The sequence below is a fragment of the Haemaphysalis longicornis genome, unplaced genomic scaffold, assembly GCF_048455015.1.
Source record: "Haemaphysalis longicornis isolate Haplotype H1 unplaced genomic scaffold, Haemaphysalis longicornis Haplotype H1 scaffold_4, whole genome shotgun sequence".
Classification (NCBI taxonomy): Eukaryota; Metazoa; Arthropoda; class Arachnida; order Ixodida; family Ixodidae; genus Haemaphysalis; species Haemaphysalis longicornis.
Window position 1 is genome coordinate 20,946,800 of NW_027526361.1, and position 71,087 is coordinate 21,017,886.

Genomic DNA, 71,087 nt, shown 5'->3' on the forward strand with positions numbered 1-71,087 from the left:
CTGGATCCGGATATCTCAGAAAGTAATTGTAGCATGGAAAAAAAAAATAGGGTGAAGGCTGGCTCGTTTTCGTATTTAAAGTGGTTTAAAGGCGAAAAAAAAAAAACAAGAAACAAGCACGCGTTTCCTGCGCCTTTAACCTCTTATGAATTGTTTAATACAAACTAGTTCAAATCAAGTCGTTTTTGTATTGTTGCTTGAAATTTCATTAATAAAAACTCGAAGCGCAACAATTAGCGTCTGTGAATGGGAACTTATATGCTCTCTTTGAATAGAAAGAGAGAGAAAGAAAGAGAGAGAAATAAAGAGAGAGGGATGCTTCTTGCATCAAGGAAGGGTACACCAGCGAGCCACGTGAAAAACCCAGACGCCGACAACGAAAACCCTAACCAGGCTCTCAAGTGTTTACTGTGGTACCCCAGGACAAAGAAACGGCAGGCGTGGCTGCTCGCGCCGTCTGAAACGCAGGGAAACCACAGAAAGTGTCATTCCAGACGCGCTTCTGCAGGCGAGTGGGCGGTCGAATGGTCAGCCCTGTCGCTCCAAGGCTGTGTGTGCATGCGAGCTGAAGACCGAAAAGTGCGAGTGAAGAAGCGAGAAGGCGGTAATGGATGAAAGGAAGAGGCCTCAGGTGACTCCCCTCGGCAGACAACAAAAATAAAAAGCGATGAAAGAAAATATGAAAGCTGGAGAGGTGAGAAAAAAAATACGAGCTTAACCCTTGCTTGCGTTTTCTTGACAACGACGTCATTATCGATCCCCATTCTAAGGCAGCTGAAAGATTTAGTACCACGATGGAAAAAAAAAGAAAGAAAATAAAAGTAGAAGAATGGGAAGAAAGAAGCCCGAATTTTGCGCGAACGGAAATGAGCTCGGGACGCCGCCGATTTCACGTTCATGGCCAGGCGAGGCTCCGAGAAACTGCAGTCCCTGCTCGCACGGGGCCGTCCGTGGAACGTCCGGCAGTTCCGTAACGACCGATCCACCGAGCTGGCAGCAAAGCGAGGGGCGTGCGAGAACGGACGGTAAATCGCGACATGCCTTCCTTCCCCTCCTTCCCCCCGCACCGGTGCCCGTGACCGTGAGAAGCTGCAGCAAGAAGAGGTCATCGCCGCTGGAGACGGCCCCCATTGTGTGCGCCACGATGCGTGCCGTCCACAAGAGCAGCTGAGGCGACAGCATCCGTACCAGAGGAGCGACCGGCGGCGGAAAGGGGGACGGCCTTTCGGCGTAGCTCCTCGGCGCGCGTTAACGCGCACACGCGGAGGAGCGCGCGGCCGCGCTAGTGGCGGGGTTTTCCCGGCCGGCGATCGCGACGTCAGGAGTTTCTCGGCGCGGGCGGCGCGGCCTCCTCTCCACGGCGTCCGGGGGACCACCGGTGGCGGTGCATCCGATAAGCCCCCTCCCGAACTGCCCCGCGCCAAACGAGCGCCCGTTTTGAGCGCGTGCGAGCGGCACTCAGCTGTCAGTAAGCGCGCGCCAGCGCGTACGAGCGTGTGTGCGTGTTGGGGTGTGTGCGTGCGTGTATGCGCTTCGAGAGCCGGGCACTGCAGCCATGCCAGCCGCTTCCTAGCCCTCTGGTGTGGAACCAGGCTTGCCCAACCTCTTTCCCCTGTGCTCCAAGAAGTGATGCCGACGGCGGCGGACGGCAGTGAACTCGACGTGAACCGCGACGTGTCCTCATCGGCGCCGTCGCCCTTGGCCTTCGCGAACTGTGCCAGCATTTTCGTGGTGCCCAAGAAGGAGCCCTGCCCGGCCGTAACCTCGGACGTCATCGACGCGAGCCGTGAGAAGCGCAAGAAGCGTGTGCACAGCGACGACAGCGACGGCCCCGGCGCGGGTACGACCGACAGCGGCCTCGTGTGCGACGACTCGCTGCCTCCGACCAGGGATTTGCCCAGCGCCGAAGAGTCGGCCACGTCGGACTACTCGTCCGGCGGCAGTAGTACGGAACACTCCGAGCAGCCGGCCTCGCTGTCGTCGGCCCAAATGGTCGTGCGGCCCGCGCGAGAGGTGAGCCCCGGAAGCTCCTGTTCGGCCCACAAGCCCACGTCCATCCAGCAGGCGCTGCTGCTGAAGCGGGCGCGACGATGCGCGCGACAGGAGCACCGGCGCGTGCTCGAAGTCAAGTACGCGCTCCTCTCCGACGCCGACGGAGACAGGTCAGTCACCGTCACCCTTTGTGCTGTGTCAGGCTAGCGAAATCCAAACACAACATTGTTTTTTCAACTTCACCAGCGAGCACCGCGCATGCAAAAGTTTGCTAATGTACACTGCTGCGTGCTTTAACTGCATTAATTGTAACGCCTCTTCGTCTCTCGACTTGCTTATCAGTACAGCTTTCTGCATATGTCTTGAGAAGCAATGCAGCCGGGTGCGCAATCTGAAGCCGTAGCAACCAGCAAGACGAGAAGCTACGAAACGTAGCAACCAATGCGGTCCCCCACGCTCATACGCAAGCTATCTCACATCTCACCAGCAGATGTCACGCGTGTATACATACAAGCCTGTGGACAACTCTACGACAACGGGAGGGTGCTACAAACTTCAGTGGAATTATTGATTGATTGATTGATTAAAATTGTTTGGTAGATGAGTAACTTGCCCAGAAGTCCGCCTTAATCAGTTAAATTGTTCATCTCATTCGTCATTTATCAACGCGTGGCCAGTCTCTGAGCATGTGCTACACTGTAGGCATTCCTTTTTGGTCCGCAAATGTCAACTGGTCCATGATCGAGTTTTTCCCGCACGCATCATCTGCGCCATACTTCCCGATTGCAGCAGTCCCCGCACTGACGGCGTAAAAAATCCCCGCTCCGAGGCTTGGGTGCGAGCCAGTTAAAGCCCAGTGATTCATGACAACTATGACTCATGAGAAACTGCGTTATGCGGGTCCGCTGCCCAACGTGCTGGAAAATGTTTGGGACATGAGGTATTGTAGAAGCGTATGTGACGCCCGAACATTATGAAAATTTGAGTTTTATTTGCGTATTTCTATACTGTACTTGGCATCTGGATGTTGACTTAAGGGTTTTATTGCGTCAGTACATCGTGTGAAGCTGTGCTTCGTGATCAATAAACGGACATCATCGCCTTTTCCGACAGTGGATAAGGCACACATAAATATATCATGTTTGACTGATTGATATTGAAATGCCTCGGTTTCCCAAGCTTCTCTGCCACTTCTAATCTCCTCTGCTACTGCTAACATATAATCACTCATATTCACTTACGAGGCAGGGCTGAGTCCTTGCGTACGTCCATTTGTTTAGATAGTGGCAACAACAGTGTTCCCTCTTTCATGTTGCAATCGGCGCTCCTTTCGCGTTTGTTAATCCGTTTAGTGTCGTTATAAAAGTATTCAACCACGGTAAGCTTTTTGCTTAGCCTCGTACAACATGTGAAATCCGTACACACGTGGCTTGAATAACTTTTGCTGCTCAAACTAATGTTCCTGCCCTACCGAGCTTCCGAAGCTTTATTAAAGCCCGGCTTGCTAAAGTGCAAACCACTTCCGTATTTCTTTATCCTTAAGGGATGCGGAAAACGCGTGTTATCATTGCGCAATTAATGATTTTGCTGCCATTATGTCCAACCTAATTTAGCATTTGTAACCGCAGATTTGTAGTACTTATCTGCGCCTCCATCGAGAGGGAGCAGCCGGATGAGAACGACTTTCCGTCGCGCCGAAAGATGCCCCCCGCCTCCCGAAACTAATTCTCGAAGCTCTGCATAGCCATCCCGCTTTATTTAAAATCAATGTGCAGCTTTCCCGCTCATGGCAGTCCTTTCAGCAGTGATTACTCTGTAGTTCTTTAGCGAAATGTAAAATATTTTCGCGCATCTAATATTGGGGGTGAGATCTTGCTTTGTGCGCAGTTTCAAGTCTAGCACGTTGCGCGACTAAGCTCCAGAGCCATGGATACTATCCCATGCAATTGCATGGGGATCAAGATTTGACCGCGAATTGCGCAAAAAAAAAAAATGTTCAGAATCCTGGAAAATTATTTTAGAGTTTTCATTTCCACTTTGACTGCTTGCTTTATGCCAAATATCACTTTCCTGAAGTGGTTTTGCTAAGTTCCTGAGAGGTCAAAATTTTGAGCGAAAAAGCTGGGTATGGATAAAATATGTATGATTTAAAAAAGAGACATCTCATAGCAGGAACGTGTGTACGTCACGGCGCATCGACGTCGTCATCATGACGTGTTCCTCAATAACCGGGTTGACCCAGTTATTAAGAAGGAATCAGCATCCCCACTGATGCGGGGAGAGCATCAGCTGGGGAAGTTTCGTTTTTTTTATATCGAGCAATAAAACATTCGTGTATTCCCAGTTAATGACTGTATTTGGACCTAAGCACCCAGCTCCGTAAACAAAGCGTCTCAATTCTTTTCCGTGCCTTTGTTACGCAACTGCGTCCACGCGTTTTCTTTCTTTTTTTAAATTACCGTTGTCCTCCAAGAAAAACGAACGACCTCGAAGAGTCAATGTGCAAGTCCCGGAACGCTGTTTACGACGTTGCGACCACGCATACACGAGCAAGGCAAACGACAGCATAAAATGTTTATCTCTTTAGAGGAAAGGGGGGGGGGGGGGAGCGTACTACGTGCAACACAATTACAATATTGGTAATGCCTGGTAAGGTTTATGAAGCCACGCATACCGGCTCGGCGACGTGGGTCTCCGGAGAAGTGTTTTTTGGTTTTTCCCTGCGTTCAATACTGGACTTTCCTCGCGCCTGGGGTTTCCAGCTGTGGGAAGCGGGGCACGCAGGCGGCGGACAAGCAGCAGTGTTGGCCCCGCGGCCGCCGTTTCCCAGTACGCGGCCTCCAGACAGAAAGAAGATCGCCCTGAGTTGCGCAACACCTGCTACTAATCTAGACGAGGTTTTCGCCGTCGCACCGTTTCTTCTGTCGACGAGAGTTCACTCTTAGCCACGCTGCCCACTGTAAGATGGCCATACACCCTAGCGAGAAAAAAAAAAAAACACCCTTTACGGTGTTTTGTCGTTCGTAATACCCTTATACCTTAGAAAAACACAGGAATGCACCGCTTCAAGGTTGTGTTATTGTTAATTACAACCTTTTAAATGTTGTTTTCCTTTCTTTCTTGAAAGGGTGAAAGGGTATTAGTTATAGACAAAAAGGGTGTAAGCCATTTTACAGCGTAGGAATAGAATATTGCTGCAACTGCACTAAATATATTTAAGTTAGCACCATTTTTCCATCTCCTGCCGTACGTGGAGATTCCCATAACTAACTGCGCAAGTTTAATAACTAGCCTCCCCTATCCGTACCCAGTAAAGTGCGCAAAAGGAACGTCTGGTGTAGTACGGCATTTCATACTTGTTAACGCATGGCTTTTGAGATTGTAACTGCCGCGCTGAGCGTACAGAAAATCTCTGGAAACTCTTTGTATACCTTCACGTATACATCATACCTTAAGCTAAGCGAGACGTAATTTTTGTTGGTTTTCGTTTTCTTGATGTACATTTGTAATATAACGATTGAATGCGAACACCTGCGATACTTGTTGATTGTCGATATTCGCGACAGGGCAAGAAAGCGCAATAAAGTTATTTACATTTGGTAATTCGAGGGATAGAGCTACAGCCACCTGATTAACCGGCCTACACGGAAACGGTAAACGTCACGTTGTAGGCTGCACTGCCCATTCCGTTAACCACCGTCTCTAAGCTACTCTTCCAAAGCGACCGACATAAACGCACTATATGCCTACACTAGCGCAACTGTATCTTTCTGTCCGTTGGCCTTTTAATCACGTAGGTGTTGTCTAAAGTTGCACGGATCAGCTTTCCTTCTCCCTTAATTCAATTTTTTCAGCATTTTCTTTTTTGCGTGATCGACAGGGTAACTCACGTAGTTTCGGCTTAAGAATGTATGCAGACTGGAAACTGACGATTACCCCAGGGATGCGACATTGTTTTTTTTTTTAAGTTTTACTCAGAAATATTTAAAATTTACATGGGAGAGATTCAGAGCAGATGTCCCATCTCTTTTATCGCTGGTTCGTGGTATTCGACAGCGATCAAGCGCGTCATAAACGGCTTCACCTTTCAAGGACGGTCACCTTCCTCACCCGCGAAGCGTTGAGCGCTCGCTGTTTCTTTCGCCTTCACGCGTATCGGCAAAAGAACCTGACGGGCGCCTTCATTCAGAAGGCCGAGAAAGCATCTTTTCTTCCCCTGGACGCCAGGCTTCCTGCAGTCGCAGCGAGGGAGGGCCGATCACGGAAGGAGCATTAACGCAGCGCGGTCAGTCCGCACGCGAAAAAAATGAAAAAAGAAAGAAGAAACACGAGGACAACTGCGATTGGCCCTCATTTACTCCTTGTTTTGAGCGAGAGGAAAGCTCACACCCGTGAGGCATGATAGGTTCATGCTGCAAGGACAAAGTCATATGTTTCGTTCCTCTGAGTGAAACACGCATAGACGTAGTTTGCTGACGTGCGTGCGTTCGCCAACAACTTGTGCTGCGTTAATTTGAACTCCTCACCCCGCTCCCCTCCCCTTGAATCTGCAACGATGTATATACAAGGCCACATTTCATATTTGCAGAAGTGGTCGGCCACTACAAGTATACGGGGACGACTTAAGCTTGTTATTGAGCGTTGCACTTCTTCGCGAAACAGGATGCGTAGAGCTGGCCAGGGCTGACTTTTTTCTTTCTTTCATTTTTGCACTGTGGGAGCATATACACGCGACGGGTGTTTACTTTATTTCCCCCGGCTGAAGAAATTGCTTTCGACACGCACCGCTTACGCACAACACCGGGAAAACGAAACAATGGCAATTATTTTCTGTTTTCCGCGGCCCTCACACGTGCATCACTCTATTTCAGTGCGCCGTGTGTCTCGTCAGACTCTTGGCTGTGGATGCTGCCGCTCACAGCCAATTCGTAAAGGCCGAATAAACTAGCTGGGGAACTCAGCTACCATCCACCTTGGGGAACTGCTATGCTGTTGGCGTATGATACTGGGAGGGGGGGAGGGGGGATGGGGCAGAATGCGTTTTGCGAGCGTGGAAACCACTAAACTATCTATCTATCTATCTATCTATCTATCTATCTATCTATCTATCTATCTATCTATCTATCTATCTATCTATCTATCTATCTATCTATCTATCTATCTATCTATCTATCTGTCTGTCTGTCTGTCTGTCTGTCTGTCTGTCTGTCTGTCTGTCTGTCTATCTATCTATCTATCTATCTATCTATCTGTCTGTCTGTCTGTCTGTCTGTCTATCTATCTATCTATCTATCTATCTATCTATCTATCTATCTATCTATCTATCTATCTATCTATCTATCTATCTATCTGTCTGTCTGTCTGTCTGTCTGTCTGTCTATCTATCTATCTATCTATCTATCTATCTATCTATCTATCTATCTATCTATCTATCTATCTATCTATCTATCTATCTATCTATCTATCTATCTATCTATCTATCTATCTATCTATCTATCTGTCTGTCTGTCTGTCTGTCTGTCTGTCTGTCTGTGTCTGTCTATCTATCTATCTATCTATCTATCTATCTATCTATCTATCTATCTATCTATCTATCTATCTATCTATCTATCTATCTATCTATCTATCTATCTATCTATCTATCTATCTATCTATCTATCTATCTATCTATCTATCTCTACGTAGATTACGTGTTTTTTACAACGCGTGTTCTCAACTAGTTTGAGATGTCACCGGTGACTATATATATGTTAATGTTACCAGCAATATTAATCTTCGCAACCTTGCGTTGTGCAAATCCTCGCCATTGCATGTGCTCCGATCTTTTTGTGTGTGCACGGGTCTTACACTCATTTTGTTGCCATGGCAACGCCGATCCATTAGCGATGCCTCTATCTCTAAGACACGCCAGATCAAGGCTGCTTCTTTGCTGCGTCCTAAGTACGGCCGAAATCCAATCCCAAGAGTCGACATTTGGGCGAGTTGATGTTGGTTGAACACATTGAGGTGCAGTGCATAACATAAAAGCGCGCGGAAGGATGCAAATTTCTCGTTCAGAGCCTGAAATGTGCCATGTGCTAACCATGCGCTCGAGAGGGCACGTGCTTTCAGGTTACGCTGTGCCTTCTCGAAAAGACGCGATACGTTGATGTGCGAAACTTTGATTCAGCCAGAAATCGCACCACCGTGCCGCCATGTTGCCTATCAGAGACCGTTGGTCGGTGTCACGAAACATAAGACAAATGTATCCAATGTACTCGAAGGTCCGTTCGGGGAAAGGTCAGTGAGATTTTTGTGAACGTTTATCTTGACTTCAACCCCACCCTGTCGGTTAACAACGCCAGCAGCGACGTCCAGCAGCCGACATGCCATCTGCACGAGTTTCCTCGTGCGCAGTCGCCCATGGCCGCGCACGATTGGCCGGACAGCCGCGGACCCGCTCACTGTTCGCTCGAAACACCACCAAGAACCGCACGCATGCCCGTCATCACCAGCAGCAAAACCGTATTGTTGTCGCTCACGAGTTTCCGCGGAAATTCGACAGAGAAGTAGCAACGTCGGCCTACAGAGTAACCAACACTAATTAGCCATAAGTGAGGAGGAGGGGGCTGTAGGCGGAGCTTCGAGGCATTCTCTCTCGGTGGGGACCATTCGACCGGGCAGCGATAGTTGCGAAGCGGCGCTATCCAGCTGGCGGCCGGCAGCCGGCTGGATGCCTGGGTCTTCCCCAACCGCCTCTGCCAGCATTCCGGCAGGCAGCAGCAGCAGCAGCAGCAGCAGCAGCAGCGACGACAACGGCAGGACGACACCGCGCAGGGATTCTTTCAACCGAGTGGAAGAGGCAATTAGAGAGAACGCGAGGTTTTCCCTGGCCGGGCCATTTGCAGCCGCGGTCAACTGGTACAGGCGCGAGGCCTAGCTGCGGCGTCGTTACGAGAACATTCGACCGACACACGGCGCCGTAGTTATTATCCTTCCCGTCTTTCAAAATATCAAGCTGCTTGACGTGCATAGCGGTTGCGTCATCGCACACAATTTTGGACGTCGTTTAACGCACCATTACGCCCGAACATGGTTTTCGCGCGTCAAGTGCGATACGACCTGTTGCGACCGGCGCTGCAGTTTCATGCGCTTCGCGAGGCGGATTATATCACTACTTAGCAAAAAAAAAAAAAAAGAAAATGAGTGAGATAAATTTGCCCAGCGAAAAGAAAGGCGTGTAAAGTCCGGTGAGACTAACAGGTGCTGCAGGAAGCAACTTGGCTGGGGATATTGAAGTACTTTCAGAGAGGAGAGTAGAAGGAAACTAAAGCCATACTGCAAAAGCAGCGAACAAAGATGTGAGATGAGACAGGAAAAAAACATCTGGAGAGATCAGTGCACGGTAGTCGATTACGCATTCGCAAAAGCGAGAAACGAGGCGAAGTGGAATCATTAATTCCTCATGGCCACGATAAGACCATTGCACCTAATTTACGTGGGGAGAACTTCAAAAGGAACACCGCCTTTTATTGTTCCAACTGAGCTCATCCACGTTATCTCTTCCAGGGCGGGTCGCCCCTATAATTAAACAACGCGGGAAAGGGGCAAACGAGTAGTTGAGTGACTTTCGGTGGCCGGCACAAAAAACGCGACCGAAACACAACCACCTCACAATTGGAGAAATCATACCGTGAATATGAATGGTCGGTCGGTGTATGCTCCACGTAAAAAAGCTTAATGTAGCCAGATTTCGATACCTACGTTAAGCGGGGTTCTTTACAACCCTTCTCGTACCCTTATTTCGCAACTAAACGACGACAACTGTCTAATAAATATTGGCAAGGTGGGACATTTAAGCGACATAATTAAAATAAAAATCGGCAAGTTGTTGCATTCGTCGTTGATGCCTTCATGATGATGAAAGACACGTTCGACGGCATTGCTGGCAAGTGACCAAGAAAAATAGTTAAACAGAATTACGCATGCGCGTTCGTGTTCGAGAAAAAATAGACAGCGTGGATTGAGAAATAATTTCTGCTCTTTGTCATGCACGACGTGATCGGATGTAGCCGTGATACATCCTGGAGCGTTCCAACTTTCCGACTTTCCGCCAAGGAAACCTACAAAGGACGCAATGGTACTCAAACCGCTTTCTCATGCGCCGTTTCTTCGCGTACCGCTACGCAACGTATCGGAATCACTTGGCAGCACCCTCCGAGCTTCGGATGAAGGGCGCAGTGCGGCCAACATGACGACACATTCCAGTCACTTACCCGGTATCGTGAGGCACTGTCGCGGTGCCAGAATGGTGCCGACGCAAAGCGCATACCGTTTAAGCTGGAATAAAAGGCGTACCGCGTATTTGTCAGCCACCCAATTAAGGTAATACATTTTAAAAAGAACGTGAATCGAACAAACCACCCGCCGCGGTGGCCCAGTGGCTATGGTGTTCTGCTGCTGAGGACAAGGACGCGGGTTCGATTCCCGGCTGCGGCGGCCGCTTTTCTGATAGAGGCAAAATGCAATAACGCCCGTGCGTTCGAGGTTTCGGCGTACGGTAAAGATCCCCAGGTGGTCGAAATTCATCCGGAGTCCTCTACTACGGTGCGCCTCATTGCCTGTGTAGCGTCGGCGCGTTAACCCCCATAATCAAATCAAATCGAACATACCAATGAACGGTATATGTTAGACGAGGTCAACAGAAAACAGCTTGAACCGCATTTCGTAGTGAAAGCTCGCGGATTCGAATTGCATCGGGGTGCACGTCTGAGTTCGAATTAAATAAAATTACAACTAACGAAAGCATAAAAATATCCGCCCTCATCGCATAAGAGGCAGGGAAAGCTCTAAATGCCAAGATTTTATTTTTTGACGAGTAAATCGGCTACCGCGTTTATGTTTTTTTGATTTAATGTACGGTGTTTTTAGCTCAGTGCTCGTATGTAGTCGGCGAAATTTTCGCGTATTGTTTGAAATTAAAGAGCACGTGACACTCAACTGCCCAGTAACTAGCAAGGCAAGCGGCCGTACGAGCAAATCTTTACTTTTCTCTTGGATCATTCGCGTCTTCTGCAACGCATTTTCCAAACCACTTGTGCGATAATTTCTCCTTCTGTCAAACGATTACAGGAACTGAGGTCCACGACGCCTTCTGACGCCTTCTAACACATCAGCCAGAGAGGTCACCTCCGAGAGGTCACCTCCGTCACGCGCCCCACTGGCCAGACACTCTTCAAGTCAACACTCAAATCGACAGTCGCTACATACCACACACATTTCAACAATAATTTCAGAGAGGAATAAAAGACTTCCGTCTTCGTTTCCTTTGGGGAAAATAATTCTTTTGAGCCTCGTAGCAGAAACACGCCCATGCTTCTGAAGTGTGCGCAATTAGAACTGCCGGCCGAGAATTGGTTTCTGCTCGAAATAACGCGTTACTTGAAAAAAATCACATGGACGCTTATGGATGAGTGAGCAGACAGGGGAAATAAGTGAATCCAAAATTCCGTATTAATGAGGCCTTAACTAACGACACTTCACTGTATATTGTAGATTTATAATAACTGTAGTAGGGGTGGGGCTTAGTTTCTCCAGGCTTAGTTACTCTTTTCCGGAAATTAGAATGCGCGAGAACTCAGTAAAGGTAGGGCGCAATATATGTTATCTCGGCCATGCGAAGTCCTGTGTGTCAATGGCGAGTAGTGATCGCTTCCGCGTATACCGGTAGAAGTATGCCCTCTCATTAAGACACAAGGTCGCGCCAGTTGGTATTGATTCATCAATGTCATCATAATACAGCATCACAAAAAACAACGGTATACTGAAGACTAGCAGCGCTGTCTTGTCCCCCTTTCCTTCAGCCCTGTCGCTTATCGCGCAGTTTTATTGTCAATAACATGTTATCTCACCATGTGAGCTATTTGTAGCTAACGTAAAACTTAAGCGGCAAATCGCTGCAAAAATAAACCAGAAAAAAAAATGCGCGCGAAGAACAAAGGTCTCGCTACAAAAAAATGTAACAAAAAAAAAAGAACAGACGCATTTTTTGCTACAAATTCATTCCGAATGCGAGTGCACTCCCTACGCCGCGGCGTATGTGCGTTGTGGTGGAGATAAACGTTGCCTTTAAATTTTTGCAATCCCTTCATCCCTAATTTGCGAAGACGTTATCGCCGCGCCTACGTCACGTGCACGCCAATGTGAGCAAAATGGCCAGCTTGCCGCCTATGGTCGTGGTATAGTGGCCATACGATCGTTTTGTGTGGCTCATTCAGCCCACGTATCAGTTCACTTTGGCTATATAACGGGGCAATAAAGGACACATTTTGATCCAGTGACCTTGCGCCGTTCTTGTTGTGGCCTTGAGGCAACTCATGCGTGCATGTCACGAACGCACGGACAGATAAATCTGAGATACGTAGGCATTTATGCTATTAGAGGATATCATCGGCTTCATTTCACAAAGCGTTTTTGTTGTTGTTGTTGTTGTTGTTGCGCGCCTTAAGCAAAGCGTTTCTCGGTAGTTTGTGCGGTTTCAATCCTCTGACGGCCGTGAAGTGCTGAGAAGAACTTCTTGCTGGGCTAGTTTACATAGTTGCCATGATTTGAAGCGCAACAAAAAAACACGGACGAAGAAACAGAGTAGACGAGACAGGCGCCATCTCGTCTACTCTGTCTACTCTGTCTCGCCTGTCTCGCCTACTCTGTATCTTCGTCCGTGTTTTTTTTTTTTTTTTTTGCGCTTTGAACCATGACCGTGCAATGCTGCTGACTGTTCCTAACTTAACAAACGTGGCTATCATCTTGGCGCCTTGACGGAGACGGTGACAATGATTGTATTCGGCAAAGATGGACGTTGGCTTAATAAAACTTGCTGCTGAGCTAGTTGGTTCAAGGTCATCATAACGGAGGTTAGCGCTTCAAAAAACAAGACGAGCACCTGTCCTGTTCTTTTTCTGTCATGTGTCTTATTTTTCGAAGCGTTAAGATGGGCGTTGGATAGGCCAGGAGTGTCTATACGAAGAGCCGGCGCTGTAACACGATAACCCATTTAAGTACGTCGCTGGTAGAGCGATTCACGTGACTTTGTTCCTCACCAATGGCTCGAGCAGGAACGGAGCGCGGAAACTGAAGACACTGTTGGCGGTTCATCCACAAACAGGCATAAAAAAAAAAGCGCTGCTAAACAAAGATTGAGAGAGACACAGGACTGTCCGAGTCTCTCTCTCTCATTCTTCCTTTGTTTTGGAGCGCTGTATTCTTCATGAACATGCATACTCTCCTAACAGTACATTTTATCGCCTACCGACGCTTGGGATTTTCATTGTGCTTTCCGCGGAGCTTTTGTTTCATAATTGTGTCTGTGAGGCAATAAAGGTGTACCGAGTACCCTTCAAGGCGCAGAAGCAAGCCATAGAACATGTTATTTAAACACCGTTAGAAGCCTGGTGCGCGTCGCATGGGTTTGCGAGCGTGAGTGCTTCCTCGTCGTTGTTGCGAGACTAATAGCTGCATGTCGAGCGACTGGCGCTTCCTTGGGTCAGTCGCTGGCAATGATCGGCATCGCCCCGTGCGCGCCAGAGCAACCTAACGATCACCACCGCAGCTACCCCGAGTGCCTTCCAAGAAACGCACCGCGCGCTCAAAAATCCCTGTGCCGCTTGGATCGAGCACGCACGCCTGCTGCGACAACGTCGTGCGTCACCGAGAAATGCGCAGAAAGTATCGATTCCGAACGCTTCTTCGAGTTTCCTGGTTCTGCCCCACGGTTAAAGCCAAAAACGCGCAAGTAGGTGTGCGACGAAGAAAGGAGCAAGGGTAGCAAATCTTACGAGATATATGATTCGTGCCCAGTACCCTATACCTCTATACACGCGCATTGACTTGAATTCAATAATTGCGGCTGAACTTGGCAGCTTCGCAAGGTGATTCCGCGAAGACCTAAAGAGAGCGGGGGAGAGGGGGAAGGAGGGGAGAGACAACCTTCTCTAGGGGGCGTTGGGAGAGAGCGCTCACGTCCGAGGTGGTTTCCCGCCGTGCAAACGGCGCGAAAGTCTTTCCTTGAACCCGAAAACGTCACCCACGTTGGGGGTCTCCCGAACTGTTCGAGATGCCGCCAGCAATGCACAGGCAGCGACGATGAAGCAACGGAAAGGGAGAAAGCAAGGCCTGTTTGCAGCCGCATCGTGCCGCAGTCTTGCGTAAGGGACGCTGTGTGCGAGCTAGTTTTTCTTTCTTCCCATGGCTTGTTTCGCTCTGGCCGTCCAGCGTGAGGCTGGCAATCTCCGGGAACACCTTCTTGGCGTGCCTTCACTGAAAACGGCGCAGGTCATCGTGGAATGAGTTTCGTGCGCAAACGCCGTGCGTGTTGCCGCTGGACGGAACGGAGGCAAACTGCGGCCCTTTCCGTTTCAGCCAGGCAACATCTAGCTGAAGAATTCTGGCTGAAGGCGGATTTCGTGAAGCTGTTGAAATCAAAAGTGTCGCAAAAAGGGCGAGGAAGACGTGAACTAAATTAAGGTACGACCACACTGAGCGGTTGCGAATGCCAACGCCAGCAGTACGATTTCGAAGCCGTTTTCAGATTTTCTTATAACACTTTCGAGCGACTGGTGTTTTGGATATATGTGCTTAGTGGGTATCCCGAGACCGCTGTCTCTCCAACTGCAGCGATACCGTTAAGTCGAAGCTGCGCACTGTCAGTGGTTGTTCTGGATTCAGAACGTATTTGGCTTCATTAGCTCTCCCCTAAAAACAAAAGCGGTGGAAAGCATCACATTCGCATATATGTAGCCAAGCCGAGGGATAGCCAAAGAAGACCGTCATTTCATACGAGGGCGTTCCTTCCCTTTTGAAAAGAACTCTCTGGGAGTTTCGGATTGTTGATGCAAAGAATTACTCTCGCAGTGCTCAAGTTTGACAGCATCCTTCTTTTCTTATAAATCTGGCCTGCAGTTCCTGCTTTCTTTTTCTTTTTCATACAGTGGAGCGAATTAGGTAGACACGCAAGGTTCTCTTACGCAGCACTTCGTTGGAATATCCCTGCTTCCAACTTTTATTGACAGAAGCTGTTATTATGTCCCCCAGAGTAATACTGTTTCCGGGACACATCATGCGTCAAGCAGTCTCCCGACGTTAGCCCAGCCCAGGTTCACGAAACGAAGCGCGCCACGTCGGCGGGGTCTATGAGCGGGAAGCTGGACCGCGTAGAGATGAGCGAACCGTCATGAATGGTAGCTTGTCACGCCCCTTCGGACCCAGCGCAGAAACGTGAACAACGAGCGCACGCAGTCGGCGCCGGCCTTGTCCGCCTCCTTCCCGCAACCTTGTCCACGACTCCGGCAGGAGGAAGCATTGCAGCCGCAAGCGATGACGGAGTCGACGAGGATTCATGAACGAGTGTGAACGGCGACAGCGCGGCATGGAGCGGCAGCGCTGGATCTACCTACTGGTCTTCACTGCTTTCTCGATCGCCTGCCGCAGTGTTCTCGCGTAGTCGTTATTAGTTTTAGCATTCCGTCTGTTCCGTACGTTCCGCATGTACCGGGACCCGACTGGGCACTTGCGCATTCGTTTCGGTAGGGGGGATGAGTTCCGCGGCCGATCCTCGCCATGCCCGCGCATTCGTTACGGTGGGGTGCGCCCTACTCACCCTGCCTGCGCGCGCAAGCTCCGTCGGGTCCCGGTCGACACGGTAACCACGGAACAGACGGAGCATACTGAGTGCTGAAACTGACTCGAAATTAACGCGTCGTCGCGTGTAGACCGTGTCAAATGCTGTTAACCCGTTGAGCCAACGCAACCTGTTTGCCACTGGGCGACAATATACGCGTGGGCTTGTTTCTGTCAAAGAGTGCTTGCTAGGTGAACTGCAACAAACCTATCGATTCTTGTGTCCCATTCTTCCTTTCTGTCTTACATGACAATTTCGACCCCGGGATGCGATAACACAGCACCGTTATGCCTTCTGCGCGTTGCGATGTCGGGGAAGAGAGCTGCCACTCCGTCTGCGTTGGTGCCCCCTCCCGAGGCGCGCCCAGGAAGCCCGACTTGTCCGGCAGGCAGATGGATGCCTGCACGCACGCCTCCCATGCGAAGGACGGGGTTTCCCCCATTTATGAGCGAAGCAGGCAAGCCGCGCGTACGCCGCTTGATGGGTTTGTTGGGAGGCCACCGGCCACTACGCTGCGCCCCTCCGCTGGATGAGGTCGAGGTCTTCTTGCAGTCGCCCAAGGCACAGAGAATCTGCGCCGTTGGGTGCCCAGCTGGGTGCTACGCATCTGTCCGTCGACACGTCCGCGGGAAAGCTTTGCAAGCTAGCTGTTAGCCTTGACACGTCGCCTGTTTTTGAGGCTAGACTTCGCTGCTACGTCTTGCCCCTCGGCCTCAGGCGCTGAAGAGCAAACCCTTTTAGTGACCGACCAACGCCATTTTCACGGCCTCGCCCGCTTCGCTAGTAATTACGCTCGAAAGACCGGTTCCAGCGTGACTAGCAGGTCAACTAAAATTTCGGTGCATATTTCCGCGCCTCTTTTAATTCCCCACGAATGAACTCGCTGGTTCTACCGTCCACAAACGGAACTTTCATATTTCAACCAGTCGCTTCGGCGGTATTTGCAGGCTTCAAGTTTGTTCTGGAGAAATTGAAGAGCCAGCTGTAGCGTCAGGCAAGCAGTTCTTAAGAGCAAATTCCGCCGTGGTTTAGCGACACTGTACTGCTTGCGAGGTGGAAGGGAGCGTTCAGTATCGGAGACTACATTGGTACACTATGAAGTGATTAATTCGTTGCTGGAGCTTAACAATTCGTTCTCAAAAGTAAAGCGGGTGTCGTCTAATAAAAACTGGGCATGCTTCATTTATAAAAGAAAAAAAAGAATAGCGAATATGAATACCAAGAAGCTGCCAAAGGGACTTCCTTTCGAGCGCGAGAAAGAAAGCTTTCAAATAACGTGTGTTTAAGAACTCAGCCTCGATCAACAAGCCCCTGAAAAAGTTTAGCCTCCTCACCCCCTTCTCCGGAGTGGGCCATAACCTTAAAAAATACAGGCAAAATATGGTACGGCGCAAGTCCGCGTCTGTAATAACTTGGAGTCAAATTATACCGCACAAAGCCGAATATCTCGAAACGCATCAAGCCGGCCCAATTTGTCATTTTGAGTGACAATTTGTGAAACAAAGACGGATGGACAGTTTTTCTTTTTTTTTAGACAGAACAGTGAAATGAAGTTGCAGGGATGTGCGATTATTCGAAACTGCCAAATAACGAACCGGATAATCTTCTACTCGATTCAGTGTCATCGAATTGAATATCTGCCTTTCGAAATTACGATTAGTTTTCGAATGCGTTCGAATAAAAGAAATGATAGGGCGCCAATGAGGAGTAGGAGGAATAAGCGTTTATTTTCTTCTAAATTTAGAGCAGATGGGTCACCGCCTTATAGTCTACAGCAGGTAGCCGCGTGCTTTCGCTTCTCGGGTGGCCCGCCGGGTCATGTTACGATGGTCCTGCATAGAACGAATGGTCGTTCATTTTGCGCCGAAGCAGAGCGCGAGTGAACCCCAACAATAACGGAAGCAAAAAAAAAAACTATGCAAATTTACATGATCAACTTCGTAACATTGTTTCAAAAGCGTGTATGTATTCTGTCCGCCACGCATGAACCACGTTGGCTAACGGCATGTCACAATGGTTCTTTTAAGCACTTACGGCACTTTTTCTGTATGTCTGAGCAATATTGTTTGTAGAATTCTATTTTACGTGCAGTGTACGGCATCTCCGTTTTATTTAACGTTAGCAGGGCTCTGTTCCAGTTTCTTTTCTAGCGTTCAGAGTTAACTCGTACGGGTAGCCCTAAAAGTGTTGACCCTAAGGGCCCTAAAAGTAAAGGGCCCTAAAAGGTAAAAGGTGTAAGGCTAAAAGTAAAAGGTGTAAGGGCCCTAAAAGTGTTGACCCTAAAATTGGAGTCTAATCAAAGTATGCTTCTTGCAAAAATATTATGGACGTTGTTGCTTAGCATGCGAGCATTATAATTCTTGTCCGGAAACTACCAAAAATTATTCGATTCTTGTTCAATTCAGAGCATTCGATATTAGATTCAATACGACTACATAAATATCAAATTTGAATTTGGTTCAGCTTCAAAATTCGCTATTCGCACACTTATCAATCAAAGTGAAACACTGCATTTCGGCATCACTCTTACGAGACTGTGACCTGAGATAAAAAAAAAAGCATAAATACACTACCTTTATGTGACGTGGCTGTCCTAATGAACGTAACGAAAGGAACGGTCTGTGGCCGAGATGCGCAAGGAAGCCCAACCTATCAGCCTGTGCAAATACGCGCTCACGCTATACCGAAATACATGTTTGCTGTTCGCCGAGGCATCAGCGGTGGCAATGATCTCGTAAATGCTGTCCCTTAACATAGAGCGAACAGTTTTTTTCCCGGCAGTGATATCCGGTTCATGCAGGCGTAGCGTGCAACCAACCCAGTGTTTAAGCGCTATCGTAGAGCCATCAATCACGTCGACACCGCACTCGCGCGACGGTGAACGCACCACTGAATAGAATGGAAGCACGTAGCCCGTTTGCGCCGATTGATTGTTGTTTTCCCCAGCTCGATGTCAGCGAGTACCGTCATTGACGCAACGGGAACAAGCGACATGCACCCGCCTTATGGGGCAACTGAAAAAAAAAAAACTGATACCCCATCGCATTTTTTTCTCTCTCTCTCGGCCAGGGAGCACGTCTTTTGTCGTATGCTGGTCCCTGCCATTCAGATCGTTTACTTGATTCCTTGACCTCCTGGACCCACAGCCTGACCCCACTCCCCTACTTCCATAAATGTCCGTTACTACTACAGTGAAACCTCGCTAAACCATACCTGATTGATTGATTGATTGTAGGGTTTAACGCGCCGACGCAACGCAGGCGATGAGGCGCGCCGTACTGGAGGACTCCGGATTAATTTTGACCACCTGGGGACCTTTAACGTGCGCCGAAATCTCGCGCACACGGGCGTTTTTACTTTTCGCCTCCATCAGAAAAGCGGCCGCCGCGGCCTGGAATCGAACCCGCGACCTCGTGCTCAGCAGCGCAACGCGTTAGCCACTGAGCCACCGCGGCGGGTTTAAACCGTATACCTGACGGGGACGCGAAGAAAGCACGTACTAACCGGCACTACGGTTGATCCGGATGCATTATGTTAAAGGAAAACCGAGTCGGTGACTCGGCTTAACTATACGTATAAAAAGAAACTACGGCATATATGCGGGTACGGTTTAACGAGATTCCACTGTACTACCGTTTGCGGCGTATTGGGAGATCTCAAGGGGGCACCTTCGACGGTTTTCAGCCTCACGATAGCGTACACTCCGTTTCAAAAAATTTCATCACGGTATAACACAACGGTTACACGCTGCTTTCTCCTCCATTTTAGTAAAAATCCGTGTCCATCCGCATACCGGAGGCGTACTGGTTTTTCCTCTGTGCGCAAATATACTTTCGTACGCATATCACTCAGAACTGCCTTTCGTCCACATTGTTTTCTTTACTTAACCCTTTCCTCCCCACTTCTTTGCGCAAAATCTAAGCCTCAGTCGACGTCGCGGGGAGGTGAGCACGGTGGGCTAAGGTTGGCCGCACACGAGAACCACATCCTGCCTTCGCATCAGCCCTGCAATAGTCCCCGACTCTGAGCACAGGCACCGCACTTCAAGAAAATGCATGGCAGGCCGCGCGGAAAGGGTCCTCCCTTGTGTACGGTTAGGAAAGCCGAGACGAATGGGATGCGGAACGGACGTGCGCCACAACCTCAGGCCGGCTACGAAGTCCCTCGAGCGTGCACGCGATTGTGACGCTCGCTGAGACCATTCCTCACGTCCTCTTGTGCGTTTCAAGGAAACAACTTGGCTTGCAGTATCATCGTCATCCGCCGTTCTTTTATTAATATTTTTCCCAATTGGTATTGTGCGCCTCGCACTGAATCGACTCGAGAAGATGTTGCGTTTGTGTGGTGAAAAGTTATTCTGGTTTGTTTCCGAAAGTAACTGAAGATCACCGAACATTGCCCAAAAATAATATGCAACGGCCTATGTGACGTTAGCGAGCTATGTTTTAAGGGGTTTTTATTTGTCAGCTCCGCAATATAACGCAAGAAAGAGACAACGTAAGACAGGGAATGGTTTAGAGAAAACGTCGATATAATGCCTTATAAATGTTTGAAGTGTTTGGAGACTAACCGTACATAAAGCCCTGTTTCGGGAAAATAATCGTCTGAAGAACCAATTTTCTCGAGCCCAATTGTACCCTGCCGATTCCTTTTCCTTCACAATTAATTAGTAGAATTTTAGTTTTTAAATATAAAGAAGCATGGCGTTCCAATCAATCAATCAATCAATCAATCAATCAATCAATCAATCAATCAATCAATCAATCAATCAATCAATCAATCAATCAATCAATCAATCAATCAATGAACAAAACCTCGTCTATAGCAATTCGAGAACACCGGACAAAAACGCTGAAATTCATCGCCCCTGCTGTTTGTTCGCAGTCAGACTCGAATTATCCCGATCACTTACCCCTTTCTTCCCCTCTGCCTTCTGCTGCCACAAACGCAGGCCCCTGCACATTGCCGTGCTTCACGATGACATCGCCCTTGTACAGCGACTGTGCCGACTGACCAGGGCTGCAGGAGCCAGCGTCGACGTGTTCAACAGCCTAAGACAGGTGAGCGCCTTCGAAGAGCCTTCGAACGTACAGCGCCGAAGACATGGCGTCGTACCCTAATGGAGACGCACTGGTTTCATAACGTCCACGAAAATACCGTAACATCGTACCGTGACAAACAGAACTGCTTCTGTCATTCCTCGTTTTGTTAGTTTTTTGCAGTTTTAAGGAATTGCAAACCTGCCTATCGTTCCGTTCTTTTGCACTTTAACCGCGAAAGACAACGAACCCGTCCATATATATATATATATATATATATATATATATATTGTAAGCCCGATGGTAGGCGAGGCAGACCAGTACGCGCAAACCGCTTTATTCGCAGGCCGAGCTGCAAGGCGGCAAGATGGCGACCGAACCAGGTTACCGTTGATGATAGTTCGAGAAGGTACAAGAATCGGTGATGATGAGTATATACAGAGATGAAGAAGCCGTGGCCGCAACCGAGCGCCAGTGCAGATTACATTCCACTGGGACATTGCATTCAGCGTTCCGACCTTCCACAAACGAGGCTACCACTGGTCTCACAATATATATATATAAGGGGAAAAACTCCAGCCAGAGCGCTGCATTCACAAACCTGGCGGTTTAGGGCACAGCCCCAACATCTTGCCCGACAGGTGAAGATACTCACAAAAGGCGGTGAAGATACTCACAAAAAGCGGTACATATTGCGTCAGCAAGCATTTCTTTGCGCTCTGCGATTAACAAATACTCTGTCCTAGCGTCGTTTATGCCGTTGGACTATTGCCAGCTGAGGAATTTTATGATACGGCGTTTCATCATTATTTTGTTGGCTTGTGTTGCCTAAGCACCACGGCATACGTCATATATTTTCCGCGATATCCCAGTAAACATCAATCTTTTCTCATTCCTCTCCTAGTCATGCGCTATCCCGAATATACAAGCACAAACCTGCAGTATTGGGCAGCAACAACGGTCATTCAAGAATTGGCCGCGTTCGTGCCAGGACTCCGACAACCTGGAGCCAAGTAAACGATCCTGGGAGACAATTAACGATTCTGGGAGGGAATAAACTCCGCTGGTGAGCACGCAAACACAAGGCTTGATGATGATGATGAATAAACTTTATTGGAGACCAGGTGCTGATGTTAGGGCACCCGCCCGGTGGGAGGCTTCCTTAGTCCGGGATGCCTTGGGCTATGCTGGTTAGGGATGCCTTGAGCTATATTGGTTAGGGGGGCCCTGGTTACGGCGCTGGAAAAAATAACATACGATGGCAGTAGAGAACCGAAGTTATACCACTTAACGATCACCTTCTCGGGTTTACTGGCTATAGCAACGCGCTATTCAGAAATAATTTCTCATAACTGCCAATGTGCACAGGAGCGCCATGCAGGGGTGCACACACCACATCTGTTGCGGCGACATGTGCACACTCAAAGAAGTCCCTGCAGTTCGGCTTCGCAACAGCGCTCCGGAATGACCAAATGAAGTGACCAAGTGTGCAAAATAGGGGACTGACGAGGTCCAAGGATCATTTGACTAAAAAAGTGCATGTGCGCACACGCAAGGCGTAACTGGCGTGCTGCTTTGCCCTTTTTCGCGCAAATTGAATGCTCCACCACATCACTCGCAGAATTTACACACTAGACCACTTTGACTGGTCATTCTGGAGCATTGTGGTGAAGACGCCCTATGAGGACTTCCTGGAGTTATTGTGGCAAAGTGACGTGATGAGGGTCCGCTCGCTTCTGGGCTGGTTTTTTTGGTGTTGGAATTGATTTCGGAACACTTTGCAGTGCCCCGTTGTCGTTTCGACAGAGGGGTAGTTATTTTTTTTTTTAATTACTGGTACGGGTATTAAATGCCCGCTTCGTCACAACGCAGTTGTTTAAAAACAATAATAAGCAAATCAAGCTTTTATTTATGCATCCAGCGACAGTAGTAGTCGTAGATTAAGTAGTAGTAGTAGTAGTAGTAGTAGTAGTAGTAGTAGTAGTAGTAGTAGTAGTAGTAGTAGTAGTAGTAGTAGTAGTAGTAGTGGTAGTGGTAGTAGTAGTAGTAATATTTAATAAAAATGGCTTGAAGAGTCCCCAGTTCAAAAAGTGGGCATTCATCCTTTTTACCCCGCACGTATTTTTGAGATAGACCAAAACTTGCCTAAGTTATTGAAACCAGTTACCGAATAAATTTAAGGGCACGTTAAAGATCCCCGGGTGGTCGAAATTAATCCGGGGGAGCCCTCCACTAAGGTGCGCCTCATAGCCTAGGCGTAGGTTCGGCTCGTTAAACCCCACAATCAATCAATCAATCAATCAATCAATCAATCAATCAATCAATCAATCAATCAATCAATCAATCAATCAATCAATCAATCAATCAATCAATCAATCAATCAATCAATCAATCAATCAATCAATCGGACAGTTACTGAGTCCTCTTTCAGCGGGTAAGCATAAATTTTTTAATATGAGAAACCCCCGACACGATGCGCCACGGATACATTCGCCTATCTTAGTGACTCTCGGTGTATAGCGTTCCGTAGGAATACATGAGGTTTAAATCCCGAGAGAGCACACTGCGCTTTGCGTGCGGCTCCGCCACGGGTGGAGATATTAATTACTCCTGTAGGGTCAACATTCTCGTCATGCGGCTTCTAATTTAGAGTCATTACGTTCCGGGGTCATCGACTTCAGCCGCTCGATCAGGCTGCGGAGCGGTGCGAGAACACGCGAATGAGCTGGCTTAGTAAAGCAACATAACCTGTGGCCTTCCCGAATACGGCGTTATCTTCGAGCATTCCTCCATATCTAGAACCTGTAAATCGCAACGCATTCGCTTTTTTTAATAGTACACCGGAACTTCAACGTCCGGCCACACCAGTACTCCGTTTGCGAAGGGTACTGGTGTGGCCAGACGTTATTATTTATTTTTCTCTAAGCTTCCTTGCTGCGCTTTAAGTACGGGACACAACTACTACACATAACTATAACAAATTGCTCATGTCACAGAACAAGGTATTAAAAATATTCAAAAATTACTACGGCAATTGATTCAGAGTTTACATGAACGATTTTTTTTTTTCAAATGTATTTTTATGTCCGGACTCTGCTAGCAGCATTCCCTTGTTTCTCGTTTTTAACGGTTTTCGTTTGTCTTCTCCCTGATGTTCCCCTAATGTCTAATATTCACCACTCATCATTGTAGTCATCCCCCATCTGGCCTAACAAGCCTTGTCACTAGCAGGGCTGACCTCACCAGCTCACATTAAAAGCCGTCTCTCTCTCTCTCTCTCTCTCTCTCTCTCTCTCTCTCTCTCTCTCTCTCTCTCTCTCTCTCTCTCTCTCTCTCTCTCTCTCTGCACATAAACTCTTTCTAAAGCATTCACTTCTTAACGCAAATCAAATATACTACAACAAATTACTTCAGTACATTAAGGACAACAATTTATACAATACTCTTACTACAACAAATTACTTCAGTACATTAAGGACAACAATTTATACAATACTCTTAACCCTGTTTCTGCCACAGACAATAACTTGAGTAGACGACATCGACCAATGCCTTATGCAAGAACAAACTACAGCCGGCAACAAATCCCTTCCGTATTCAACAAAGTCCAAAAACATAAAGTTCGGCCAGTGGTTGTCAAAAACACACATTAGAAATGTCCTGTTAGAGCAGCTAATTTCATATAGCTGAAATTCACCGAAGCATGAAATAAATCGTTGCAGCGAAATTGTGAATATCTATTCTGAAGTAAGTCTCTATGTATTTAAATCTCGCGAGTGTTGTGATTTCATATCCTGCGTAAAAATTTCGTTTCTGTATCGTGTATTATATTCAAGGTAGTCGTACATTGAGCGTTCAAAGAGCATGACTGCAAATGTGTTTTCTGGAGTATTTTCTTTTTGTACAGTCGACTGCAAGTGTTCAATATAGTAGGGAGTTATAGCAGATCGGAGAACCGGTACCGGTACGGTACCCAGTAGGCGACCGCCGTTACTGCACATGCGCAGAGACCGAAAAACTTGTCGTGCGCATGCGCAGGTGTACCGGGTACCGTACCGGGACCGGTTCTCCGGTCTCTTATAACTCTCTAGTCTAGTATATTGCCTGCACGCTATTTTGCCAGCCGGAGAAGGGGTCCTAGTCAGACTGCAAGCCTCCTCCCCCTTTTTGTACGGAAAGAAATAATAAAGAAAAAAAGAACGAGTAAAGTGCAAATCAGACGCATTTTACTTACATTATCCGCATTCAGTTACCTTGCCAGCCCCCCTCTCAGCTCCTAACCGATACGATTAGCAATTTAAAAAAAAAACTGCTGTCATTCACGCCAAAAAGACGTCATTCCCAATTCGTACCGTAAGGTACTTCCAAGATTGCTTCACCACATTCGTCGGAGGAATGCCAAAACCCGCCTTTTTTTTTTCTTCACTTGAACCTTGCCCCAACAGAGCGATTTATTGTTCGTTTCCGCGCACACGCGGGGCTACGCTTCCAGGAACGTACGTGTTACCGGGGCGATCTGATCGCCTCAGTTAGGCTGCGGCGACATGACAGGCGACTCGTTTGTTCGGGTCAGGCCAACCGGAACGGTTTGTGATTAACTGCGACGCGCTCCCCCCATTAGAGCAAAGAGTTACGAGCCCGCGCTGGGTCCGTCCAGATAGACGGGGCAAAACCCAACGGGGAAGCGAGAGTGCTTGCTCGGCGGCAGAGCCGACCTTTCCCTCCGCCCCTCATCAGCCGCCTGCACGCCCGGATCGGAAGAGGCTCGGCACCTCGGCCGCGGCGTTATCTCGGTCGACAATCGCGAGCGGTTCTCCCACATGAAGAATACAACACTCAGCGGTCGGGTTTTCCACAGCCACTCAAAGCGCAGGCACGCGGCTAGTCGCCGCCAGCGGAATGAAAGCGAGAGGGGAGGAGGGATTGAAACGAAGCGCAGTTGCGGATGGCGAGTCCGAGAGTCATCTCGGCTCAAACGCGACGAACAGGAGGTTGGGTCTAAGGAAAAGAATGACAAGAGGAAAGGAGTAACATGAATGCTGTTCAGACACGTCGTCGGAGAAGTGACCCAACAGCAGTCTTGCATTCAACGGTCAAGAGTGCGGCGGTTCGCGGTAGGGCCGGCACTGGACAGGATGCGCGCGATGCATCACAGAAAAGCCGACGCGGCTGCCGGCCGGTTCGGGTGACGGCGAGCGACAGCGTTTGTTTGTTTTCCAGGGAAGCCGCCGCCCCACCGTGCGCGAAAATCGAGCCCTGTTTTGTGAAAAAAGAGGAGCCGGCGGAACTTGCGGGGTTTTTCCCGCCTGCCCTCCGACGATCGAAACAACAACGAGTTCATTTTATTTTGCCGCGGCGGCAGACGCACGCTCGCTCATCGCAGCCTGCGAACGCGTGCGCTTACTTCAGCGGGTAACGCGCACAAAAGTAAAAAAGGACGTGCTGCTACTACGGGAGGGAAGAGCGTCGTCCTCCGTTCAACAATGGGGCTTTCCAGCCGCACGAGCGACTGTTGACCCTCCCAACGTGGGCGAACGCCGAGAGTGAGGAGGAGGAGGAGGTGAGGAAGAAATCGGGGCGACGTGCAGGCGTGTCGGTCGCGCGAGCTTCCGCTGCCGGCAACGGGCCCGAATAGGAGCGAGCAACGACTCCAGCCTGCTCTTGCAAACAAATCTGCCGGGAGGGAGGGGTGGATGGAATAACACGGCGTCACCGAGGTCTGACGGAAGTGCCTTAGGCCGACTTTTGGGGCTATTAACCACCGCAAAAGATATAACCTTTTAGGGCAGCCACCCTAAGATATAAATGAAAAAAAAAAGAGAAAGCACCGACAGTGGGTACTGGCAAAGAGCTTTTTTCTTTTTTTTTCAGCGCTAATCAATTTATTCGTTTGGAAAGAGAAATACGTGTACTGTGCTCATAGGTCTGAACGCTTATCTCACATCAAAACAAGAAATGTGCATCCGACCTTTGTGCTATGGACTTCCCATTGGCGCATAATTGCCTCAGTAGGTAAGAGTGAGTGGGCCTAGAAAATGATCCACTTTTAATCCGAGGTTATCTAGTATACGCATTCTTATACGTAACTGGTTTCGATACGGCTGCGTCGTCTACTATTCTCACTTTTTGCAATGAATTAAGGACCTCACGAGGCCTTAGCTCGGTTTTAGCACATGTAATGACATGCTGATTTATGATGATGAGTGAGATAATAAAAATGAGCAAATCCACTACATCATTAAGCGCAGAACCGATAAAGGTCGCTCGGAGTGAATTGGATGGACACAATGCAACCTGGTAAGGAGGTCAAAATACGTGACAGCGCCAAATGTAGAAGGTGGAACAACGGTATGATAATCTTAACTTCATATTGATATACGCAAAGTAATATTTACTTTGTATTGCAGTTTTTAAAAACCACTGTTCTTGTCTCGACACGCATCACCTTTGGTACCACTTTTTTTTTGTTTCCTATAAGCTAAGCTAAGCCTACAGCTAAGCCTAAGCTAAGCCTACAAGAAAAAAAAATTCTCACACATTACCGAGACGACGTAGCGAACCTTGATCTGTGATCAAATTATATCCAATTACACCGTCACAATTTAATGGGCAAATTATAAAAGGTGATAATTGCCATCCCGCTTCCCCCTGACGTCACTCTAGGTGCTTGAGGACAGAAACCGTAACCGTCTAGATGAAGAGGGAGAATGAGAAAGCTGTGTCACCCGATCGTCACTGATGTGGGTATCGCTGATGTCACGAAAGGAGCGAACTTTGGCATCACACTCCCCATGAACGTCCCAGATGTATCTAGACGCGCTGAGAAAAAGATGACAGGAAAGCGAGAGAGGGCAGGTAAGGACATCCACGCCGTTTGCGTTGAATCTTCGGCCAGCGTGGTGGGCGCTCGAGACTTGACGGTCCCCGCGTTTGCTCCCTCCCGCAGACTCCCCTGCACCTGGCCCTGATCGTGGGCAACCAGCCGGCCGTCGAGGTGCTGCTCCGGGAAGGCGCCTCGGTGCTGCTCCGAGACCGCAACGGGAACACGGCGCTACACCTGGCCCTCAAGTACCCGAGCCTGCCCTGCTTGCGGCTCGTGCTAAGCCACCACCTAGCCTCCAAGGTCGTCGACGTGCCAGACTTCGACGGTGAGAAGTTCTTCTCGAGCCACAGCTGGGTCGCTCACGTCCCCTCTAGTGCCTAAGATGGAGCATATTCTAAAACTTTAACGAGGGTAAACAAGTATGCACCCTGAAGCAGCTCTCAAAGGTCGGCCACATCGGTTAACTCTTTTTTCAAGCTAGCGGGAACGCATTAAAGTTAAACGCCTGCCCCCTAGTTCAGCATCCCCTTAAATTTAACAGGAACCGTAGGTCAAACCACACACGAGATGATGCGTACACATGAACAAGCGAAATCATGTTCTCCAAGGCAGTACGTGTCAGCGAATGGTAGATGATTCTTAAAAAAATGGCGGACGCCTTTGATGTCTCCGATTCGCTATTCCTCTCGCCATTTAGGCAGTTAGTCCAGAACAGTCCAGAATCAGCACAGCATAGCCCCGCCTGCTTCCGCCGCGACATCTGTATCATTGGTTCCAAACGGTCGGAGCGTCATTTCACTCATTTCGAATTCACTGGCGGCGTGGCTGCAGTGCCGCTGCACCGTGAAGAAGGCCCAGTGCAACATTGGCCGTGGCATGACACCGTCACAGCGAGTTTTAGCTGGCTGTCTTTCACGGTCCGCTCCACTCCGATAGCAAGCGGGAGTGCCTTTGCGCATTCGTGGCGCGCGTGATTGGCTCCGGTTGCGCTGAGGTCAGCTAAAACTAAAAGGTCAGCTAAAGGTCAGCTAAAACTCTCTATTATCGCGAAGCTTAGCCGTCCAGCGCTTTTTGTTCTCCTTGCGAGAAGTTTAGGCCAGACTCGCAAGTTAACTTTGCTCTGGCGTGTCAGGAACTGAAACATTGGCAGGCATAAATGTTTTACGCCAACCGACATTATAACCAAAATGACAGTCAGTTAAACATCATCAGTTAGTGCCAGTTTCAAAGTCAATGACACGGCACTCTGTTTGACACAAGAATGCGTCATATATTCTGCCCTTCGGCAATCCGGTGCCAGTTGCGCCTGCGCAGTTCCCTTCACCGCAGTGCCGCTGTAGTATCCTTTCTGACGATTGCGGGGCGCGACGCCGTTGAGCGTGAAACGCCGCACCGAAGCTACATTGAGAAACGGATTAAACAACGCTTACTTAAAAATGGTTGCCACTGCTTGCTTCTGAAATTCGCTGCCAGGTAGTTTCAAGTTAGGTGAACTTAAACATGTACAAAAATAGAACAGACTGCAAATATGTTGGTAAGCATAGCAGCGTACCGAGCCATTGCCGTCAGTTCGGAGATTAAGGGACCAGAAAAAGAGCATACGAATTCTCTTTTTTTCAGATAACGAAAAAAAGCAGATGTGCGTGAGAGAGAGAGAGAGAGAGAGAGAGAGAGAGAGAGAGAGAGAGAGAGAGAGAGAGAGAGAGAGAGAGAGAGAGAGAGAGAGAGAGAGAATGTGCGATGCATAATTTTTGCGAGAACGTAATCATCCCGTATTTCGCGAGTCGCCTTCAATTGGGAAAAATGTCAGCCAAATAATCCTTTGGAAAAAATTATTGGTTGGTTCTTTCCGAAGTATCTAAGGAAAAGATGCTTGTAAAGCTCCAACGCGACCACTGTTCACAGTTTAAAACCATGCCAGGGGGGCAATGTCCAGATGATAAATTCGCCGTTGTAGAATAAATGCACGAGTCTAACGACCACATCCAGCACAGATTCCCCTTTGTATTGCGTCTGCAAATTTGACTTGCTTCGTCTGCAGGCACGGTACAGCCCGCTTGTATTCGCTGAGAACAGTTTCCCCTCACTACTCATCCGCATACGTACTACACAGTAGCAACGCGCATACCCTTAAAGAAAAGCACCTAACGAAAGATCAAGAACGTGGGCGCTACAATACATGAATGAAAGGAGTATTCTGAAACTTCTCGTTTTGGTGTCATTTATTTAGCTCAATTTAATGCCCCCGAAATATTTTGCACCTTCATATCTATATGTATAGTTGTATGCAGTGCCCGAAGTCTTGAATTAACTCCCGTTAATTAACGAACGTTTATTGTATTTTGCGAGAGCCTTTATCAAACCAACATTACTGGGGCCCAGGTGCCGTGCATATTTTAATTAAGACGTGTAGGTTAGGTGACTAAAGGGTTTCGGGATCGACCTTGATATCCGTATTCATATTGCCTTGATTTCAGGTTACTCCCCACTACACCTGGCGGTATTGCTCAACAAGCCGGAAGTCGTCAGCCTCCTAATCAAGGCCAGCTGTGATGTCAATGTTCCTGTGAGTAACACTTATCCCCTCCTTCCTTCGTTAAATTATAGTATTAACGCAAACCTTGCATTTGGGCGCAGTAGGCGAGGCCCGTCTATTTTACTTCTTTTTTTTGTTTTACTCCAAGCCTAAAACGACGCGCCGTATAACTGCACCCCCAAGCCCTTGGGAGAAAAAGTGGAAACGAAATTTCAGCTTCAATGGGGAATGAAAACTTTCCAAACCCTGCAACACACTTTGTGAACTTTTGTTGCGGCGGCAGCACGCGAGAAAGCGGATTTGCGGGGCAAACCGATGTATTTTTTTTTCGGTCTCTCTGCTGTCCTATGGTGATGTCAGACATTTGCGTGCGCCCGTTAACCGCCTTAGCCCCCGCACGTTGCGCAAATAAGTTTGAATGCGGCGCTTTAGACGGACGATGAGACCCAGCTGGCGTTGCTAATGCGAGACACGTAGTTGACAGGGGACAACCCCCACTCCGCGCCACACTCAAGGCCGCGCGAAGTGCCCTCCGGCAGCGTCACGCTGTGTTTGGGCGGGCACCGATTTAAAAACGCAAGACATGCCTCATCGGCGGCAGTTTTCCTCTTTTACGCTAACCGGATTCAGGAAACTGCTCCCTCTAAGTTGCGTAGCTAAACACCCGCTGAATCGAAATGGAAAGGGGCACGAGTCCAGGTCCGTTTGGCAGCGACCTCAATGTATACGCTAGATGTATATAGGTAATCCCCGACAGCGGCAGCCGTTTTCAATTAGGCGAAAAATACTAAAACGCCTACGCAGTAATCAGGGATGTACCCCCTCCTCCCTACTTCTTCCCAACGCGAGTTGAGCGGGTCACGTCAGGGTTAAAAGGAGTGAGTCGTGATGATGGCGATTTAAGTCGCAACGTACGCACGAGCAGGCAAATTTTCATTACAAGGAAAGAGCATATTCTATGGTAAATATCAGCAGAACCTTTTCAAGCTCCATATATTACTTCGGTTAGAAGCATGGGTATGCCGCTTCATCCAATGCACCGACACAAGAAATCACGCTCGCAACGCCGTGCGAGCGACACACATGCAGTAAAGGCGTACTGCAATTCGTACTGCAAGGGGACTTCACCTAAGTTCGAATTAATGGAAGTTCGAATAAAAGCGAAAAAAAAAAGCCACACAACGCGATTGGGGAGCAGTAAAGAACGTCAGAAAGCACGTCAGAAATTAACGTCAGAGAAAGTCCACGCCTGAAGCCTGCGTTTAGTCTCAATGCAAAAGCCTGCACTTTTTTTCACTAACGGGCGAGTGAAGTGAAAGGCCTCCTTTTCACGTATACTCCAAAACTGAAAAAGAAATGAGTGGCATTCTGTCCGGTCATTACTTCCGAGCAACAGCCGCACTGGTGCTTCGTTTGACCTCTCCTTGTGGTCTTTGGCAGCGACAGGTTCTAGACATATAACCTCAGAAATGATGCTACCTGTCAGCCTGCCCCACACCATAAACTTGGTGTCCACATCAATAGTCTGGAAAAACTCTTCTTCCAAAAAGGTCTGCCAAGGGCGTTTTAGATTGCTTTTGCCTGATTTAACTTCTTTCTTTCCTCAGGCTTATGCGGGCTGGATCATGTATTTGCATATATACAGTGAATAAATTATTATTATTCCATTTTTCTCTACTTTCCGAAGCTAGGCAGCCTCATGTGTAGGCAGCGGGTGTGTTTATCTAACCGTGGGCCAGGCCCCAAGCTGTCGGCACCAGTGGCACGTAGTTAGAATTATCCGTGGCAGAACCAACTTGCGTTTCAATTAACGGGTTTTATTACACATTAATTTCTATGGGGGCTGGGCCAGAACTGAATTGTACAGTTGAAATTATCCATAAATTTGAGTTATTGAAGTTTCAATTAACGAATTTTCACTGTATATACCATGGCTTCTGTGATCAGCTCCGTCGCCGTGCCACTGTTAACTGCGGAGGCCGCACTCGTACACCCACGCACCAAAGCTCTGCCACACTCTGCAGGCATCACGCGTCTTCCTCTCCGGTACTATTGTTCGTTCTCCCCCATTTGGTGCTAGCCTCACTCTCTCTTTCAGGCTTCGAACAATGTGTGACACATTTTTATGATTCGAGCCCCCTCTACTTACGCATAAAAGAAACCTGCCCAACACTTTACCACAGACGCAGCCTCCAAAGCTGAAGCTGTAATGCGGCTGCATCTCTCTCTCCCCACAGGACGGGCGAAGCGGTCGCACGCCACTGTACCATGCCATCGCCTTGCAGCGCGAGCACCTAGTCAAGCAGCTCGTGGCGCACGGAGCCAGCATAGACGCCCAAGACTACGCGGGGCACTCGTGTCTCGCGCTTGCCAAAGAAGCCAAGAGCCCCTGCCTCCCACTGCTGCAGGGAAAGGCATCCGCCACCCGCAGCTGACCACCGCTCCTCGGAACACCGGAACCAAGCCAGCAGAGTGAGCACGGGCAGCCCCAGGGGTACACCAGCGAGGCCACCGGAACTGCCCCGGAGGGAAGACTCAAATGCACTTGTGTTGTCCATCTATTCAAGAAGGAAGCCGGGCTTCGTCGGGCCGGCTGAATTGCAGTGCCAACGCAACAAGCCATGCCAGAGGCACATGTACTCCAACAAGACCGCAGCACTTTGACACGACCACATAAGCTCCTCTTGTCGGGCATTTTCAGAACAGCCACCTCTGGAGCTCTTTATTACGACGACTTCAAAGCCTTCAATACCAAATGTGTCCTCTTTCGATCAGTATTGACAAATGGGCAGATAGTCTATTTATCAACACCGAGAGAGAACAAGATATCCAAGTTGTGTTAACATTATGTCCTAGTTACACGCTTGTGTATGTGAGCTTGCAAAGGAGAATCTGTTCCAGCACTAGGGTGCCGAATCACATGAGTGAGTTCAGTACAGGTTTCAGAATGCCATAGTCAAACCCATACAATGGGAAGAACACGAAGAGCTTCTGAACCAATAACGTACCCAAGCAATGCAAGTCGACGACATGTAGAGCTTACTTCAAATGCGAGATTTTGGTGCACAATGAAGATCCCCAGTCGGTCAAAATTAATACGGAGCCCTCCACTACGGTGCGCCTCATCGCCTGCGTTGCGTCGGGGCGTTAATCCCAACAATCAATCATCATCATCATCATCAGCCTATCTACGCACACTGCAGGGCAAAGGCCTCTCCCATTATTCTCCAATTACCTCGGTCCTGTGCCAACTGTGACCAATTTATCCCCGCAAACTTCTTGATCTCATCTGCCCATCTAACTTTCTGCCGCCCCCCGCAATGCTTGCCTTCTCTAGGGATCCACTCTGTTACCCTTAATGAGCAGCGGTTATCTTGCCTTCGCATTACATGCCCTGCCCACGTCCATTTCTTTTTCTTAATCTCTACTAATATGTCCTTAACACCGTGTTTGTTCCCTGACCCACTCCACTCTCTTCTTGTCCCTTAATGTTACACCTATCATTTTCCGCTCCATTGCACGCTGAGTCGTTCTCAATTTAAGTTGAATCCTCTTAGTGAGCCTCCAGGTTCAATCTACTTCAATCAATCAATCTACTTCAAATGCAGTAGTTCTGATTAGGGGGCTGTACCATGCGCATCAGATGAAGGCAGCCCGCCATTACACAATGAAAGACATCTGCAAGTGGTTCTCTTAAAAGGCTTTGCAAGTGGCCTGCCAAAGAGCTCCAAGAGATGCCGTGGCTGATATGAAACATGAAGGCCTTGCATTATCATGATTAAAAAATAAATTGCCCCTCGCCTGATAGCTGACAGGTGCAGCTACAGTCTGCGATGGACATGTGATGTGGACTTGACAACCATACGACAAGAATGGTGCATCTCTGCAGAAAAGGCATTTGTGGTTTTGACTGGAGTGACAGTGTTTGTGATCCTGTTGTATGTGATTGCGTTGGCACCGGCATATTTATTAGCATTTAATAAATTTTCATGGGTACTTTGTTCCCGCAGCACGATTTCCTTGTGTCCGAGTTGTTGGTGTGTGACTCAAGTCTTCCGAGTGTTGGTAGTATGCTAAACAGAGAAAAGTGATAGGAGAAAAAGCACAAAGCAAGGAACACCTCAATATGATAGTGACATTAGAGCACATGACAAACAGGAGCTCAAGGAAACTATGACGATATAGTTGCAGTGAGACAAGCTCAACTGGGCTAATTTCTCAGATACAAGAAACCAGTAGCAAGAAAATGCTTTCATTTGGTCAGAAACATTAATACAGAAATTTATGCAGCAGAGATTCACAATAGGCTGAGTGGGTTAACAAGTCTCTCAGTGTTCACCCTAGTAAGATTGAAGCAAATTTCAGCAACCAGTCAAACAAAAGCGATACTGTTCCTACTCTTCAAAAATAACTATCAAAGCATTGTAGTTCAGTAAAATGTAAACCTTCAGTATTGTAAACGTACTATATTGGCACATTTTTGGAGCTACACATATTGCTCAAAGTTCAGAATTTTAAAGTTCGCTTAGTAAAAGCAAAAAGAAATGCAACTCATTATCTCACTGTTACAAAGTTGGATGACCAGACCATTTCTTTGTTCTCTACTTTGTGTTCCCACAGTTTGGCTTGTTATGAGCCTCTGGCCTTCATAGTATATCTGAACCTTTCTAGGTCAATAGAGCTAAGGACTGAAGTGTTTTAGTCAGCATTGAAGAGGGCAGACATGCACCAAGAAAATGGTCACACAAGTTTATTAAATTAACAACATGTGTAATCTCATAAAACAAGCCCAGCACCAAAATGCCCACATCCGTCAGAACCGTTGGCCAAATACCAGTTCCAGTACTGACTTCATGAGTCTGCATGAACATGCCATGTTGGCCTTCGGACATCAGGTCTCAGTGACCATCCATCTCAATAGGTTCGCACTACATGCACACAGAAAGGCATAATCGTGTGGGGCAAAACATGGGGTTCACACTCCAGCAGCTGTGGCGACAAACTTCTCTCCAGATTAACAAATCTCCTTAAATTAGATAGCTATACTGACATGAGCACGCATAGTTGGGCACTTTAGAAGGCAACACACTATGCAATAAAGTTGCCCAGAATAGCCGAATAATGTTCTGAACAAAGGCGGGCAGCATAGCTTGAATGGGGTCGCAAAAACCCAACGAATCAGGTGTTAGCAGGTTACTGACACATCCCGAAATGCTGTTAGCTGAGAAATGATACCTTGCCATGGGAACAAGGCAGAGAGGAAGCATGAGCTATGCGTTCAGATCACGAAGGAGACAACACAACTCGCTTTGAATGCACATACAGGGTGCAAGAAACTATGCACCCAAAATAAAAGTAGATGCCATCTTTTCATGGAAGAACCCATGCACTCAACTGGGAATCGTAACATGTTAGCTTCCAGTGACCAGTGTATGTAGGGAACTTTTTATCCTGCTAGGTACATTAGTTTGTCTTCTACAGGTGAAGGTATGCATATTTCTTTTTATATTTAGAGCAGCCAAAATGCACCTACCTGACATCTGTCGTGTTGATGCCCTGCGCCACATACAGCAAGCAAAGCGTGCACATATTAACTGGCTTGGTTAATTTAACGTTGCGTTCGAGTACTGTTAAAAACCACAGAAGATAGCAACTTGATAGTGCTTCTCCTGATAGGCAGGTTCAGTAGAAATTGTTTGAAAGATATTTTCGTCTGTGGATACGAGAGACAGATGCAACGCTTTATCAGAACACTACACAGCATACACAAGCTCATCACACTAGGCTGCAAATATGCACAACACAGAAGCAAGCGAAAATGATGGCAAAGAGGGCAAATCACAAGAGTATGCGAACGGCGTCTGCTCCCTGCTTCTCTGTACTGCAGCAAAAGGTCAACCCTCACAGCTGCAACAACACTTCTCAGAGCACGAATGTACCAAACCTCCTGCTAATGCAAAAGAAGCCCAGACTTGCTTCAAGCTCTGCCGCCGCATGAGAGAATAAGTGCCGGCCCCTGCAAAACACGCACAAGAAAGCTGCCTAATTTAGCGTCAATGAGAGATTCGAGTTTCCTGGACTGAAAGGCCAAAAATGAGAGGCTAAAATTTTGACTTTTGTTTTGAAGGTGGTTCTAGAGAAAACCAACGATGCTGCGCCACCACAGCTGCCGTCCCATAGTGGGGCGAGTGGAACCCCTTGCTTTAACCTCATCCGCCCCCCTGGCTGGTGCATCTCCTCTCGGGCCGGTACGAGGATCCGCCAGAGGAGCCCGTCAGTGGGTTGTAGTCGGTGCCGCGCAAGCGGTCACTGCTGTCATAGTTTCCCTTGGGCCTCCGCGTCAGCCCACTCGAAGACGCGGCGCTCTCCTCGGCGCATGCATTGTTGCGCAGCTTGGACCCCAGGCCACGGCCCTGCTGCAGTTGCTCCCAGTTGTTGATCTTCTCCTGCCGCTTCTGCTCTTCCAACTATGGGGAAAAAAAAAGGTTACGGGATGATTCCGTTTTCGAAGGAATTGGCAAAAACACAAAATGTGAAGTAAGGTGTACACAGATTATACACGTGCCTCTCTGTATGCACCATTTTCAACACCCCCCTTCCCAAATCAGGCCAGGAGCAAATACCACATTTTCGCGTGTATAACCTGCCCCTACTTATATAGCCCCCCCCCCCCCCCCCCCCCCTCCCCCTTCCTCCCTCCCTCCTCTCTCAGCCCTCCCAAAAAGAAAAAAATTATTTCTTTTGCAGTGCGCAGCCAGAAGTGGCGAAGACCGGAGATGCCGAGCGGAACGCGTTCCGCTCCCCGCTAGCAGACGACGCTCGCTTTCCTAGCGCAACTCGCAACCGCAGCGCTGCGGTGGCGAGAGTCGCGGCCGGCCGCCTTTTCTCCACGGCCGCGGCGGGGAGATACGGAACTGAAACTAAAGCGTGGCAAACTGTTCGCATGGCGACGCAGTGAAACATCCCCCTCGCGAGGGGCACGATCAAATGCAGAGCATATCCGGGGGTTGTGACGTTAAGTAGTTTGCGTTACGTTAATGTTGTTGCACTTGTGGCAACTGCTGACGAGAGAGCGCTCGTCAGCAGTAAAATTGGCAGCCTCGGCGCACGTTGAGTCCGAGAGAGGGGAGAGAGTGTCCTTGAAATGTGCCTGGGCGCGCTATCGAATGTTGATCGGGCCAATAGCGAAACGTCTGAGCCGGGCATGTCGAGGCGAGCGATGCGGACTACTACGGATGCCTAGAACGGGTGACATCGTGAGTTAAAGAAATGCTCTGCATTTAAAAAAAATCCTTGCATATTGCCGGCACATTTGATGCAGGAAAGGCTGCACCAAAGCTACTGTTCAAGCAACCCATCCCATACTACGCAGACAGAAAAAGCGCATATTTAGCAAGTAGAATACACTGACTGCAAGGCGAAAGTCATAATTCACTAATAAAATTCAGCCATTAGAGTGCGCTCGTCCTTGTTTTTTCTTCCTTGTCGTTGTATGTTTTGTGCAATTGCTGCCATGGAAGGCATAGTGTTACGGCATAGGAGCTTCACGGCACAACGTAAATTGCCGTAAAGCTGCACTAAAGGAAAATCCCCGTGTATAATCCCCCCCCCCCCCCCCCCCTACTTCGCCACTGAAATTTTCGCATTTCTGGTGCGGGTTATACGCGCAAAAATATGGTATCTTTTTACACTGCATTTCCCCTCCCACCACAATCCAGCTTCTACAGTACTACTGAGGAGAAGGGTTCATCAGGCCTCTCTGTCAAATATAGACAATCGAGTTGTGGTGAAGAGGCCGAAGGCAGGAAGGAAGGAATAAGTTTTTTTCGTCCATCGGGATCCGGTATTGGGGGTGGAGGAGGCCCACAGGGCCGCCGCGACCGCCAGGGCCCGGGAGGTGGTCAGGACTTGGCCGGACTCCCCAGGGTCATGCAACATCTGCTCCCAGAGGTGAGGGGAGGGAACGGGGGGGTACGGGTCTGCGGGGCATTCGCAGAGGGAATGGTAGTGAGTGTCGAGTGCCCCGGCTGGACAGGTAGGGTCAGTAAAGAGGTGTGGATGACTGTGTATCGTATCAATTGTGTTCTGTGTGGGAAGGTGTGCGTTTGTAGGATGCGCAGCATGTGGCCTGTCTCCGGAGAGAGGTGTGGGTGCGGGGGTGGGTATCGGCGGCGGAGAAGGTGGTAATGCAGGGAAATATCCCTGTATTGCAGGAGGGAAGTTGGCTTGCCTGCAGGGGAATCGCGTGTAGGCGTAGTGGAAATGGCGATCCGGTGAATTAGTTCGCGAGCACGTACGTGCACCACTTCATTAGCGCCTACACCTGTATGGGCTGGTGTCCACAGCAGGGTCACGATGTCACAGCAGGGTCACGATGTCAGATGGAGGATTTTTTAAGAGAATTTTCAATGCCACGGGAGAGATGTTACCGTGAATAAAATTGCGGATGGCCTGCTGACAGTCACAGAGGACAAATTCGGGGGTGGGGTGGTGGGTGAGCGCGAGGGCAATGGCTGCCTCCTCTGCCGTGGTTGTATTGCTAATTAGGATGGTAGCCGCTGTGACGTTTGGTGATGTGTGATGGCCAACAACAGCTACACAGTGTGCAGGTTTGTGAGGGTAGGGGGTGGCATCAGTGTATAGTGTGCATGGTGATGGTGGGTATAGTTTGGCGCTAGCGTTGGCTCGTGCTAGTCGGCGGGCTGCATGGTTGGGTGCATGTGGCGAGGAATTGGGCGAATTCGGATGCTGTTACGGATGTGAGGTGGAATGGGGAGTGGGGGGATTGGGATGGTGGGTGGTAGTACGTTTATAGAGTTGAGAATGTAGTGCCTGTAGGGGAGGACGCGAGGCGTGTGAGTTGGGAGACGCGGTGGGCGTCTAGGTGCTCCCGTATGGTGTTGTGTATGCCGAGGTCGAGTAAGCGATGCGTTGGTGCGTATGGGGGAAGCAGGAGTGCATGCCTTTATGTCTTCCAGAGAAGGCATCAAGTGAGTCGAGTTGGGTAGCTGTAAGGTTAAGGTATGGTAGGTGGTACAAGATACAGTTGAGGCCCAAAGTTAGTTAGTGGATTGACGAGGTCAGAAAATTTGGATGCAAAGAGTGATCATGATGCATCATAATGTACATATACGTATGGATAAATTCTTTCGTGGAGTAAGTGTACATCACACTCTGCGGGAAAAATGCAAATGTACACCAAGCAGTGTATGTACAATAGGTGTGGCTTGTTTTTGGGTTACACAGCCCAAAGCTTTAGATGGCGAAACAAATGATCTGACACCTACTGCCCAATGCCACTGAAATCTAACGGCGGTAGGGTGACCACCTTCCCACTAGCGAAATCCAGGACATGCTGAGGGGGAGGAGGGGGCGGTATTAATTGACACAGCAAGATGAAAGTTGACTAGAAGAATTTCTATTATTACTCTTGCAATGTTTTTTCATCTATGCAACAGAGAAATGGAGCAATTGGTATGAATTGAAGTTCAAATACACATAGCCCATGTCTGCACGGACAACTTTCAATCATAGTCCCCCACTAGCAATGAACTGCAGCACCCTGCTGTACACCTGCCGCGGTGGCTCAGTGGCTAAGGCTTTGTGTTGCAGAGCCTAAGGATGTGGGTTTGATCCTGGCCGCGGTTGCTGCTTTTCTGGTGAACGCAAAAAGCGAAAACGACCTAGTGTCGAGATTTTGGCACACATTAAAGATCCCCAGGTGGTCAGGATTCATCCGGAGCCCTCCACTACGGTGCACACCTCATAGCCAAGGTGTAGCTCTGGCATGTTAAACCCCCCAATCAATCAATCACCCCGTGTGCCAGCTCCGAAGAAAGGGGGAGGGGGGGTAGCATGCGACACACCATGCATTCCCACAAGTAAAAGTCTCCCCGCTGACGATGCAGTCAACGACAAAGGGGGGCCCACTTAGTACCAAGCGGCCCACGCAACAGTATCGCCACAAGTGGAGCAGCTGCCGGTGTGCCTCGGGTGACCACATGAGCTTCCTCCTAGATTTGTGGGCACCTCTGCATAACACAACCAATCAACACGTCACTCCCCAGTTTTGGCAACGCATGCTCCACTAGACACAACGTCGGCACCTCCAATTCACCCACAATGCATGGGATTCCACCGGCTGACCTCACAAATGACCTCACGCAGGACATAGGAATAAGCAGTGCCGATTTCTCCTCCAATGCTTTTTTTTAAAATTTATGCCCTGATTTTATTAACGATCACTAGTACTCTGTACTGCTGATATGTTTACTTTTCGCGACAACTTGTCCGTAATATATGAATGGTATTAATGCGAGTTTTCAACACCTTCGAGCGGGTTGACGTTCCTATGTTTATTTTTGATTACGGCCTCACCGTGAAAATTTTTAATTGCTACACAGGCTTTTGTCTGTTTACAATGAGCCTGCGCCTTTCTCCAGCCTTAAGTTCGAGAACTCACGACTGCTCACAGGCTGTGTACGAGGCGAAACGCGTCATGGGGTAATGGGGAGTATAAAAATACGGTACCAAGCATTGGGGGCCCCCAAGAAGTTAGGTGAACCTAAACGCAACGCGCTTGCGCGCGGCGAGCTTTAGAAGAGGGTCTTCTGTTCTCCAACAGCCAGCTCGCCGCCTGTTTCGGGAGCACAGAGTCCAATGTTGGGAACTTTAGGCTTAGCGTTGCGTCAGATATTTCATCGCCGTAATCGTTACAGTCCCTAACACAACTTTTCACCACAGTGTCACCCCCTTCCTCGGGTGTGGAAGTTCGTATCCGCGGTGACTGCCATTTAAGCGATCTATGATCAAGATACCTGCCACAGCCTCAGCCGACTTTTTCGCGCAGGTACTGCCACCCTTCGGCCTCTCACCGCACCGTGCACGAACGGGCCAGCGGTAAGGCAGAGCCAGCACCGACATTCGCGGTAGATCACGGCAGATATTTGAGAATCACTTTGAAAATCACAGCTGATGACACTACCTAGCACAATTTTTCACTACACAAACATCCACTTTCGCGAATGTAATACTCCTTTTCCGCGATCAGTGTGATTTGCTGCCGCGATCTGCGTCAGTTCGAGCCTCCGGCGGGCAGGCATGGCGGACATGTGTACGGAGCGTTTCTCCGAGCAATAAACGCTTCATGATTTCCTGCTTCACCAATTTCTTGCAAACGACAAGCGAAATCTAGAAATTTAGCTCGGCGATCGTCGTAACCTACAATGTTTATCAAGGAAACGGGCCACAGCTTATGCTTACACCGAGTTCGGTCGAATACGTCCGCATACGCCACCACGCTCACGTCGTTTGCGGGCAGCCAACCCATGAGGTCAAACTATGCCTCACATGGTGATAATTAACTCCAAAAGCCGAAGATTTAACCCGAAAATACACTTAGAAGGCGCGTCCTAGACGAAATGTCAAGCGCTGCAAGCCAACTACGCAGCAAGGAAGGAACGGGGATCTTACAAGTGACGTCAAAACGATCGCAGCGCCGGCCTCTCCAGTGGTGGCCCTCGCGGCCAATACCTGTACCCCCAAACGGTTTCATCTCCGTTGGCAAAAGTGCCAAGGCGCCAAGAATACATTTTTACACTGCATGCTTCGCCCTTCCCCAGGTTTCAGGTTAGTGGAGATGGCCCGGGATTTTTCTTCCCTAAAAAAACTCAAGAGGGCCCCAGAGTTCATCTAGAGGTATGACATGAAGACGCAACAGTTACTGACTGATAGTGTGGCAGATAGGGGCCCACTGAGACACTCAACGATAATTTCCATATCTAATACTACATGCCATACCAACCGGTTCACCGAGATAGCAGCGACAAAGCTTAGAATCGTATTTGACATGTCACTGCACAGCAAGGACGCAAACTATTGAAATAAACAACTGGACCGTCGGCCAAAGCTAAATCTGGCTCTCGCACACTTGCTAAATTTCTGAAACCACCCAGTCACACTCATTCCCGATTCGAAAAAGAAGTTTCCACAGATTAGTGTGGCACATAAAGTTGGTAATGCCCCGAGATTCTTGTTGCTCCCACCCGAAAATGGCAAGCCTTTGCTGGAAATCACTGCTTTCAAGACAGCCAGAATACCATTTGGGAAACAGCCAAGCCCTTTCTTTTTGGCAGCAACACTCCAGTGCTACCTTGAGAAAATGGAGGTGGACCACAAAGAAACAGCAAAGATGCTGAAAACCTGCATCTACATCAATGACACACTTTGCAGCATTTCCAGTGAACACAAGCAATAAAAGTATGCAGCAAGGTTAACTGCACAGATGCCGTGTTGTGTCGCACAGACGCCATGTAATTTACTTAGCGGAAATTCAAGACAGACAAGAACAGCTTTACACAAAGAATTCGAAGGAATAAAAGGTTCAATGGGCAGAATTGGGGGGTTGCATGGACAAGCATCGCTTCAGCAGTGGCTTGCATATGGTCTGATGAGAAGTAAGTACAAGAATAAGGAAGTCAAACAAAGTCCAGTGTATTTCAAAACACTATTCCCACAGGGTTCTTCACCCATGCTGCATCCCTCTCCATCTTAGATTCTTACTCTCCATCTTATTCTGCAACATGAAATTGACAATGATGATAATTCTGACAGAAGATGAGTTACACACAAAGCTCAACATTTCATTGCAAATTTACTAGCTCCAGAATTCATTTTTGTCCTTATGAGCCACCTGGCACAAGAAAACCTTTTCTTTAGCTTGACTTGCCTTCAAAAAGTGTTCACGTCTATTGGTGAATGCATTTCAGGAACCCCTTGCTCTGAAAGTCTTTCACAAGTACCCTCACATAGCAGCCAATCCACGAGACAAAACTGTTCGGCTGGGTGACTATCCTGTGTTTACAGAGGGCATGAAAGCATAAGTGATACAATTCAGTCAAAAGATAACTGGCCGAACAAACATCGCCGTAACTGAGATATGTGTGGCTTGCTTTTATCTCTGGCTATCCAAGTTGTAATTGCACAGTGCGAGACTAATTTAGCTTCACAAGAGAAGCTGGCTGCTGCCATCTCCCTTCCTTGGTGTTCTTCACAATTTCTCTTCCTACGTGGTGGTGGGCTTTTGAAGTCAATGCTGCATGACCACAGCGGATTTTATACAGCTTGAGGTGTGTCCACTGGGACAGCGTAAGCGATGGAGGTTTCAGCTGCTTGTCCCTGTCTGTAAGATTCAAAGCTCCCATGTGCAGTGTATCACTCACAGGTGTGGCTGGCAAAAGTGTTGTCGGAAGCCTAGTGCAGAGGGGAAGTGGATGTTCACACAAAACTTATTGTCAAGATAACCCATATATGCAGCTGAACGCATGTCTGGCTTTCCTGCATTGCCTATACGCCGTGCAAAAGAGCCAACCCAATAGTGAGGGGTATGCAACAATGTCAGGAGGCTATGCATACCACATTTCAGAGAGACTTTTAAAGCAAAGCTGTTAACCTCTTGCTGGTTGGGGTTTTATGTGGGTCTCTGCGTACAGAGACGAGCTGGAATCGAAGAGAATAAATGCAACATACCCGCTCATGTGCCTCTGAACAGCAAGAAGAAGAACAACAAAAGAATGTTAGAATAGGTAGAATCTGAGCTAGTTGGGTCATAATTGATTAAATACTGGTCAGCCTAAATTTAACTCAGGACACAGACAAAGATGAAGCGCTTGTGCTTTGTCTTTCATCTTTGTCTGGGTCCTGAGTTAAATGTAGGCTGACCAGTATCTGAACAACAGAATGAACCCGATGAAGCCAGCAAGGTGGCGAGTTGGGCTAGTTGGTGCACTTGCATCTTGAGGAGCAACGCGAAACAACGGGGACGGGGACCCAGGAAAAAGGAAGGGAGGGTGTAAAGTAAAACATGTATCACCCTTCGTACCGTGCTGTGTGGGTGTTGTTTATAGGATTCCTTTATCTTGCAGAAAAGTGTATGTTGGTCAGACGGGTCGCTGCGTAAACATACGACTAATGGAGCATCGTAAAACGCTTAAAAAAGACTAATACGCACGTCTGGCCGAGCATTGTCGCACGTGTGAGCACCGTTGTTATCCATTATTTCGTGAGACTGATATGTTGTACAGGCACAAAGACAGGCTAGTTAGAATTGTTCCATATCAAAAAATAAGGGAGTGATTGCGTTAGTGAATCATCTGTTACCTTACATGACAAAGAATGCATGTTTTTGGAACGGTCGTGGCGATAAGTTGTTGCAGTGGCAAGAAGGGTGTGATGTCAACTGCGGAGTGTTTCGGTATTGTTATTATGTCATTGGCTGGCGTTGGCATGTGGTGTGGGGGAGGGAGATTACGTGTATGTATATGTAGTTAAACGTCCTCCCATTCAAATGAGTTGATAGTCCGCACTTGTCCTGTTCACTTCTTTCTTTGTATCCCCGTCGTTTCGCGCTGCTCCCCAAGATACGATAAAGCCGGTCATGTGATGCTTCCCCATTCACCTGCTGAGAGGAGCCGTGAACACCTGAAACACAAAATCTCCAAAGGCCATGCCGCGAAGTTGCGCACAGCCAGCTGCTGATCCCGAGCACCCCCGTTTCAGCGTTGCGAGTAGTGCAGGAATGCATTTTTACTAGCGATGAATGTACCCACCGCATTCAAGAGAACCTGCACACACTTGCAGTAGGCAGAATGTGGCATAAGTTGAGGTGAAACCAACTGGAGTCTACCACAGTGATCACAAGGCCGCTCTTGTTACAGTTAGGATGAAATAAAGCTCTTCCAAAAGGAATTCCTCTGTCAATTTATATTACTTTGTGTGTTTGGTTTGGTAGTTCACTGGACATTCCCTTCTGCAGCACCGGTTTAGCACAAAGAAAGAAGGGTTATGAAGTAGGGTAGGCAGGCCTGGTAGCGTATACTGGGAGTGCTGTTACGATTCATTACGCCGCCACTATTCTGTTTGCGCATACTGCAAGCTTCCCGCAGTGCTCCTGTGCTTTGTGGCAGAGCCTACCACCCAAGCACCTTCCGTGTGGGGGCCTCATTGGTGGTGACTCAAGCCGTTGCAGTGACAGCCGACGGATATTCAAGTTGAAAAATGTCCCAGTGGGGCGGACGCAGCTGCCAGGATCTCCTCTTCCCCCTTCTCAGACTCAACAAGCATTGCTGCTGCCTGCCTTCATGAACTCGGAAAGAGTGTTTGTGTGTCTGCGCTATTTTCGGGCCATGTGCACAACAGCACTGGGAAAGCTGCGCGGCCGTTGAGGTTTCTGTGTAACGCCGCAACTGCCTGCCCTCACAAACTCGGGAAGAGTGTTGTGTGTGCCTGTACTATTTTCGGGATGCGTGCGCAGAAGCACTGGGAAAGCCGCGGAGCCATTACGCCGATTGTGTAAAAAATCGGCCCTCTCGATGGGTAGTTCAATTTTCATTTTGCAGCAGTGAATCCATGCTGTAGCTCTGTTCGAGTATGCTGTAACCTTGCCCAGAAGGGTATTGTTCCTGTATTGCTTCGGCTCATCTCTCTCCATGCAGTAAACCAGTTAAGTTTGCTTTCGGCATCCTGTCGTCATCACCGAGGCAGCAACCTTTGTTGGCTGCTCTTCACCACGCTACCACGCACGACGGAGGCGACGGAGCCCAATTCGGGGATGCCTTCCTGACTGCAACAGTGCCCATTTATGAGAATGGGGGAGCCGAAAAGCAGATAAAACCACTTAAGCTGTCATGGTGCTGCATTTTACACCTCATCTACTGTAACTACAGCCCATCCGGTGGAAACTCACACCACACCGGCCCGTTCCTTGGTTCACACCAACCTGGTTCCTGGGGCTGTCTGCAGTGTTGCATGCTATGATCTTGCACAGGCGTCTTATGATATGCCACACCATACTGTCAGTAATTTTGGAAATGGCTGCAGCCGATCCAGTGGCTAATCTGCATTTATGTTTATTTTCTTTCCAGTCTTTCATACAGCTGCTTCTTGTTACATACCCTTTTTCCGGACCACTTGCTCTCGACAGCCATGGACCCACCAACCTACATTGTGGGTCCAAGTTTTGTTCTTAAACAATACTCCTCAGGGCTACGTACTTTATCACAAGGTGTGTTTGGTGACCGACTCCAGCAAGAACTTATATGTATGAAGGTTACCAGAAAGGTTTCGGTGCATAAAAACTGCTAACCTTGAGGCGTGAAACAAATGTTGGTTGATGTAGCCTTGCCTCACTGTGGTATACAGAGCTCGAATGGCACAGTGTTACCTAACATCAATAAGCTCGGGTGAGTTAAGATGTTACTCCAGCTTAGGCTGCAGCCACGGCCACGGATCTCAACTGATGATGTTCTACAACTTTTTTGCTCTACACTGAATTTGTTCATTGTATCTAAAGTTTGTAATATGTGTAAGAAACATTTTCTGCGTGCAAAATATATGCAGTATGCACACGGCGGGTGCACTGACACGACCGCGGGCATCGCCTGCACAACGCTGGCTGGCAGTGAAGCTACGCAACTTTACCGCTCGCCCACCGGAATGCGATTACTGGGTCGAACAGCGACACGTGTGGAAAAATAGCTCGCAATGTGGGTGAAAATTGTTCTATGAATCGTCACCTGCACCACTTATGAAAAGTGGCCATCAAATATCCGCTGCGATGGTAAGCTGGCTGGCATTGTTTGAAGCTCCAAATGAGCGGCACACTTTCTGTGATATCATGAAAAATGATGCAACGATTACCAAAAAGCAAGGAACAATTCACATTCTGGCTCCATGCCATGAAACAGACCCTTTTTTTTTTAACACGAAAGTGTTTTTCGCTGGGATCCACAAAGATGTGACTGACGTAATATCTGTCACAGATATGACATCGCTAGAAAAACACGGCTGCGCCAGGATTCGAGCCGGGTACGTCACCGCCGCGACAGGAGGTGTCAGGCGCTTTACTGACTCCACTACGAGCTGAAGCGCAGACAGTTGTATGAACGCGCCACATATTTTTCCTATAACTGCCTCTATTTCAATGGTGCTGCCGTCTTGAGAGGTGAAGCGAAGTAGTGCATCACGATGCTAATGAGCGCCAACAGTTGGCGCCAGCTGAGCACGTCGCAACGCAACTACGCAACCGTCTGCCGTACACTCCATGGAGCAGGGGCGCAGTGGTCGCACATCTCCTGCAGTCCACCTTGAAGCATTGTCATTTGTCATTTCTGGACGTGTTGTGGATTTGGCAAGAGTGGATTGCTCAGGGTTGGAAACAAAAGCATTAAAAACAAAAATACAAATGGGAGAAAGTTGATTGCAACGCCAATAAAAATTTCAGAACAGGGACGGTGGTGCTACCTCAACAAGTATTGCCACTGCCACCCTTGTCATTGAGTTTCCCCATAAACACTCATTGAAATGCACATGAAGTAAGAGCCAAATATTGACAAAGACTTTCATGGTGCAAACAAAAAAGATTTCCGCAAGAAGCCACCGGACGTAAAGGTAAGACCCACCTGCAAAGGCAATAACTCAGCTTGCACAAATGCAGCACCAATGGCCCAGGTTCGGCAGTGCCACCAAAATAACAACAAAAGTAGCATGAAGGAGTAACCTCCTGTCCTTTACCTGTGCCATTTTCTCCTTCTGTTTTGCGGCCAGTGCGTCCTGCTGCTCCTGCATCCTGCGGCGTGCCCGCTCCATCGCTTCTTGTCGCTGCACAAAGGACTCGGCCTCAGCTGGCCCTGAAAGCGGCGGGTGGGAGACGAAGGCTCAGTCACCTGACCACAGGTTAGGCGAGACACACAGCCGTCGAGCTAGCAAGTGCATGTACGGGTGAAAGCAATCAAAACAGATGGAACGCAGTCAAACCTGGAATGCCGCGCTTAGGCACTTTGAATTCCAAATGGTGCTGAAAGTTTGAACATCCCATTCAAATCTTTTTTTGCATATCGAACTGTTTTCTAACCTCCTTTGAGCTTAGTCTATCTGGGTTCAGCTGCAACTTCAAGGAACCACGAAGACAAAAAAAGTGCGAGCCAATTCACCTTGTGGAGGTGGTTGGGAAGCGAAGTTTTATCCACCACCTACCACAAGTGAATACGGCCCGCTTGCGTTAATCACACGTTGCACTGTACTTTTAACACGTTCTTCTAATATTTCCCTTCAGCACAACGTTCAAAACGTCCTTATGGTCGGTGTGATACACACTCCGACTCTGCGTTTTCACAGCAGTTATATTTTGTAGCAACTGCGCATCTGCGTAACACCTGGGGGCTGACTGCGTCAAGCACAATCGAAACTGTTTCTGGTTTGTTTCGTACGAATCAATCGTTGATCTGGCTACTGCATATCCGAAATGCAAGTAATCCATAGATCCGCGGCAGAGACGGAGGATAAGCGAGATGCCATGTGTTGGTGTGAGATGCCTTTAATTTTTACAACGTAACGTCTAGAGTTATGTCCGACGTAACCCAAAATTGAAAACTAAAGTTACGTCTGACGGAACTTTAAGCCAGTGTCTAGATATGTCCGACGGAACCCAGAATTGAAAACTAAAGTTACGTCCGATGGAACGTTAAGCCAGTGTCTAAAGTTACGTACGGCTTAACCTGTAAATGATATTGAAGTTACGTGCGACATAAAATTAAAGAAACGTACGCCGCACACATCCTGACCCCAGTGGCTAAAGATATGTCGGACGTACGCCGATCCCAGAATCTAAAAGTACGTCGGACGTACCCCAATACCGAGAGGCTAAAGATACGTCGGACGTATGCCGACTCCGAAAATCTTACAGTACGTTGGACTAAACTCTTTTCTCTGATAAAGAGACTTTACGTCGGACGTGCCCGAAGCCGAGAGGCTAAAGAAAGGCACAGCGGATTTAGCCGGTGGATGACAGTACAGGCCCATTGGACACACAGCCCGCAGGTGTATTTTGAGGTTCTGCTATGTGGTTCCCCCTGGAGTATTGTGCCCAACACTTTATCGTAGTTAATGACGTCAGTAGTTTTTAACAAAGCAATGGGAGAGAAGAGCTGAACATGGCACACAGCATAGCAAGTAGCATCTTCTCTCCAGTTGTCTCATCCAGTTGAAAAGACCTTTGGATAAGTTCTGGTGAGCAGCAACTAGCCCATCTCCACTTCCCATTTTAATGCAGTTCAGCACTTATGTTGTGCAGACGCAGTTGACTACACTCCTTACAACCTTAGCACTGCCTGAACCCTGACCACAGAAGTGGGTGCAGCTCCGAGTTCAGCTGCACAGGTTTGTCGCTGATGCCCTGAAGATAGTATAACCAGGTATGAACTTTGACTTGGATTTAGGAAAATAACACAAGCCATGGGCACCCCAATGGGTAGGTCTTACTAAATTGGTAACACATCAAACAGGGGATGGATGCAAGCATAATAAAGCCCACACGTATTCGCAGTCCTTTAAATGGTCACCTCTTGACCGCAAACGTACAAACATTACTGCATATTCAGTTTAGCATGAATGTGCCAAAACTGCTTCCCTGACTGATTCCTTGAATTGGCATTGCTTGCTGTGCACAGTTTTGCAACAAACCTGTTTCGGGATTGTTTTGTAATTATGGTAGCAACCGTCAATGTCACAGACAGAAAAGCAACTCCACCAATGTGAAAGTGCATGCTAGCGACCTGTTGCAACCAAGAGGCTGGCCGACAGCCCTGCACCCTGAGCTGTTTTGAATTGAAGTGCACTTGTATAGGGATCTAACTTTACAGCAAAAGCAACTTCAAAGCAAGCCAGCTATGTTTGATCATGCAAATGACAGTACAACCTATGTGTCTATGCCCGTCACACGGCCCCTTGGAGTACTGAAAATAAACCCTTCAGCCCCGCCTTCAAAGGGGGCTACCTTCAAAGGTGAAGGGCTGTACCACTATGCAGCGGTAAATAACGTTGCAAGGGCCCGGAGAAAGGGCAAAGGACTCATTTTGTCAGTGCCGAACCCCTACTACTGCTTCAGCTCGTGCCACCAATGGGGAGTGTGGCTGGCTTGTGTCGGTCGCCATGTTCAGGCATTGGGAGCAGAGGAGAAAGGACTGCACACTGCAAAGCCACTGTGGCCCATCAGCTAGCTACAGAGATGTGTGGCGCTATTGCCCAAAACCCTGGGAATGGGGCCCAAAGGGATTCTTCCAGGAAAACAGCAGGATAGGAGGGTGACAAGAGGGAGGCCCGGATAATGCTACTTGCGGTGGAAGGGAGAGCACGGGGAGGATGCCAGTCTCGTGCCGCTGAGCTTTCTGACACGAGAGTGTTGGCTGAAAGTGATGTCACAAGAGGACTTTACGTCATCAGTGATGAAGTGATGTCATCAGCAGCAGCATTGCATTCTGATTGTCACAGTTTGGGGTACCTTGGAGAGTGGTTTTAGCACTGCCTCTCATTCATTCCTTCTTGGTACCCTTACCCACACCTTTCACTCATTTTTTTTCTATTCCCCAATCTGATTGACAGAAGCAGATGAAATGAAACTAAAGAACCTCAGCCTGAGCACCTAAATTTCTGGATCAAAGTGTTCATGGCTGTGAATTCACGGAAGTTCAAGAATGACTGCACTCAGCTTGAAGCAGTCACGCATGTCATCAATTCAAGTTTATCAAAACAAATGGGTTCATTTGAGGCTTATTATTTGTGTTAGCATTGCACATAAAGTAAAAGACATGCCTATTTTGAGCACCTTAGAGGCTAAACCGGATGTAACACCCAGCATTCCTTGTATGAACCAAACAATACTTAAACTTCTCACAGCATTCACGTTGCTTCACGAGAGCATGACAAAAATGGAAGAAATAGAAAATAAATCTGCATGGTACACCTCAGCGCATGCTACAGAGTCAACTATTCCATGCCCACACTTGCACAGCTTGGTTGAAGATTCTACACTCATGACCCTTACCGCAAGCCTCATGCCATGAAAACTGAAGAGCAAAAACAATTTTGCATGCAATGGAACTTCATAACAAAGCATATTCTTAACAGGAGAGCGCTTTTTAAGTTCAAATTCGGGTTTTACACGCTGAAGCTCCACCTATGCTATGAGGCACACAGTAATAGCGAGACTCGAATTCACTTAGCCCATCTGGGTGTCTTTATGTGCACTGCAATCTGGACCAACGGGCATTTTTTTTTTGCTTATACCCCTGCTACACGGGCGTTTCGAAGGCCTTTGAACTGAATGTCATTTGGCTCAAATGCCACCTTTGAGCTGCTACACGACGTTTTTCAAAGGCCATACTCTAGGGAACAGTTTCTGCATGCCGTAATTACAAAAACAATTATTTATGAGTAAAAGTTGGTTGTTAAAGTTCATAATCTTCATAATTTTTCATGTGTGTTTTCGTTTTCTATCATTCGTTCTACTATTACAATGTAACCTCGTACTCTCAATGCTGGCGGTGTGAAAAAAAAAAAAAATGTTTGTTTTGTGCACGTTTAGTGTGCGCTTGCAGGTTGATATCAATTTTATCACTGATAATTGTGTTTTTCTGGCTCAGTTTAACTTCAAAATTAATTTTTTGTCAAGTTACAAGATCAAAAGTGGGCAGCAGTGGCGACACCAAAACATGGCACGTGAATGCGGAAACTTTTAAGTGCCTTGAGAATTTTCGTGCAGATCAGCGGAACTCCTTCCAGTTCGAATGGCATTTAAAATTTCAAAGGCCATTAAACTCAAATGTCCTTTCAAATGCTTGTGTAGAACAGGTATTGGAGAAACAGCTGCTGCGATGGGGAATAGAACCCGTGTCATCGTGATCAGCCCCCCGATGTCTTAGTCAATAAGCCACTGAGGCGGATGGATACATTACCAAAGTTCTGCTGGGTTGGTGGTGGTGAGGTTTGCTTCCTTGACGGGATGTACGAGCCAAGCTTTGTGTACAGAACGTACAGGCCTATGAGCCCAAACGTGATGAACCAGCCATTGCGTGCGATGAAGTTGGAACCTGTATAGAAAAAACAAAATTAGAGGAAAGGAGGCAGCCACAAGAGGCCACAGTGCAAACGATATCATCGATGATGTGTAGCAGCCCTTTTGCAGCATCACAACTGTACTCACTTAAGCAGTGGCACTTACAAGAAAGGCTAGGAAATGAAGACAACAGAAAATTTGCTACCCGTAAACTGGAAAGGTTCCATCGGTTCCCCAGTTAAGTCTATGGAGATTTCTCCCATTTCATAATGCATTCTGTAAAGAAGTTGTACAAATGGCTGCACTATAAATACCACAAAAGTAATGAATGAATAAATGAATAAATTTATTTCACAGGGATGACACTATGGCTGAAGGGGGAAAAAGTGGTAAAAGGAAAGAACAATGGTCCACATTTTCACTTTTAGGTCCCTCCCACGAGCTGCGACTCCTTGGAGAAGGCCCACATCGTGACTTGCCACCAGTGTCTTCCACTTGGTTCTTTGGGTAGACGCATTCATTGAGGGGCTTTGGACTCGCGAAAGTAATAACAGCAAAGCACCATGTAATGACGCAAGGTTCAACAGGAACGGGACAACAGGCTATGCAAAGCACCCGCTATCTCCGTGATGAGATGCAACACGCACTTTATTATGCTCCCGCCAAAATGATTGGTATGAGGAAAAAACTTATGTGAACAAATATTGAGATCTGCTTGTGTGTAATTTAAAACATCTGAATGCTCTTGGTTGAAAATGGAAATATAAAGTTGCTTTGGCAGCTAAAACAACCTTGTAGGCTAAGGCACGCACACTTAACAGGGCTGGCACTATCCACACTTTTAAACCATTTGCTTGGCCAGCACTATGTCTTTTGAGCCCCTTTCCATCTAGACTTGTCTGGCCAACACAGCCTGTATAATATTGCCCGTCACGTCACCCACTTTCCAATGGAAGGTGTAGGGATGCCTAAAGAAACAGTAGGGATGCATCGTTCGGTTACTCATCCATGGTGCAACACGACCGCAGGCGTCCCATCCCGCCTTTCATAACCACTTCAGCCTGACACACTGATTGACAGATGGACACAGCAAAAATGTGGATTTGAAGGAACGCGATACAGAGTCCATGAGGCCCTGGGTTCCTACCTGGACGCCTCAGGACTCCTCCCGGCTCTCCGCTTTCTCCCCAGCTAAACTGAACTGTGGCAGTTTTTTTGGGTGTGTAAGTGTGTGTGTGTGGGGGGGGGGGGGGTCTTTTTCTTTCTTTTTTTTTGCCTTCGTGTTTTAGAGTTTAGCTTGTATATATTGTACATATATATCCTGTTAGGCCTGCATATATGTTTATATGTATCCTCTCCTTCTCTCTATCCTCCCTTTCCTGTACAACTGTGTTCCCCATTCCTCACACCCCCCACACCAGCAGGCGTTCCGGTGTCCACCCTTAGGTGAGACAAACAACGACTGCTGGTGGTTCTTCCTTTCCTTGTTAGCAATAAATTCATTCATTCATTCACGCAAGCTCAAAAAGGCTGGACAAACCCTGTAAATGGACCTTTTTCCAGTCGAGATCTGCGCATGCGCAAGCTGCCGGTCCACCATTATTGGTAGGCGCCTCCGGCAAAATAAACAAAAGGATGCCCCTCAGCTTTCTGCTTAGAAAGTGGCTATGCTGTCTAGCGCTGCACGTTCTTATTTTTTCTCTTTAGACAGCACGTGGTCGGTTTGTACGTGCACACAAAAATGGCTTTCTAAGGAAAAGGGCAAAGATGTTTGAGGGTGACCACACTGCGAGCACATGGCTGCCAGTGAGGGAATAAACGAAAAAAAGTAGAGACAAAGGGGCCCTTCGACCCCAGCAGATCAGTCATGGGAATGTGCGCCTGCTACCTTCATGTGAAAGGTACGGGTGACAGGTGGGTGCGGGAGGGACTGCAAGACGAGAATATTTTGTGCACGAGTTCTCCAAAAGCCAAACTTTTTGGGGGGCGTGCCTTACTGCCATTTTTAGTTCGCCATGGCGGCCGATAGGAGGACCAGTACTAAAAAAGGTCATTGTTTCTTATAGTTTCTGCAAAGTAGTGCTGCCAAGCTGGACACAGCCAGAGACCGGAGCACATGCCAGCATGTGGGAAAGGGCACGAGAGAGCAACAGGAAAGTGTCTGTTTCACCATTTTCGGCTGATGCAACAGGCAATGCTACTCAGAAGGGATTGGTCTGACTTAAGTGAAGAGCAGGAGCACAAAACTTTGCCAGCTTGCTGTAGAGCTGCACAATTTTTTTGCCAAAAATTTCCTTTAGTGGTAAAATACCACTTAATATATTCTCAACTTCACTGGGCTGCGGCATGCCACCGCAATTGTCCACTGCGACATTACGGCTTTGTCACAAACCAGAAAGTCAGTCGCCCGCCCATTCATAGAAGGGTGATGTTTCACGGTGAACTCACAATGCAGTAAAATGCATCAAGCTACACTATAATAAATGCTACAAATATATGAAACTACCGAAACTGTTCTTCTTTTATTTCGTCAGTGTTCGGACAAAACATAAAATTCCTCCGTTTTCACCACGCGACAGGAGATTTCAATTCTCAGCAAGCACCACCGGTATTGCCGCTAAGCTTTTTAAGCCATCAGAAGCCCAAAGGAGAAATGTTGCAAGCACTTCCGCGAGGGATTATCTGCTGTTTTTACGGAAGCGATGCAACGCTTACTTGTAGTTACCGGTATAACAACTGCGATAATCCTTTGACGGCTATACTGAGAAAGAGCTACGACACGAAATTCACTGCGAATCGAAGTCAGTGACATCGCGTTCACGTCCTTGACGAACCACAGAAAAACCCAGGAACCGCACTTCAGCCTTGAGGAAAGAAAAACAAGGTAGCGAAGACTTGTTTGCAAGAAAGATATTGATCACACATGCTTTCCCGCAAGCGCTTTGTGTTCTATTGGATGAATAATAAACGATTACATTATAAGCAGTAAAAACTATAACCGTCAATCTGTAACACGGAAACGAGGCAACTTGATACTTTCGAGGGTAGATTAAGGCTGTGTCACAGGCAAGCCACAACAAAGTTGCCACGTATTACTGTAGCCACTGCAGCGTTGAGTAAACTTATGTGTTCTGATAAATGAATAAGCACAGCTAAATGCAGTCAAAACGGGGGCAGTAGTAACATGATCGTAGACATGTGAAACAGTACGTGAAACTGTCGGAAAAGTAATCAACGCTTATTGACCAACTTGCAGCACGGAGCCACGCCAATCGCAAGCTAACAAAAAAATGAAGAAAGAATACATTCGCGCTAATAGTTCCGAAAGTGAAGCATCACGGCGGTCTTAGAACACGTCATAACTTACGATTTCGGGCCTTTCGTTTCGTCTTACCTATTTCAAGGAAGTTAGGATCTCCTGCGTTCGCGTCAGTAAACAAGTTGGTGGTCGCGCCGGCGATGTTGTCAGGCGATTCCATTGCAGACTGAGATTTCACTGACAAAAATGTTGGAAATATAGGTTTCCCTACTCAGAGTGACAACGCCGAAAGTAACTTCATCTGAACCACGACATTTCACGCACACAAGCGCTGCTCTGGCTTCGTCATTGTTTTTACACTTTATGCGAACGCAGCGCCGGTTTGAGTAGATTGAGGCAACTACCCTAGTACTGAAATTCTTAAAATAAATAAATGATTACCGTACACCACTTTTTTTTTGCTTTTATGGTTTTCATAAAATCATAAAAGGAACTGATGTGCATGTGCGTACGCCTGAGCGAAAACGAAACCCACTTTCGAAAGGAAACTTACGATACAGGCGCAGCGGGCGCAGAGTCGTTCCCGTGTCGCCCGTTTCCCTTTCGGATGCGCGTGTGTTCTCGCGCAGTTTTTACACTCCGAACCATTACCAACTCACTCAGCTTGTCGTTCTTCTGAATCAAAGTTCATTGCTAAAAACTATTACGACCATATATGGTTCGCTTCATAATGATTCCTTCAAGCGATTATGGGCGCCAAAAGTCGCTTGCTTAAACAATTTAAATGGATTGTACTGTCGCAGTTTTCAGAGGACAGAAAAAAGCATCTGAACTACTCATAGGAACTACTGACTCAGCCACTCTGTGATGTCAGAACTAGAATATATTCGGTAGCGTTAGTAGATCGAGTCGCCAATTTCAGCTTATGGACAGGGTGTTACATCGGCAAACGAGCGTCTCTAAAATTTTTCCCTGGGCGAACCGCTTCTCCGTTTGGCTCAAACTTTACACGAAATCGCATTTTGGGGCCTATTTTGTTTAACACAAATAACGAAAACATGACTTTCGCCGATGTGAAAATGGAGGCCACCTTGAACGTTTATGACCATGCAACCTGGAATATCTATGCATGAAGCATATATGTCCGTCTAGTTGATGTTCGCGGAAACTCGAGGCCAGCTCCGCATGCAATATGCAAAAATTGAAATTATATTACCTTTGAAGGGGTAATTTTGCGTGACCTTGAACTCGCGGAAACTTCGCTAAGTAGCCCGAGGACTTTATTCATGATTGTCGGCATACCTTGTGAGGCTAAAGCCACATATAATTATGAAAACAGTGAGGATGTTTTAAACATATATATTGTTACGGGGATAAGCAGGCGAGTAAGAGGCGAAGTGGGGTTTATTCACAGTAATGGCGGTGGTTCACAGGAGAGCGTGCAGCCAACATCGATTCCGCCCGAAAGAAGCGCTTCGTTCCCTTCTTCATCGGCCGTGCAGCTGGCGGGGAGGATTTGCCCGTACAGTGAAGCAGTCCTGACATTTTGTGTAACATTTCCCCCTCCGCAGACGAAACCCCCTGGGAGAGTCATTCAGCAGCGCGCGGGTTGTAAGGCGTGCAACATGTACAAGCTGAGTCTTGCTTGCCCGGCGTCCGGTCGCAGTGAGACGGGAAATGACGTAGGTGACATCGCTGACACGATCCACAACAACAAATGGGCCAGTGTAACGGGACAAAAACTTGGTACACAAACCGCGTTTCCTTAACGGTGCCCATAGCAACACCAGATCACCTTTACAAAATGCAATACTGCGGTGGCGAGCGTCGTATCGGTCCTTAGAACGGCGCTGCGAGGACAGTGTACGTAGACGGGCTAATTGGCGGGATTCTTCAGCCAGGCAAAGGGTTTTGGCAATGGATGCCTCGTTGTGCAAGGAAAATGGTAGAATGGTGTCGATAGGCGTCCTAGCTGAGCGGGCGTAGACGAGGTAGAAGGGACTGTAGCCGGTGGTTTCGTGCTGGGCGGTGTTGTAAGCGTAGGTGATGAATGGTAGTATTTCATCCCAGTTTCTATGGTCGGAGGAGATGTACATCGAGATCATGTTGATGAGTGTGCGATTCGTGCGTTCCACCAATCCATTCGTCTGTGGATGGTACGGGGTAGCATGCCGGAACTGCGAAGTACAAAGCCGAAGTAATTCCTCCACAACATCCGCAATAAATTGGCGGCCACGATCACTGATAAGCACACGAGGGGCGCCGTGGCGACGAATAAGGGCATGCAGCAGGAATACAGACACAGAGGTTGCTGAAGCAGTTGGAACAGCTGCGGTTTCCGCATAACGCGTCAGATGGTCAACACAGACGATAATCCAGCGGTTGTCGCCAGGCGTTCGTGGAAGTGGGCCTACAAGGTCAACCCCAACCTGCTCGAAAGGAGCAGTGGGTGGTTGCACAGGATGAAGCAGACCGGCAGGTATGGCGGCAGGACGCTTGTGACGCTGGCATTCTGTACAGGTGGCGACGTATTTTTCAGTCGTGCGCCGCATGTTGGGCCAGTAAAAGCGCTCTTGGGCGCGGTGTAATGTCCTAGCGTAACCAAGGTGTCCAGACATCAAATCATCGTGCATAGCGCGCAGTACGCAAGAGCGCAGACTCTCTGGTACAACCAAAAGAAACCGCGCACCAGATGCTCCGTAGTTTGCCTTGTAAAGCAGGCCGTCCCGAAGAGAAAAGCGATTAGAAGGGGCGGATGTACGAGCACCGGCGAAGAATGGGGCCAGCTTGGGATCGTTCTGTTGCTCTCGTCGAAAGGTTTCAACGTTGGGAAATTCCTCAGATACTGGCGCGAGGTAGTCGTCGAAATTGTCCGCGTCGCACGCAGTCGTTGAAAGTGGTAGCCGGGAAAGGCAATCAGCGTCGGTGTGACGGCGGCCGCTTTTGTAGGATATAACGAAGTCGTTTTCTTGGAGTCTGAGAGACCAGCGGGCGAGTCGCCCGGATGGATCACGTAGTCCAACCAACCAATACAGAGAATGATGATCCGTGACAATCGTAAAAGGACGTCCGTAAATGTAAGGGCGAAACTTCTGCACAGCGAAGATAACCGCCAAACATTCCTGCTCGGTCACAGTATAGTTTCTTTCTGACTTGCTGAGTGTGCGGCTGGCATATGCGATGACATGTTGGGCCCCGTGATGCCTCTGCACGAGTACTGCTCCGAGGCCGATGCTGCTAGCATCCGTATGCACTTCCGTCGAAGCCGATGGGTCGAAGTGGCGAAGTATCGGGCCAGAAGTGAGCAAAAACTTAAGTTGGGAAAATGAGTCCTCGCAATCTGGCGTCCAGTTGAAAGGCACATTCTTGCGCAAAAGATAGGACAGAGGAGCAGCCAGCTCTGCAAATTTAGGCACGAACCGGCGGAAATAGGAGCATAGCCCCAAGAAACTTCGAAGGTCACGCACAGACTGGGGCGGCTTGAAATGGCTGACGGCTGCGATCTTCTCCGGGTCAGGTCTAACGCCATGTTTGTCAACTAGGTGGCCCAAAACTAGTGCTTGGCGCTCACCGAAGTGGCACTTTTTCGAATTCAACACAAGACCGGCCTTTCCTAGGCAGTTCAGGACAGTGTCAAGGCGTGTGTTATGCTCTTCAAAAGTACGGCCGAAAATTACCACATCGTCGAGGTAGCACAAGCAAATCTCCCACTTCAAGCCTCGCAGAATTGTGTCCATGAACCTCTCAAATGTAGCAGGAGCATTACAGAGGCCGAACGGCATGACGTTGAATTCGAATAGTCCGTCGGGGGTAACAAAAGCCGTTTTCTCTTTGTGGTCTGGATCCATCGGAATTTGCCAGTAACCAGATCTTAGGTCGACTGACGAAAAATACGAAGCAGAGTGCAGGCAGTCGATGACGTCGTCTATTCGTGGTAGTGGGTAGACGTCCTTCTTTGTGATTGCGTTCAGGCGCCTGTAATCAACACAAAATCGCCAAGAGCCATCCTTCTTCTTTACAAGAATCACCGGTGCTGCCCACGGACTGGCTGATTCCTGCACAACACCCTTTTGCAGCATTTCGTTGACCTGGTCGGCAATAATCCTTCTCTCGCTCGGAGAAACCCGGTAAGGCTTCTGTCGCACTGGCCGGGAGGTTCCGGTATCGATGGTGTGTCGCGAGCGGCACGACGGAATGTCGATCTTGGCGTCTCTTTGCGAGAAGTCAAACACCGATGCATGTCTGCAGAGTACACGAGCTAGTGCCTCCCTCTCGGTAGAAGAAAGACCCTTGCTTATCATTTGCAGGAATGGTCCGTCGAGGGTAGCCGAGCTCCCACCAGAATCACAATTTTCTTCGGTCACTGCTGCCAGGGATACTCTCACATCTTTTTCAAACGCCGCTAGTTTCATTCCCCGCGGCAAAACAGTACCAGCCGCTGAGCAGTTAACGGCCCATAGAAGACTGCGCCTACCGTTTACCGAAATCAAACAATGCGGTAACAAAACATCTTTCTTGATGCAGTTTGATGCAATGGGCTCAGCTATAGCGCAAAAGGTAGGCTCACCAGCACCGCGGGCCAATACGGGAACAAGAGACGCTGAGCGGGCGGGCAGAAGCGTGTCTTCGGATACAACCAGAACGCGTTCTTCGCAGAGAGAAGGCTCCTCCGCGAGTGCTGCATTGAACATGCTGTTTATGGAGAGCTCGCCCGTCGCACAGTCCACCATTGCGCCACATTCACGGAGGAAGTCGATACCGAGAATAACATCATGTGTGGACCTCGGAAGCACTGCAAATTCAGCCTGTAAGTGTTTGTCGGCTAGGAAAACGTCAAACGCACAAATACCGATGGGGCGTAATGACTCGCCCCCAACACCTCGAAATATGGCACCACGGTCCCAGCTGAACATCACTTTAGGCCCAATACGCTCCTTAAAAACCCTACTCATAACGAAAACTGTTGCTCCAGTGTCAACTAAAGCCATCGTCTGTACACCATCAATAAACACTTCCAATTTGTTCTTGACCATAAAGACGGGCAGAGGTATGTTTCCTAGAGACTGTCCGGCGACTTCACCCCCATCGGCCGCACCGGCTAGTTTCCCGGCGGCGGTGACAAGGGGCGCCGCCGAGGCGACGGGGATTGGCGTTGGCGTAGGGGCGGTGGCGTCAAACTCCTGTCGGAGGCGGGAGAGCCGTTGCGGGGACCATTAAGATGCTGGTTGTTGCCAGTGGGTGGAAATGGTGGCGACCAACGGTTAGGGTTATAATTACTACCCCTAGGCCAGGTAAACCGCGGGCCCGCGCTTGATCCAGGGCTGCGACGCCGGCAAAACCGCGAGATATGAACGGCGACCCCACATCGGTAACAAACAGGTGGCTCGCGAGGAGAGTCGAACCGCCCGGATGGAAATTGGCGACTGGAAGGGCTTGCACGCCGATAGTCGTCCGGGTGGTAGGCGTCCTGTGGACGATGGAAACGGCCTCGTGATTGATAGTAGCGATCTCGTGTCGGGCTAGTATACATGTCCCCTCGCCGGTCGTCAACGAAGTCGGCCACGTTGACAGATGGTCGTAACGATTCCACGTGCCTCGGAGGTGCCTCGTGCCGTAAGTCGCTGTTGTGAGATGGGGTCCAGGGACGGGCAACGTCACTGTTTCGGAGCAGCTCTTCACGGACTATTTGCCGTATGGTCGACGCAAGGTCGACAGACGAGTTGACGTCCACGCTGGCGACCGTTGTGACGTTGGGTAGTCGACCAAACTTTGGCGTTATCCGACGCATCTTGAGCGCTTAAAACCTGCGACAGTGTTGGATTACGTCAGAGATGGTGTTCAGGTTGTCCTTACTCAGGTTGTCCTTACTGATGAGAAAATTAAAAACGTCTTCCGCAATGCCCTTAAGTATATGCCCAACTCTGTCGTCCTCCGGCATCCTAGCGTCGACGACCCGGCACAACTTCAGTATCTCCTCTATGTAGGTCGTGCATGTTTCCCCGGGAACTTGCGCTCTCTGAAGGAGTGTCTTCTCGGCCTTCTTCTTTTTCGCTTCTGAATCACCAAAGGCCTTCCTGATTTCCTCGACGCATCCGTCCCATGTGGTCAACTTTTCCTCGTGGTTTTCAAACCACGTCAACGCTGTCTTGTCCAAGGAGAAAACGACGTTCGCAAGCCGGTCCGCAGCGTTCCAGCGGTTGTACTTGCTCACTCGTTCGTAATGGGTGAGCCATTCGTCGACATCTTCTTCCGGTTTCCCTTCAAACTTCCGCGGCTCTCGTGGCTGCTGCCAGCCGTTGGGAGGTGTCACCGAAGAGTTGCCTTGAGTCGGAGGGGCCATGTCTTCTCGGACGGGCGAGAGGCCAGCTACGCGACGGCTTCGACGAAGATCCAGTGACGCCGTTGTCCGCTGGGATTACCCCGCACCTCCACCAAGACTGTTACGGGGATAAGCAGGCGAGTAAGAGGCGAAGTGGGGTTTATTCACAGTAATGGCGGTGGTTCACCGGAGAGCGTGCAGCCAACATCGATTCCGCCCGAAAGAAGCGCTTCGTTCCCTTCTTCATCGGCCGTGCAGCTGGCGGGGAGGATTTACCCGTACAGTGAAGCAGTCCTGACATTTTGTGTAACAATATATATATAGCTGTATTATACGACACCCATTTTTACGATACGACATGCAGACAAATTGCTTTATTACCGAATGACTCTCAGATTATGCATCAGAAGCTTGACGGTCTACCAGAACGAACATCGCGGTAGCTTATTCATGCGTGACTTCTCCGAGCAGCCGAAGGCGTGTGCAAAGGCGAGCGTGTTCTTCAGCGGGATCTCGCAGCGATTTCTCCACGGAGCATACTTATCTCCGCTTGAACCATCCACCACCGCGCACCACTTCAGGCAGCTCGAAATGAAGAACAGTTGCTGCGCAGTGTAGTTGAGGCCCGTGATTTTCAGCGTGTCTCGAAGCTTCGAGAAGGCGGCGTGCCCAGATACCAAGCCGGCGAAGTCCGCTACGTTCTCAGAGTCCGCATTCTCTCGGTCTGTGCCGTGGGAGTGCCGTATGCACAGCAGCCTGTCGTCGTATCGGAGCCGGGACTCGTTCGACCACCAGTCTCGCCGCAAGCCGCGGCCATCCCACATACTACCCTGAAGGTCGAAGGCATGCGTAATCTCGTGTCCAATGATGGTGCCTAACCCACCGTAGTTGTAGGCCATGGGTGCACCCAGAAAGAACACGGGAGGTCTGAGGAGGGTCGCCGGCAGCACCAGCGTGTTGCGCATCGGGTGGTAGGCGGCGTTGGTGGTTCGCAAGGAGAATTTGAAGCTGTCGCTACGGTTTCTTATTCGCCAGTCTATGTTAAGCTTCATCGCGCACAACCAAGGGACGAGAAATTCGTTACCTGACACGTCGGGACACGGCGCATACAGTTCGTCCAGTTCCTTGGGGTTGGAATAGAATCTGGGATAGCCTACGTAAGCCTGAAGATTTTGCACTTTTTTGTAAGCTGTAAGCCTCGTTGCTTCATCTAGCCAGTCGGCATAACGAATCTCTTCCATAACGGACTCGCGTATGTGCTCCACCATATCTTTGGCGTGTACGATCGTGCTCCCGGAAACGACTCTGAACAGGTAGAATGACACCAGGGGCACCTCCATGGCTCTCATCGCGAACATGAGACAGTTTAAGTGGTAGTTTTTCAAGCGTTTTGCCACGCGGGACACTGATAAAGGTACCAATGTGCGCACGAGCTCCCACGCCGTCAGCAAACTTGTCCCTTTCTCGCCAAGGTTCGAATAAACACTGTCGAAATAGGCGAGCGCACTCGCGCTAGCCTGGACTTTGTGATCGGCTTTGTAAATATTGTCACTATGGGCGGAAATCAGGGTCTTCCAGCGGCCAGGTCGTAAACTCGGCGTGTACGCGTTCAGCCCACCGACATACGAGAAGACAAGCGTGTTGTAATTTCTCAACGTCTTTTCGGTCAGAAGGCCAGCAGCAGTGTTTTCAGCCTCAATGATCTTCATGGCTGTACTCGTGGCCTCGGCGCTGCCTTCTCGCAGTCCGAGTGCGTCCATGTGCGGGGGGTAGAAACTGGTGAGCACATCAGAGCGCCGCTGACGGAACCATCTCAGTTGGTGGCTGTTGAGCGTGACCTTGATTTCCCTCACGTGTTTGTACAGCTGCGTATCCTCCAGAGAGAGCCCCAGGAGCGTGAGCAGACCGTACTTGAAGAAGAGCAGTAGAATCTTGTCCAGGGCTTCCACCTGCGCATAACGACCAGCAGAAAGGCCGACAGCATCGACAAACCGCCTCAGGGCTTCGGAGTCGTCGACTCTTCCCCTGTAGACCATGAGGCAAGTGTTGTACAGGGCAGCCGCCTTCTGCGCTGCGCTCTGGTTTCGTTTGGGATACTTGGACGACAGGATGATGCGAGGCAGCTCGGTGTACATCTGGTCCTGCATCTGTACGATGGTCTGTTTCGACGGGTGATGGTACCTGCCGCAGGCAAAGTCGTAGAAGTCGGCACACGGGTCCGCTGAGGCATTCATGAAGACCTTGATGGTTCTCGAAAGGTCGTCGCACGGGCTCCCTCTCGCGCAAACTTCTGCGGCTGCGGTGGTGGTGGCGGATGCACGTCGGCCACCCGTGGCAGAGTCTGGTCCCTTGCCGTAGTTGAAACGGTAATGCTCCAAAGCGAGGATGAGACATGTGCCCACTACGGTGGCAGATGCACTTAGTACACCGACATAAAACAGCGCAGTCCTCTTGACGTTGTCGTCGCCACTTGCTGTGCTCTTGGAAGAGCTCAACATGGAGTCCTAAAAATTAAATGAGAAACTAATACATTGCCACAAATACAAGGAAGAGTAACAGTGTTTTAAGCGCAGAGGCTGCACAATACCGAAGAGCGGGTGGAGAACCGGTGCAATCAGAAATGGTTGGTTGGTCGATTGGAACCAAAATGGCGGAACGCTCACACTGGTCTTCTGCTTCTTCACTTCCTCGTTCTGTTTCGATAGTTGGGACCGTGGCACCTACCCTACCTGAGATTGGCCACTCCTGTGAGCACCAAATCATAACAGCGGCAATACGTATACGTCATGTCAGGTTGCACTAGTGAATTTGGGATTATAATGTTTGACGTCGGTGCTGCACCAACAACAAAAAAGCGGCCGCGTGCCTGATTTGTTGCAAATGTCGCCGAAAGACGATAGTATTGTGCCACCGCTGCAACGTGAATGTCTGCCTTCTCTCCCCCGCCCGCCTGTCAAGCTTTTCTCCTCCCGTCTCGCCCCTCCCTCGATAAACACGGTGGAGATTTGCTCCAGTCAATTAAATTTTAGCGCTGACTGACTGAAGCACGTTCCACTGCTCGCGCGCCATCTGCTGAAACCTTTCATTACTGTGAGACTCCTTAGAATGTCCCCACCCACCCCATAACGGCAAGGAAGCTCTGCAGGACAATGGCATATGGGTTACAGGAGACGTCCCACTGACATGGAAAGAAGCATGGGTCAAACCAACGCAAAAGCCCGGCAAATTACTAAATGGTCCTGCGGCCCTTCGTCCTATATTTCTGACAACCACCATAGCAAAAACTTTCCAGCACATGGTTGCACGCCGCCTGAGTTGGCAACGAGAGGGATCATGTATTCACTCCTGTTGAAACAGGTTTTCGGACACACCTATCAACTTCCGACAGCCTGTTGATGATCACTCATGCATGACCTTGAAGCTGCAAAGCAACCAGGTGGCCTCGGCATGTTGCTCCTTGTTACGAATCGGCCAGCGCCGCCGTACTTACCCGCATCACTCCTCGGCTGTGCGGCGAAGCCACTGCGTGCGCCTTCGAAAACAGGCGCCACCATGTCGGTGACAAGTTTCGACAAGCCCGGCTCAGACGCTTCGCTTTCGGCGCATTTCGAAACTTCGGCGGCTGCCGGCGAGGCTCGTCTCAACGCTCTTCAAGGACACAGAGGCCCCGCGAACTCAGCGGAGTCCTCCTCTCTCCCCTCTCTCGGACTCAACGTGCACCGAGGCTACGAACTCTGGAAAGAGCGTTGTGTGTGTCTGTGACGTTCGTGGCGTGTTGATACTTGTTGGCGTTTTGACCGTTACCGCTTTTGGGTATAAATAGAACCCTGCAAGCGCTGTAAACCATTCCTGTTAGAGCAGCGAATCCATGCGGTCGCTCTGCTCGAGTCCTGTATTGTAACCTCGCCCGCCGGAGCATTGTTCTTTGGCTTCGGCTCACCTCTCGCTATGAAGTCAACAGTTACGTTAGCCTACGGCTTCTGGACTTCTTCCCGGCTGCAACAGCGGCTGGCCGCTCGCATCATACACGCTACCACTCGTATGTCGGAGGCCACGGAGCTCGAATCGGGTGCCCCCACTCGGTCGCAACAACTGGTTGGCAGCGGTCGGATGGCCACTTCGTAACACATGAAGCCAGCGGTGCGAGACCCAACACCACGGACGTCAAGGCGGCTTCGGACTTCGCAGAATTCACGGCGGTCAAGGGTGAGTGCGGGACTTTTCTTCACTGAGTTTTACCAGGCTTCTGAGGATAGCTGGTAGGGCGTGTGTTTTTGTCGCGTGGGTTATTCGCGCAAAACATTTTTGGAGCAGTGGGAAAGCAGTACTCTAGACCGGCCATGAATTTGAAAGCGTTGAGAGAACCGCAGTTGTTGGTGCTTGCAAAAGAGTTGCGCTTGGATGTTACGGACGCGCTGAGAAAGCCAGAGCTGATACAGGCTATACTCGTTGTTGCGGCTGACGATGACGAGCTGTCTGAGTGCATTGAGGCGATCAATGACAGGGAGACCGCTAAACGTCAGGCTGCAGAGGCAGAGGCTCAGCGCCAGCGTGAGGAACGCGAGAGACAGAAATAGGAACAAAAGGAGGAAAAGAGACGAGAGAGAGAGCATGAGCTCCTACTCGATCGAGAAAAGCGACAGCACGAGCTGGAGATGAAGCGTCTAGACGTCGAGGTGTATCGACCTAGACGTCAGAGTGACAGCAGCGCGCCAAGCGTGCAGTCTGCGGCGACTGAGCGACCTACGTTGCGAATGTGTGACCTAATGCAACCCTACAAGGTCTTTTTTTGGTCAACTTCGAGCGTACGTGTGAGAGGGCCCAGTTTAGCCGAGACTCATGGCCGCAAAAGCTGCTTACGCTTTTGCCAGGTGAGGCATCCGACGTGATGGCCCGCTTGCCAAAGGAGGCGGAGGACTACGAGAAAGTCAAGTCGAGCCTCCTGCGTAAGTACAGGCTGTCAGCAGAGGCGTTTCGCCAGAAGTTCCGGGAAGCCGAGAAAGCTAGGCTTTCTCCCGCGAGTCGTACTCGGAGTTCGCCTACAAGCTGACGGCAAACATGGAAGAGTGGCTCAAAGAGGCAAAGGCTTTCGGAGAGCACGATAAGGTAGTTGAGTGCTTCGGTCTTGAGCAGTTTTACCGCCGTCTACCAGAAAAACTGAGACTCTGGGTGCAAGATAGGCCAGGGGTAAATACTGTGGATCAGGCAGCTCAGCTAGCCGACGAGTTTGTCGCACGTCGAGGTGCGCAGGGGCCGAAAGACGGCCAAAAAGAGTTCAGGCCGAGGCCTGATAAGTCAGGGCCGAAAGGCAGAGCTCCCCAGGAAGACGGTGGAGCAAGGGAAGTCGTTGTCGTGGATAGAGAAACTGGCCACGATAACAAAAAGAGGGCAGCAGACGCTAAGGAGCAGCGCAGAAAGAAAGCTTTTGAAGCGCGCAGACAGGCTGCGTGTTACAACTGCGGCGAGACGGGACATTTCGCTGCCAGTTGTAAGAAAGGAAAACTCGTCTTTCACGTACTAGATCAGCGTGAGGACAGCAGGCAGTTTCTGGAGCCGTACGTACGTGAGCTTGTCGTCAACGGTAAACCGTGCCGAGTTCTTCGTGACTCCGCGGCGACGGTGACATGGTCCACCCTTCGTACGTTGCACCGGATCAGCTAACGGGGCAGGGTGTTTGGGTGAAGCCAGCCGTAGGAGCACGAAACGTGCGCCTGCCGATTGCTAAGGTCAGCATCGGAGGTCCGTCTGGTGAACTTGTGACGCAGGCAGCAGTATCCCCACAACTTCTTCCGGAGTACAGGTACCTATTCTCGAACAGGCCGGATCAGCTGTTAAGCGACAAGGGGTACAATTTTGAGAAACTGCCGAGGAAAGAACCAGCTGGGCTCGCTGCGAAGAGCTCGAGTAACGATAAGGTCGCCACCTCTGTGAGGAATGGCGAAACTCAGACAGAAAGCGAAGATAGCGCATTTCGGGAGGCTCACGAAAGAGGGCAGCGTAAGTACACTGTGCGTAAGGTCAGTAATTTTAGGGACCTTAACTGTGCGTAAGGCCCCTACGGTGAGCGGAGATGTTTCGTCGCCATGTTCGAAGTGCGCTAGATCGCGGGAGGCCTTGGGAACGGCTACCGACCTGAACGCACTGAACGTGAGCATTTCGCGAGATAGCGACGTTTCGCAGGAATGCGTAAACGATGAGGTTACCGAGAGACCGCACGAGTCCGCCGAAACGGAAGTTGTTCCTTCGGACGGTAGTGCGGAAACGAGCGACGTAGTGGGAAAGCCTGCAGCCGAGGCAGCAAACGGTTTGCACGGTTCAGTTGGGAGTCATGACGATCTCGCCACTGAGCAAGCCGATTCCGTCCTGCCACCAGCTCAGGTAGCTGACCTCGAGCAACGGTCAGCCGAGCTCGTAGAGATTCAGGTGTCTGGGGCGGCTGAGCTGTCTTTTGAGACAGGGCAGCTTGGATCTAGTGTAGCCTTGACAACCGCAAAACAGAACGAAAACACCCTTCGGTGTTCGCTTACTGAGGGTGTTGCGGAAAAGGCGAGGGACGCCGAGATAGGATCTGTTGGACGTTACGAGGTGTCTTAAGAGCACGTCGTGCCCTTGTTACTCCCAGCAATTATGCTCCCGACGATAGGCCAATATGGGCTAAGCTAGTTGAGATTTCGGTGGCGCCTGTGCCTGAGCCGAAGTCGGGAACCGACCAGCCTAGAGGAGAGAACGTAAACGCGTTCCGGCGTTTGCTTGCCGAACGCGTTCGTAAAAAGGCGAGCAACGAGGAGATAGCAAAAACTTCCGCGGGTACTTGCGGCGCGTGTTTCAGTGCGGGCACGCCGAAGGGCAAAGCCGTGAGCTCGCATCACGCCAAGGGAACGGTCGCAGCAGCGATCAGAGAACGGGTGCACCTAAAGTGCGGTACAGAAGGGGAAAAGCTCAGGGCATTGACGAGAGCTCAAATCGCAGCTCTCTGCGCGAGAAGTGGCCTGTGGACGCCTGACTTTCTCAAGTTCTTTGTTTTTCCTGACGCAGGTTTCACCCTTTACGATTACGTTTTTTTTTTTTGTGGGACATTTCCAATCACGCGAAATGTCACCTTTTAAGTTTGTGCACTTGTCTAAAGTACTGCTGGGCTAAAATGTAACTAGTGTAGTTAGTTATTAGCGTATTTTATCGCAACTAAAAGCCTGGTTTCAGTGTGGATTTGTCTTCGCACTTTCCGGCGATGCGGTTATGTCTTCCTATGTTGTTCTGTTGCTTGCCTGACCAAGCCAGAGATGTTCTTGGGGAGCCACTACTCGTCCCGTGACCGGCCCGGTGAAGCTCCAGCACGGTGTCGTACAGCCCAGGCCTGGAGTCGAGCGTCTGCGGAGCACTTCACTTCGACAGCATCCCTCCGGACAATGGTTGAAGACCCTTATCCATCGGGATCTCGGACACCCCGGCGGAGAAGCTGTTACGAATCGGCCAGCGCCGCCGTACTTTCCCGCATCACTCCTCGGCTGTGCGGCGATGCCACTGCGATGCCACTTTCTGCCGTGAGGCGCCACCATGTCGGTGACAAGTTTCGACAAGCCGAGTCAGACGCTTCGCTTTCGGCGCATTTCAAAACTTCGGCGGCTGCCGGCGAGGCTCGTCTCAACGCTCTTCAAGGACACAGAGGCCCCGCGAACTCAGCGGAGTCCTTCTCTCTCCCCTCTCTCGGACTCAACGTGCGCCGAGGCTACGAACTCTGGAAAGAGCGTTGTGTGTGTCTGTGACGTTCGTGGCGTGTTGATACTCGTTGGCGTTTTGACCGTTACCGCTTTTGGGTATAAATAGAACCCCGCAAGCGCTGTAAACCATTCGTGTTAGAGCAGCGAATCCATGCTGTCGCTCTGCTCGAGTCCTGTATTGTAACCTCGCCCGTCGGGGCATTGTTCTTTGGCTTCGGCTCACCTTTCGCTATGAAGTAAACAGTTACGTTAGCCTACGGCTTCTGGACTTCTTCACGGCTGCAACAGCGGCTTGCCGCTCGCGTCATACACGCTACCACTCGTATGTCGGAGGCCACGGGCTCGGATCGGGTGCCCCCACTCGGTCGCAACATCCTTTTGGACGTTAAGAAAGCGTTCGATAATGTCGCACCAGCAACAATAATACGTCTCTTGAGAGAAAGGGGACTTGGTGGGATACTAAGTAGGTTTCTGGAGGGCTTTCTGCTGGAACGTTCCTATAAGGTATGGGTGGGAGAAGAGTTCTCTAGCCCTCGATTGCTCTAGCGAGTTGCCCCCCAGGGTGCCGTCTTAAGCCTGAAGCTGTTCAACATCTTGATGGCTGATCTTCCCAGGGTACTTCGGAAGGTTCCGTGGCTCAGAACTACTATTTATGCCGATGACGTGACGCTCTGGACGACAAAAGTTGATATCATAACACAACAACGAACCATCCAGCAAGCACTCCGGCACTCCACTCGCAGATCAGCCTGCGAGTCATTTCGCAAAACATTAGACAGATGGCGCCGTATGCATTAGCGTGCCGCTACGCAAAACTGGTGAGACGCTGTACTAAAACTCCGCTCGCGGTTCTTAGGTAGCGGGACGCAAAAATTTAGCGTTTAGCGTACGCAAAGGCAACAAACGCTGTAATAAAACTCTCTATAAATGCGTGTTACCACCACCACCTCCACCCATGAGGCACGAGCCATGGGCAATAGCACATTTTGTATTTTAGGGGCAAAGCTCCTCTTGCTCGGGCCCTGTCCCGTCCGTCGTAGCGCCGTGTACATACCGCTGATGATGATTGTGGCAGGATGTCCCTAGGGATTGGCCAACCAAAGATTGGACGAAAAGGTCAAAACGTTCAACGCGTTCGTTGCTGCCCAACAAGGAGGAGAGGAAGAAGAAGAGGTTGTCGTTCGTCGTCTGCGAGCTCAAGACACGTACCGGGGGTACGCGACACAAGACGCTCTGCAGAAGGCGACGGCCAATGTGGCTAAAATGTCACACACCGAATTTGCCAACTTACCCATAGAGATTCTCATCGTCCCAAACGAGACCTACATGATCACCACAAACATCAACGTCGTCGACGGGCTTGTCAACGGAGCGGTGGCGAGTCTCAAGCTTTGCGAGCGAGGAGTGGTGGTCTTGACGCGGCGGCGCCCGGTTTCGATCCCACGACTCTCTGGCCGCGACGGGAGTCACGCGGCGCTCTTCCATATGCGCTACAAACCGAGACGCGAGCATGGCTACGAACGCGCCTTATATCCTTCACTCATTCAGATGGTGCGCGCCGTCAAGAGAATTTCCACTGTGCACTGGGCGCCGCCATTTTTTTGACGACCGGTGCGCCATCTGGCGGGCATTTCTTGGGGACTGCGCCGCGAGCAGACGACGCCGCAGTTCAGTTCGTCACACGCTGTTGTTCCGTGCTGCGCGTGCATATCAGACGTCCCCGCGACATCAAAAATAGGTAAGTGCCATTTATTCAGTATGTCAGCAGCGCGAAGTTTAACAGTGCTTTAAAGGAGCACTGACACGAAAATTTTATGTTACACATTTATTGCTTTTATCGATGCTTAATGGTCTGGCGAAC

General features: G+C 49.2%; 3 protein-coding genes across 3 annotated transcripts; 1 reads left to right on the forward strand and 2 right to left on the reverse strand.

Moving 5' to 3' along the window:
• The first annotated feature begins 1,216 nt into the window (after positions 1-1,216).
• Positions 1,217-34,059, forward strand: LOC144178352 (B-cell lymphoma 3 protein homolog). The gene is made up of 5 exons (XM_077706132.1): positions 1,217-2,162; positions 20,598-20,706; positions 27,632-27,833; positions 29,986-30,074; positions 32,282-34,059. Exons 1-5 carry the CDS (start codon positions 1,630-1,632, stop codon positions 32,477-32,479), a joined length of 1,131 nt encoding a protein of 376 aa, XP_077562258.1. The 5' UTR covers positions 1,217-1,629; the 3' UTR covers positions 32,480-34,059.
• A 718-nt stretch (positions 34,060-34,777) lies between these two features.
• On the reverse strand, positions 34,778-55,568 carry LOC144178353 (selenoprotein S-like). The gene is made up of 4 exons (XM_077706133.1): positions 55,325-55,568; positions 51,830-51,964; positions 47,613-47,728; positions 34,778-36,511 (listed from the first exon to the last, which is right to left on the reverse strand). The coding sequence occupies exons 1-4, from the start codon at positions 55,407-55,409 to the stop codon at positions 36,254-36,256; spliced, it is 594 nt and encodes a 197-aa protein (XP_077562259.1). The 5' UTR covers positions 55,410-55,568; the 3' UTR covers positions 34,778-36,253.
• A 6,359-nt stretch (positions 55,569-61,927) lies between these two features.
• Positions 61,928-64,521, reverse strand: LOC144180280 (endothelin-converting enzyme-like 1). The gene has a single exon (XM_077708656.1). It carries the CDS (start codon positions 64,004-64,006, stop codon positions 61,928-61,930), a length of 2,079 nt encoding a protein of 692 aa, XP_077564782.1. The 5' UTR covers positions 64,007-64,521.
• Positions 64,522-71,087: the final 6,566 nt, after the last annotated feature.

Excerpts from the sequence above, each read along its gene's own strand:
- LOC144178352 (XM_077706132.1), top strand. The coding sequence starts at position 1,630 with ATGCCGACGGCGGCGGACGGCAGTGAACTCGACGTGAACCGCGACGTG. Across the intron at positions 20,707-27,631 it reads TGTTCAACAGCCTAAGACAG|ACTCCCCTGCACCTGGCCCT; the intron begins GTGAGCGCCTTC and ends TCCCTCCCGCAG. Across the intron at positions 30,075-32,281 it reads GCTGTGATGTCAATGTTCCT|GACGGGCGAAGCGGTCGCAC; the intron begins GTGAGTAACACT and ends CTCTCCCCACAG.
- LOC144178353 (XM_077706133.1), bottom strand. The coding sequence starts at position 55,409 with ATGGAATCGCCTGACAACATCGCCGGCGCGACCACCAACTTGTTTACT. Across the intron at positions 51,965-55,324 it reads TCCTAACTTCCTTGAAATAG|GTTCCAACTTCATCGCACGC; the intron begins GTAAGACGAAAC and ends TTTTCTATACAG. Across the intron at positions 36,512-47,612 it reads AGAAGGAGAAAATGGCACAG|TTGGAAGAGCAGAAGCGGCA; the intron begins GTAAAGGACAGG and ends TTTTCCCCATAG.
- LOC144180280 (XM_077708656.1), bottom strand. The coding sequence starts at position 64,006 with ATGTTGAGCTCTTCCAAGAGCACAGCAAGTGGCGACGACAACGTCAAG.